General features: G+C 46.1%; 1 protein-coding gene and 1 long non-coding RNA gene across 3 annotated transcripts in view; both read right to left on the reverse strand.

The window, feature by feature from the left end:
* Positions 1 to 8,342: 8,342 nt before the first annotated feature.
* On the reverse strand, positions 8,343 to 38,179 carry PDYN (prodynorphin). 2 transcript variants are annotated; one of them, XM_027078723.1, is made up of 6 exons: positions 38,129 to 38,177; positions 36,423 to 36,604; positions 36,203 to 36,220; positions 32,654 to 32,705; positions 11,950 to 12,094; positions 8,343 to 10,583 (listed from the first exon to the last, which is right to left on the reverse strand). In XM_027078723.1, exons 5-6 carry the CDS (start codon positions 12,076 to 12,078, stop codon positions 9,954 to 9,956), a joined length of 759 nt encoding a protein of 252 aa, XP_026934524.1. In that variant the 5' UTR covers positions 12,079 to 12,094; positions 32,654 to 32,705; positions 36,203 to 36,220; positions 36,423 to 36,604; positions 38,129 to 38,177; the 3' UTR covers positions 8,343 to 9,953. The 2 variants fall into 2 exon arrangements, with proteins under 2 accessions (XP_026934524.1, XP_026934523.1); XM_027078722.1 differs by lacking the exon at positions 36,423 to 36,604 and having other exon boundaries at positions 38,129 to 38,179.
* A 24,433-nt stretch (positions 38,180 to 62,612) lies between these two features.
* The window catches only part of LOC113605398 (uncharacterized), a 14,931-nt gene continuing 5,454 nt past the window's right edge, over positions 62,613 to 72,089 (reverse strand). The window contains exon 4 of the long non-coding RNA XR_003427198.1: positions 62,613 to 64,442. This is a non-coding gene — a long non-coding RNA (uncharacterized LOC113605398). The remainder of the gene's footprint in view (positions 64,443 to 72,089) is intronic.

The raw sequence follows: 72,089 nt of genomic DNA on the forward strand, positions 1-72,089 counted from the left end.
ATCCCTGAGAAAACGTCTGCAAACACCTTGCAGTTCTCAGCCCCTTCACTCTGTGCTTTAAGTCCCCGAATGACATTCCTGAGCGCTGGAAATAAAATCTCAGTGCTCGCTGCGGCCTGGAGGCCTGGCTGGCTCTCCACCTCCACCATTGCACACACCACACGCTGGGCTCACCCTCTTCCTCAAGTCCCTGTGTGTTCCTACCTCAGGGCCTTTGCCCTTGCTGTTCCTTCTGCCAGGGATATTCTCCCCTCAGCTCTTCCATGGCTGGCTCCTTCCCCAACCTTCAGGCCTTATTTTAGGTCTTCCCTGATCGTGTTGTCAAAAGAGCCAGCCCGTCCCATCTTATCCCATCAGAGGTAAGAAAAATAACCTTAATAATTAAATTATAACTTTAATAAAAATTAAAGCTCTTAGTTGAAAACACGTGCACACAAAAACCTGCACACAGATATTTATAGCAGCTTTATCCATAATTGCCAAAACCAAGATGTCCCTTGGTAGGTGAATGAAAAAATAAACTGCAGTACATCTGACAATGGAATATTATTCAACACTAAAAGGAAATGAGCTATCAAGCCATGAAAAGACATGAAGGAATCTTAAATGCATATGACTAAGTGAAAAAACCAGTCTGAAAAGACTACACACTGTGTAAGTCCAACCACATAACATTCTGGAAAAGGTAAAACTGTGGAGACAATAAAAGATCAGTGGTGGTTAGGGAGTGAAACTATCAATATTATTCTCTATGATACTGGAGTAGTAGATACGCATTATTATACATTTGTAAAAACCCATAGAAAATACAGCACAAGGAGTGAACCCAAATAATAATGTATCAGTATGGGTTCATCAGTTGTAACAAAGGTATCACACTATTGCAAGACGTTAATAACAGAAAACTGTGTGTATTGGGGGAGATGAAGGGGTATATGGGAACTCTGTACTTTCATTCATTTTCCTCTGTAAACCTAAAACTAAAAAAGTAAAATGTATTAATTTTTTAAAAATTAAAGCATTGACAGCACTTGTATAGTTAAAATGGGGTTTTACTGTCATGGTCTCATCCTCTAGAGCATGAACCCCAGAAGGACAGGAAGCTGGCCTTTAGTCCCCATGAAAAACAATGACTGAGCGAGTCAGCTGACAGCACAAGGCAGCATCCGTCCCATGGAAAGGCAGAGCAGCACTGCTCCAACGCTTAAAACCCTCAGAGTAAATTCCAGACTCACTGCCAAGCGCACAAAGCCATGATCTCAGGCTACCTCAGCCCTCAATGAAAACCACTCCCTCAGCGATGATGGCCCCAGCTTTGCCACCAGGAACCCAAAGGAGAAAGTTTATAACATGCTTTGAAACCTTCTGATTCTATTAAAGGGAAAGGCTCCTTCAGACGCTCGTCTTTAACATCCCTCCATGCCTGCAAATCTTCCTTTTCTCTACCAGTCTTGGCCCCGTGCTGGTCCCTCACAATATTGTTCTTTGAACCATTGCTATACCATTTCTATTAATAGAATACGATACTGGCTTTCCACTCATGGTAGTAATATAACATTTCCTTCTTTAATCAATTCATTCACAGAAGTTTTTAGAAACTAAGTTGAGGGCTTCCCTGCTGGCGCAGTGGTTGAGAGTCCGCCGGCCGATGCAGGGGACACGGGTTCGTGCCCCAGTCCGGGAAGATCCCACATGCCGCGGAGTGGCTGGGCCCGTGAGCCATGGCCGCTGAGCCTGCGCGTCCGGAGCCTGTGCTCCGCAATGGGAGAGGCCACAACAGAAAGGTCTGCCACCAAAAAAAACAAAAAACCTAAGTTGAACTGAAGGAAAATGTTAAGTACAGGACAGTGTTGGCAGTGAGTAGCTGGGCAGGCAGCATATGGATATCTGAAGTTTGAGAAACACAACCAGGTAAATTCTGAGCATCCTTTTAACAAAGACTGATTGTGATTATATGGTTTGTTTAAGCTGATTGGCTGAAATATATCCATCACTGGGTTATTCACAACAGTAATAACAATAATATGAATAATAATGTAAGCAACTCAAATGTTCATCCCATAGGAAGGGCGGCCATATAATTGTTCATCCAGGACTCTTTTAAAAGTGAAAGAGGTGAGACTTCCCTGGTGGTGCAGTGGTTAAGAATCCGCCTGACAATGCAGGGGACACAGGTTCGAGCCCTGGTCTGGGAAGATCCCACATGCCGTGGAGCAACTAAGCCCATGCGCCACAACTACTGAGCCTGCGCTCTAGAGCCCGCGAACCACATCTACTGAGCCCACATGCCACAACTACTGAGCCCGCGTGCCTAGAGCCCATGCTCCGCAACAAGAGAAGCCACTGCAATGAGAAGCCCGCACACTGCAACGAAGAGTAGCCCCCGTTCGCTGCAACTAGAGAAAGCCCGCACACAGCAACGAAGACCCAACGCAGCCAAAAATAAGTAAATAAATAAATATCAAAAAAAAAAGTGAAAGAGGTGCTATTAATAACAATGGAGCAAAGGCACAACCTCAGGAATATCCCAGACGTGATGTTCAGTCCCTCTCCCATCAGGAAATACTTGAGTAAATTACAGTGTATCCAATTTGTGAACTATTATGATTATATAGATTTATAAATGACACTTACGAAGAATGTGTGAAAAATGCTTAAGACATATAATGCTAAATGAGAAAAGCATATCATTCAGTGTTCAGAGACAAGCAGAGAACCCAGCCTGGGAGGAAATATGCCATAAGTGATCACAGCTATCCCTAAGAGATGGAATCAAAGGTGATATTTTTTTCTTCGTTGGAGGTTTGTGTAGAAATACGTATTCCTGACCTTGTTCCAGAAAACTCTGATTCAGCATATCTGAACATACCACTTCTTTGCTTAAAATCCTCTACTTACTCACTTGTTCTTAAAATAAAGCCTACTCACCACGGCATGACCTTCAGGTCTTGCATGATCAAGCTTCCTCTCCATGTCCCTGCTCAGCGCCCTGGCTTTCCTCTAGACTCTCCTGTGCACAGTGCTCCTCTCACCTCTGCCCAAGCTGCTCCTTCCACTGGAAACCCTCCCTGCACCCACCGACATTCCCACCTGGCCAACCCCTGCTCTTCCAGATCTCAGTTTCAAAGTGGCATCTTCAGGCCCCTGTTCTCCAGCCCTGCAGCTCCCTTTGTTACACACTCATCCCCAGAGTAACTCTTCATTCATTTTTCATAGTTACTTGCTCTACAAGGTCTTCCCTGCTGAGGGCAAAGATTATCCATGTTTGGATCCCCACCGGGCCTTGGCCCTGGGGCTCAGTAAACACTTGATATCTGAACACTGATGCTTTGCTGAGTTTTTCAAATGTTCCTAAGTGGGCAAGAGACACTGTTGTAATCTGTAAAGTCGATAAGACCATCGAATGGCAGTACTCCCTAGTGCATTAAAATGTAATCCGATTTGCAGAAATTTGACTTATACACTCTCCAATGGCCCATCTTTTATGTAAAGCAAGTTCAAGGACTTTTCTCCCCTCAAGTTCAAAGCTCAGACTCCTGAGCCTACATTTTTAAAGGTTGAGATGGGTCGGGGGTGGGGAGTGTTTGCTGCGAGCTGGCTTCTGCAGACTGATTGCTTAAGTGCAACCCACCACCACTGAGAGTCCTGAGAGCTTGCTGCTGCCTGACTGTGGGCCTGATGCCCATCTCCGTCCGTTAAGGAGAGAATGCTGGGCCTGGGGCCTTCCAGGAAAGAAAAGCTCCCATGTCATTCCTGATACCATGCATCCCTCACGTTCACTTTGGAGGGTACCATTTGCCAACAGGATCACGGAAAATTCCCTCATGCTCCCTGCAGCCTGCTCTCCACGTGGTAGCCAGGCTGATCCCCCTAAATCCATGTCAGATAATGTCTGTCTTGCACTTATAACCCTCCAGGGTGTCTCCTCACCCAAGGCAAACAGTCAGGGTCCTTCCCATGGCCCATGAGCGGACAAGAATATCACATACTGCCCAAACCCGGGCACTCCGAGAACCAAGGGGGCTCTGCTAATCCCACGGGGTAACGGTGTAACGCAGGACCCTGTGCTGAGATCCGGGAGGCCCTACGCGATTGGTGCCTGTCTGCTTCTGCAGCCTGTTTCCTACGCTTTGCATTCACTTGTGCCCTTCACTTCCTGACTCTTCTTTACACAACCACAAACCCTCCCTTGGGCCTTCGCACTTGCTGTTCCCCTGCCTGGAATGCTGCCCTGACCACTCATACCAGCAACACTCCCCCTACCTCCCACACAACTCTGGTCAACTGTCCCCCCTTCAGACAGGTCTTTGTGACCCCTCTGAGTAACACCTCCTGCCCATCATCACCGGCATCCCCCTACCCTTTTATTTTCCTGCACAGCCCCCATACCCACCAGAAACATTGACGCATTCCTTCGTTTATAGGCGATTGGTCTTTCCCAGTAGAAGGTGAGCCCCACGAAATAGGGACTCTGCCTATTCACCACTGAATGCCCTGCCTTTACCCCAGGGCAGGGTATACAGCAGGTGTTCAATAAACACTCATCAGGTTATGGGATGCATTCGAGTGAGGAGGGCATTTTAGCACTAATTACACGACAACTTTGGGCCATGGTCCCTGCATCTTCTCATGTGACCCCCCCCACTACCTGCCAGGGTAGGACTCATCACCCCCATTTTCAGGTAAGGAAGCTAAGGGTCCTTTGCTTTGCTCATCAGTTATTGACTCAGTGCCTGAAGTGGGGCAGGTATTACGTGTCAGTTCTCGAGGGGACAAAAGCCCAGATGATACCATCACATGGTTTTACAGATGAGAAGTCTGTGTCCTGGAGAATTCAAAACCCATCTCCCACAGGCAGTTAGCACAGCCGGGACCACACTCAGACCCCAGGTCCCCAGACTCTCAGCCCAGGGCTCCTTCTCCAAATTCACACGCCGCATGGATCTTACCCATGACAGGAGAGCGCTCCTGAGTCTCCCAGCACCACGGCAGGTCCCTCAGGAGCCACCCTGGGGTAGTGGGGAGTTAAGAGTGAGACAAGAGGGTATTTTCGGATGGCAAAACTCAAAGATGATTAAGGAGGAGGGGAGCCCCAGGGACAAAGAATAATGGGGCTTGGCTTAAGTTAGAGACAAGACAAAGAGGGTGGGAGTGCAGCTCATGTGCAAATTTACATATTATTAGAGTAATTACAAATCTTTGTTATCAATCTCCACTGCTATAATGGGAGATGACAGGGACCCAGCACATGAACCAGAGATGCCGAAGTGACACCTATTAGGGCACCATTGTTCCTCACACTGTCGTGGGGATTTTGTTGTCTTCAGCTTTGGGGCCTTTAATTAATAAGCCTCATCACTGGGCTCGTTGTGTGAAGGGCTTGGAGTTGGGGTGGGGGAGGGGTGATCCAAATGCGAGGGACCATGAGGACTGTCACGATCATTATGACAAGACTCTCCTCACTGGAGATGGCATAAGGCGTTGTCGTGGAGACCGGGCGCTTATTAATAACACGCTCATTTAAGGTTACTGGGATGTTGACATCACTTAACCAACGCCTGTTCTGTGATCACTGCCCAGTGGCCTTGGTGACACGAACAAAGAACAAGAACTCCACAGGGCCTGTGATGTCTTTATTCCAATTCTTCCTCTGGCTTGCTCTCCATCGTCACAAACAGCTCTTAAAAAAAGATCACCCCTCTGGGATGCTAGAAATGTTCTATATTGCAATCTGAATGGTGGTCACATGACTGTGTACATATGTAAGAATCCACTGAGCTGCACACTTAAGATTAAGTACACTTTACAGCAGGGAGGCTATAACTTGATTTTTTTTAAAAAAATTTTAATGTCCTTTTCTTACCACCAGGAGAATTTTGTCCTTTCTGAGCAAGGTGTGCGCCTTGCTCAGGTGACATCTGGAATAACATAATCAGAGGCACCGCCCCTCAAGAGGGGGCAGCAACAAGCGTCACACACCCCTGTGTGTCAGACGTGTCACAGACTTTACATTACTAACTCCTCACCTCTGTTCAGAGAAGTCAATATTTTTCTCCCCATTTGACAGATTGAAAACTGAGGCTCAGTGAAGCACAGTGGCCTGCCCAGAGCCACCCAGGTAAGTGGGATCTGAGCCCAGGTCTCTGTGACCCCTCCCTGGCCACACTCTTTCCACCTTATGTGGACAACCCTCCTTGACCAAGAGAACTTCGTCCAAAAAAGGGAGTCCAGAACAATAGCGTTCTAGAATCCATAGCATATGGAGAAAATTTTAAAACCAAAAAGAGGAGTGTTTCTTGTAAAAAAAAAAAAAAGGTCGCAAAGTAGTGGTCTCTGAGAGTAACGTGTCTCATCCTGAACACATTATTGTTTGTTCTGCTCAGTACTTAAAAAAAAAAATTACTTGCCTACATTGAAAAAAAACCTGCAACCTAAATTTCTACAGTCTTAAAAATCAAATCTGGCTACTCTAGGCCCACATTCCCCTGGTACACACCCTCCAGTTTTCCCTAGCCCACACCCAGCCACCCTCACTCAATAGGGCAGTGACCATCCTGTTTGGTGGACTGGCATTCATTCGTTCTCCTACTGGGAACCATGCTCCAATTTTCCTCTCAAGAAGCACCCCCTTTCCCACTCCTCGTCCAGCTCCTTTGAGTTTGGTTGAATCTAACCCTGGCTCGGGTGGTGGTCATGTGGTTCATTTCTGACCAATCAGAGCATCAGAGTAATCTGTGCATAATGATGGGCATTAGCTCAGAATTGGACATTTGACCCATTTAGAGCCCATGAGGTGCAGTGAAACTCTAGTTGGGATTTGCTGTGAGAATAGCTAGACTTGAACCTGCCTGGTATAGCCTGGAGCTGCTGTCAGCCATCTTAAAAGCATGTACAACACAGAGGAGAGTAGAGGTGCTAGTGTCTTTATGGAGCCCCTGGATCAAGCTCTACCTGAAGCTAAAGATCCTGTCCCTTTCTTTTGTGTGAGCCAACAAATTCCCCTTTTTTGTTTTTCCTTTGCTTCTTTAACCTATTTGAGATGGTTAGGAGCCCTGTGTTTGCAAGTAATAGAAAAGCCTTCCTTAGAGAATCTCCTGGGCTAGCAGACAGCAGAATCAGGACCCAAGGGTAAAACTGACAGAAACCTAAATTTACCCCAAGATAAAGATGGAACTTTCCAGTATGGAATCATTAGCAGTAGCAATATGTTGTAAAGTCCAAGTCAATGAAAGTGTTCGAGCAGACTGAAATTTCTTATCAATGTGTCAATTTTGGCACAGGGTAGGTCGTTGGAGGAGATAATCCCAACCTTAGGTTCCTTCCAACTTGATCCTATGACTATCAAGGATGGAATATTCCTTGGGAAAGATTTCCTGAATACCTTAGGGAGATTCCTCCCCTACCCATGTTATCCATTATTACCAAATCCCAATTGTTTCCTTTACAATTACCAATATTTTAAATTTCATTTAAATTTATTTTTAATTTTATATTTATATTTGTTTACTTGTTTCTTTTCTGTCTCCCCCACTAGGCTATAAATTCCATAAGTGCTGAGACCTTATCCATCTTATTTTCCTGTACCTCCAGCACCTGGCAACAGGCTTTCAATTACTTTGTTGAATGAATGAGGGAATGAATGAGATCTCCCTGACTCTGTATTTTCTATGAAGTCACTAAGAAAGCCAGTGTCCAAGTGGAAGCCATGAGGTCTGTAGCCACTGAATCTTCTAGCTCTACTTAAAGACATCTATGCCATTTAAAGAAAGATGTCATTTTAGTAAAGGACACTGTGCCACCCATTCTCTAGAGTATTCTTCATCCCTAGCACACTCCCCCTTGTCTGGAAACACTTGTCCCTCCTGCCTGGTCAGCCCGCATAGGAGACAGCACCCCTCTTTCCTTTCCCCACTGTGTTGCTGGATGCTTGCGCTTTGTCACTGTTCCTTAAGACAATGTAAGAAAGAAAACTCTCGTTTACTGAGTGCTCACTATGTCCTAGGAGCTTTGCATATTTGATCGCACCTAACCCTCACAGCCACCTTAAAAAATTGGTATTGTTCACCTTTATTCTACAGAGGAGGGAACAAAGGCTCAGAGAGGTCAAATGACTTACTCAAGGTCAAACAGATTTTCAACTTTTCCACAAACTTTAGGGCTATGGCACCCTAAGTTTGTGCTCTTTCTGTTATCCTACATTTAGTTTTCTGACTTGAATGTGTGTGTATGTGTATATGTATATTTTTTCATTCCCCAGCTCTCTTTTCTGCAAAAGGTCTTATCACTCTTGGGCACTAAGGTGCACGTGCGCGCGCACGCGCACACACACACACACACACACATCAGCATCTTTCTTTTATTTATTGTACTGGAGGAGTTGGAAATAACACAGGCTTGCTAAGGACTAAGGAAATTCCAAGTAGATTGCAAAAATGGGTTGTTGAAAAGCACACAAAGTAACTCGAAAACAATCTATACATTTCAGAACATCATGAGAGGTGAGGGTTGTGCATGAAGAGGTGTGCTCAGTAGCATCTTATACAAAATAACCAAACTCATGTTCATTTCCTCCCCATCCAGACCAGCTTCCTGGATCCACAAACCAAACCACAGTGCCTGGGGACAAGAGGGAGAAAAAGAGAGAAAGGGAGGGGGGGAGGGAGCGAGGGAGAGAGAGATTGAGAGATTTGAGAGACAGACAGAGACAGAGAAAGGCAGAGAGACAGAGAAGAGGACTTAGATTAAGGTCCCTGCCTCTGCTTCCGGGTTATTTGAATCAAGGGAACTCATTTGTCCTCAAGCATTTAATCATTTCATTCCTCTTTCTAGCTTTATTCCGAGGCATTAAGAGGAAAGAATCACCAGGGGAGATAAAGAGGGCCTCTTCCTCTTTCTAGCTGTTGCTTCTGGATTCCCTGACCCAAGGCCCAATGCATATGTTTGTCCAGATGGCTTGGACTCTTGGAGGCTGATTCAGCTCCTCAAGAACACGGCTGTGCTTAACCTCATCAACTTGACTCAGCGTCCGTTCATCCTGGGGTTAGAGTGTGATACCGATCAGTTTAATTTGTTTAATGAGGGATGAGGGAACTGGTCCACATTTTGAGTATGTTGTGCAGAACAAATTGGTTTGCCTCGCTCCCCCCCTTGATCATTTCAGCATTCAGAAGGCGAGCTGCTCTCATTAACATTTTCCCAAAGGGATTTTCACTCCCTTCCTCTCCTGTGAGAAGTTGGACGCTGTCCAGCGTACCAACATGGACTGTAGTTCAGGAACTGGGTTCTCAAAAGGTGTGTTTCTAAACAATGTGAACTCAGAGTACAATAACTGAACATTTAACCCACTGGGAGCCCGAACTCTCTAGTGTAGGAATACCTGCTCCAATAAAAGGCAATGTTTAAGCTTTTTACCTAAAGCATGGTCTCCATTGTAGGGAGATCTTTTGAGGTCTGAGAATAAAATGTTAGGATTTTTATTTATCTATCTTGTTTTAAATTTCTACCTTTTGTATGTTTTATGATACACGCATATACTATATAAATGAATACATCTGCATGAGAGGGGGAATGCTCGTTTTTCTTCTGAGAGGGGCATTGGTCAGAATGCCTGATCATAGATCCAGAGAGATCAAGAGGTCAGTCTGGATTCCTGGAGTTGGAGAGTCACGTGAATGGGATTGATACCAAAAGCTGCTGCTGGTGGTAGTTTTAGAGTTGTAGGGCTGGAGCCAAGCGCTAAGCCTATTGGAGAGGGGAACCTCCATCCTCCCGCCTCACTGACCCAGACAAACACTGCACCCAGGCAGAAGAGAGGCAGGCTAGGTTTGGATGTCTTATAGACAATGCTGAACTGAGCGTAGGGATGGGGGCTATAGGGGCAGATGAATGCGTTCACTCCAATCTGGAAGGGCATTACGGGAAGCTCCTGACTCAACTCCACGATGGAGAGGTGTTTACACATCAAAAAGCTCTTCATAATAGGCATTGGGGTCTTCCTGAGACCGAGTAACCACCTTGAACTGGCGCCGGAGAAAATCGCCATAGCGCTTCTGGTTGTCCCACTTGAGCTTGGGACGGATGCGTCGTAAGAATCCCCCATAGCGCTTGTACAGGTCCTCATGGCCCACCTTATCCCCATCTCCAGCCGCCTCTGAGCTCCTTTTGGGGTATTTGCGCAAAAAGCCCCCGTAACGTTTGACCTGCTCCTTGGGGTCCTCCTCATCGGAATCCAGTGTTCCAGCCTCCATGGCACCATCGTTCGGCTGGGCCTCCCCAGTCAGCTCAGACTCTGCTTCCTCCCCCAACCTGCCAGAGAGACCCCTGAGCTTCTCCGCCAGGCTGCTGCTTAGATCATTCTCCTCCGCTGGGGTTCTGAGAAGGAGCCTGTTTTTCTCCAGTTCCTTCCAGGAGGGCCCCGCGTGCTTCGCCAGCTCACTGTAGGGCTCTTCCAAAGCTGCCTTGCTCTCCGAGTCTCCCTTGTCATTAAGCCCGAGGGTGAAGGGAGTGAGGGAAGACAGAAGGCCCTGGCACCTCTCCCACTCCTCAGCGGGCTGCAGGGCGGCCTGGCATTCCAGGGAGCAAATCTGAAAAAGACCCCAAAAGACCACAGTGGAAATACCACCACCATCAAACCGTCAAACTACAGGCCCCTGCCCCTGAGAGTCCCCTGTCCAGGTCTGGGAAAATTAAAAAACCATTACTAAGCCCCGGGCTGCCCACTTTAATGCTCCCAGTGGTACATAGAGGTAGGTGACTTTGTGCTCAAGTGGAGGATGAAGAAACAGACGTGGAGAGGTGAAACAGCTTTCCCAAGGGCACCTGGCTACAGGTGACATTGCCAAAACTGGAGATAAGATCTTCCCATAGCACTCTGCCGTGCTCACCCATAATCTTCCACTTCTGACTCCAGAGGGAATAGTTGGTTCTCCCAACCTTTCCTAGGTGTGAAGGATGCTGCAAACACCTTATAGAGGGGATCAGAAGCAACGCAGAATGGTGGAAAGAACACATATGAGGGGATGTTTAAGGGTTCATCAAACCTGGAGGGATGATAGTATATACTTCATAGCAGTAGGGAGGAGTTAAACGTGATGATGATGATGATAACAATGACCACAAGGACGATACTAGACAGTACTGGAACTTGGACCCAGGTTCTAATGCCACGAATCACCATGTTTAACCACTGGGCTCTTTTGAGGTCATATATGGGCAGCACCTGGTGCACTGTATGCATCCTAGTAAAGAGTGGCTGGAATTGTATATTCAATACTTTGCATCCTCAGTTCATGGAATCACCCCCATTTTGCAGATGAGGAAACTAAGGCTCAGAGAGGGGGTTCCAGGGTCATGGAACTAGAAATTGGCAGAACCAAAGCTCACATTCTGTCCACCACACCCATGTACCTCTACTCTAGCTTGTCTGCTGCCATGGGAGAGGCACAGGGAGAAGTTTGACTCACAGTAAAGCCAGCAAGGCCAGCCGAGAGATGCTAAAGCCACAGGAGAGGAGTCAGGCTTGGATCCTGACAACCAGATCCTGGCATCTAGGGGTGGTGAAAAGAGCTCCTTCCCTGCGAGTGACTAGGTCTGGAGGCGCCTATCGGCCTGGTGGTGAGAAGCTCTGAAAAGTTCATCTAGGGCTGCTGACTCCTAAAGTCAGCACCACCTCATAAATGACACTCCTTGTTACCAGGCAACAGGCTCCCTGGAAACCTGAGTCCCAAACCTGAGTGAACCCATGGTGGTAAGATCTGGGGTGGGGACAGGAGGCTGGAAAACAAAGTCCCTGGCACCCAGGCTGACCACGGCAGGACATGCCTTGCGCAGGTGGGATGAGTCTATAGGACAGGTTCACAGCTGCCCAGGCCTGCTACCTTCCCTCTCTGGGCTCCACACACAGATGGTCCCTTCCATCTGTGGAAACTCACAGGAGTCCCTGAAACTCACCAGGGAGTTGATGGGTTTGGGCCCATCCTGGGTCTTCACAACACACAAGGAGCACCGGGACAGGCAGTCTGCTGTGGCGGAGGGGAGCGCAAGGAGGCAGGCAGCCAGCACCAGCCCCTGCCACGCCATTCTGTCTTGGCTCTTCCTGCCGGAGAGGGAGAAAGAGGAAATGAAATCTGTGATTGCCTACTCTGTGGGGTGTGTCCTGAGCCTGCAAAGCCAGCTCCTGCTGGCAGAGTCCCTGCAACGTGCTAGGAGCTTTCCTATGTGTTCACATTCAATCTGCACAACAACTCTTAATGTGGGCTGTGCTATTAAACAGATGGGAAAGTTGAGGCTCAGAGAGGGGAAGTGATTGCTACCACAGCTAGGAAGTAGACAAAGATCTGTCAGGCATCAACCCACTCTGCCCATGCACCTGCCAGTAGACACGAGGCTATCTGCTTTTCTGTGTTCTCTGAGGCTTCCGTCCCCTTCCCTTTTCCCCTGCTCCCCAAGCTGTCCCCAGCTCAGTCCTTTCTGCTGTGGACCTTTCCCACCCCAGCACTTCTCCTTACTCCAGCCATAGCTCCAACTTCACCTGTCTCCATGCTGGCCCCCTGCCTCCAGCTCCTTCTCTGGTCCCTCCTGCCCACCTTGAAATGCCTTTCTCAACATATCAATGCTGGGATCAGACCCATTGGGCTGGGTCAGGTCTGGCCCTTCTCCTAAATGTCAGGGACACCCTCAATTCCATCCCTACACCCAAGTCTTCAGCTCTGGGTTCCGACCACATCCAGCTACCTGTAATTCCCCTAATGAATGGATCAGCGCCTGTCCCACCTCTGGCCTTTTGCATGCTAGTCCCTCTTCCTGGAAAACCCTGCTCTCCTCTTCTGTTACCTATTGTTTAGGTCCTAGAGTAGATATCACCTCCTCCAGGCAGCTTTCCCTGATCTCCTAGGCTGGAAATGATGTTCCCCCTTGGTATTATCCCAGAAACTAGTGCCTCCTCCATTAAAATAGTCCACTACTTGGTAGTTACCTATGTAAGTCTTCAGACTTTGGTTTCATGAAGGCAGGAGCTGTGTCTTGTTTTCATCTCTGAAATACTTTCTCTGTGTTCCTCAAACATGCCAGGCTTTCCCCCACCTCAGGACCTTTGCACTTCCTGTTTCTCCATCTGTGGTACTGTGGCCTCAGATTTCCACATGGCTCACTCCTTCTTGTAACTGAATGAATTCAGTGTCCCATCACCAGGGAGGTGTTTGCTGACCCCTGCGTTTAGCACAGCTTACTGGGTCTCTCTCGCATCCCCGTGCTTTCTTTGCATCGGAACACTCACCATCTCAGACTGTCCTACCGTTTGATGCTTGTCGTTGTTGTTGTTTATTATCGTCTCCCCACTAGAATATTAGCTCCCTGTGAGCACAGACCCTAACTGGCATAGTCCCACTGTAACCAGCACCCACAAGCCAGACCAGCATATAGTAGGCCCTCAATAAATCCTAGGCAGATGAATTAATGCTTCACAAAGAGTCTATTAAAAGCTGTCCCTTTCATAGCTAGCTCCTTATAATCCAAATATCAAGATGCTGTCAAATGGGGGCACAGTGAAGAACTCCCAACTGGGAATGGGCAGTTTCCCCGAGACACCACCCCGGGCATGGCTGCCACTCTCTCCCCACCCTGGTCCCTGTAGTCTGCAGCCTCCATCGCTGCTCTCAGGTACGGCTGTCCTCCCTCCCCTCTCCTAGTTCCCCTTCCTGCACACTGCCCTGTTTCCTCAGGTGATGAGGGGGGTTAGAAGACTCCACCCAGGGCCCCAGGGCCCCATGCCATAGCCCAGAGCTAGTCTCAGAGCACACAGTAGGTTCCCCTCCAAAGCATGCCTGACAGGAGCCCAGGCACCGTTGATGGAGCCCCTACTGTGCTTCAGGCCTTGACTGAGCCCCCGTGTCTGTCATCTCATTCATTCCTCCCCGTTGAGGAGGACACTTTCGGTTCAGTGAATTCCCCATGCACCCCTGTGAGTGGTGAAGCTGGTGTGCAGGCACAATCTGTTGGACTCCCCACACATGTGCCGATACATGACTACAATTTCTAGAACCACTTTGATTCTCTAGCAGCTGAACCCTCCGTGAGGCCCAGAAGGCCCCATGCACAGAGCTGTTACTTGTATATTATTTTCAACCCACCTGCCATCTGTGAGAGGTGGGCATCATTATCCCCACTTGGTAGATGAGAAAGCTGGTGCTCAGAGAGGACCGGTGAATCTCCTGAGGTCACACAGCAGTTAAAGGCTCTTCTGCCTCTCTTGAGGCTGGGCTAGGTCTGCTCCCCTAAGCAGAGAAGCTCAGAGAAGAAACCTCGGGGAGCTGGACCTGTGTCCATCCCACGCCTCTCTCCTTCCTCAAGTTTCTCTCACGCTCTGTCAACTGCTGAGCGGATTTGGGTTCCAGGCCAGTGAGCTGTGCCATTTATGTGCAGATACAAAGCCGGCAGCTCATGTTTTCTCTCCTATCAGCGATGGCTGGGCTGGCCTGGTACAAGGTTAGCAAGGTCCTGCTCATCCACTGGGGAGGGGCAGCATCACCACCCTCTAACTCCTGGCCTAAAGCTTCCCGCCCAGCTTGGCTGCTACAGTAGGAAGCTCGATTTGAGATCTCATTGTCCCAGGCAAATACAGTGTCAGCATCCTTTCTTTTCATCCATTTCCTTTATATTTAATAATGATAGTTCTAGCTGACCTGATGGTTGGTGAGCACTCAGGCTGTCCTGAGTGATTCTCATGAACGAACTCATTTATACTCACGGCAACTGTGTGGAGTGGGTACTGTTGTCATGCCCACTTCACAGATGAGGAAACTGAGATAAGACACCTGCAAAGACTCTAGAGCTAGTAAGCAGCAAAGCTGGGATTTGCCCCCAGGCAGTCTGGCTCCAGAGCCCCAAAGCCCACCTTTCTAACCATCCGGTACAGCCCCAGTCCCTTCAATGCACCTCCTCCCCAGCCTCCAGCTCCTCCCTCCTGGCTCCAGAGCCGCCTCCAATTTTGCCCCTGAGACACCCTCCACACAAGCAGCCAGAGGACAGTTCTGAATGACAGTGTGACTGCACCCTGCCCTGTGTCCGAGTTCTCCATCCCCCCGAGCCAGGCCCTCCAGGGCTTTCCTGCCGAGGAGAGCTGCCATCGACCTGGCTCACTGTGTGCATGGCCCTGTGTTGAGACCTGTTCATATCTCAATGCAAGGGGTCCTCGTAGCAACGCCCAAAGGCTGGGACTGATATTCTCCCCACTCTGCAGTGAGGAAATGGACGCACAGAGAGGTTACATCATCTGAACGAGGAATCCCAGCACCCAGACTGGATGTGAGCTCCGTCTGACCTGGACCTGACCAAACCTCCTGCAGTTCTACAACGAATGCCCCCTGTGCCCCATTGGCCCAAACTTTGGCACATGGAGCGCCTTTCTCATGCCGCCCGTCCTCTCCGCTCTCCCTCTGGCCTGGCTAACCCTCATTGTTCTTCAAAACTCAGTCTCGGTGGCCTCCTTCAGCAATCCTGTCTGGATTAGGGTCCTCTTTTGAGCGCGCACAGCTCTCTGTCTATCACATAATTGCCGCTTTCTGAGTCTCCTGCCAGCTCGGACTTGGTAAGTGCAGAGTCCCTGAGGTGAAAGAGTATGTGTGTTTAAAGATGACCAGTAGGCCAGAGGGATGAGGGAGCACAAGAGAGGAGACGTGGGCAGAGGCCGGATGGTGTCAGCCCTTGCAGGCCAAGGTGGACCTTGCATTTCATTCTAGAGTGATGGGAAAACTAAGGAAGTTTGAGTGATTGATGAATGAATGACTGAACGAATGGTGTCCCTAGCACCGAATGCAAGGTTAGAACAGAAACAAGAGCTCCACACGCATGTGTTGAGTGAATAACCAGGCAACCCTGGACCTCTCAGGAAGCCCCTTTGAATTTTTCTGGCTCATACTTCTGTGCCCCCAGAGAAATCTCACAGGTCTGCAGGGCATCTAAAACCAACACCTGCTAAAGAAATTGGCAAATGTTAACGAAACCATGGAGTGGGTGAGGGGAGGAAAGAGAAGAGGCAGAGAGGAAAGGGGAGACAGGAGGGAGGGGAAAACCAGAGGGAGAGAGTGAAATAAGGGGGTGGTGGGGGGAGAGGGACAGGGAGGAAGTGAAAACCAGTCAAAGACAGAGCAGCCAGCGAGAGGCAGAGGGAGAGAGGGAGGAAGAGAGACTAAAGTGGAGACACAGAGGCAGAGGAGAGAAAGTGAGCGCGGGAGGGCCATGAAGGGGGGAGACACAGAAAGAGCGAAGGCATTGGGGCGGGGGGTGGGGGTGGGCAGAGAGAAGGAAACAGACAGGAGCATGGGGGCTCCATTCCAACCTTACTTGGGCTACAGGAGATGGGAAAAGAAAGAGGCGAAATGGAGTGATAATACAGGGCCTGCAACCGAGGGGAAGCAAAAGGAGTTGAACGAATTAATTAGCCCCTACTGCAGGCTGGGGCTGAGAGCTCTGTATCCATGGTCACATCAATCCAATAACAGAGCCTCCTCCGTGCCAGGCTGTCCGTTACCACTTTACACGTATTATTCTAACCCTCACAACAACAGACACCCAGAGGTGAATGTTTTCATACCCATTGTACAGGGACAAGACTGAGGCTGGGAGAGGAGAAGTTGCTTGCTCAAGTCCACTTGGCTTGTTAAGTGGGAGAGTTAGGCCTCCAAATGGATCTACCCGGTCTCTAACAGAGACACATCAGCCCTGCGGTTTTCCTAAGCCATCCTGTTTCTTCCTTGGTAGGATAAACAAATTATTGAGCAACGTCAGATGAGTCCCGGGGTGGGGGCTGGGGGGAGAGTTTTCGCCTTTGCTGTGGGGATTAGCTTGGAAGTTGTACATGAGAGATAGCCCTGCTGGCTCATGGTCCCTGACTTGGCAGGAGCCAGGAGAAAAGGAACTTTGCTGTTGATCTCTGTGTAGGACGCGGAAGGGAGCTTGCTGGGTGAGCTCCAGGGGCAGTGAGTCAGTGCGCAGACCGCGGGGAGGGGCCAGGGTAGGGGGCTTGCGTGGCCTATGGTGAAGGAGCCTCCTAAGCCCCCCCCCCCCCAGAGAAAAACCTCTCCACTTGCAGGTTTAGGAAGCGTTTCCTCAGCCACTACCTAGAGGCACATCGTGACAGCCCAGTGAGAGAGGCTGGTGCGGGAGGAGGGTGCTTCTCCCCTCAGGGGAAAGAGCATTTTGGACTCCCCAGCCTGCATATTCACATGATCCAATCCTTAGATCCAATCTTTATAGGTACACATCCCATTGTTTCTGTTTCTCTGCAGAACCTGATTCATACAACACCCGTCCCATGTGTTTACATAGTGTCTTGGCTGCTTTCATGCAACAAGAGCACAGCTGAGTGTTGAAACGGGGACCACAGGGCCCGGAACACCCCAAATATTTACTATCTGGTCCTTTACAGAAAAAGTTTGCTGACCCCTTTTGTTACGTTTATAACCATTTTATCATTCTAATTACTCTAACAGTGTGGAAGCTGATTTTCTTGGGGAAATCAGAGCGGGATCACCCCCCTCTCCTAGCCTCAGTCTTCTCACCTGTCAATGGGTTTGTATCACCTCCCGGCCGCGGTTCCTTAAGACACCCCTGGACGGCACCATTTAAAGGCCAACACACTGTAGACCCTTTCTTCACCAGGGGCCCAGAGTTCCTTGAAAGGGAAAGGCCTGCTGGCCCTCTTACCTCCTCCTGATATTTCTACACTGTAGTCGGAAGGCTCCGAGGAGCGGCCAGCATCTTTATTTAAAAACCCAGCATGGGGGCTTCCCTGGTGGCGCGGTGGTTGAGAGTCCGCCTGCCCATGCAGGGGACACAGGTTCGTGCCCCGGTCCGGGAAGATCCCACATGCCGCGGAGCGGCTGGGCCCGTGAGCCATGGCCGCTGAGCCTGCGCGTCCGGAGCCTGTGCTCCGCAGCGGGAGGGGCCACAACAGTGAGAGGCCCGCGTACCGCAAAAAAAAAAAAAAAAAAAAAAAACCCAGCATGGAATAATAATGGCTTGTTTTAACATCGCAATTACCTCTCTGAGCACTTTATCGCATATGATTATCCCTATTTGATAGAAGAGGAAATGGGAAAAGGTAGAAATGAAGTCCCTGGTTTAAGGTCACATCATGAGTCAGGAGGGAAATGGAGACAGAACTGGGACCTCCCACACCCTGGCCGTGACCCCAGCAAGCGCTGTGCTGCTGATCTGTGCCAGGCCCAGGGCCTCCCGTGGACCCTCCAGGGCAGCTTCCAGGTGGAAGAGTGGGGACCACGTGACAGAGTCCCCCAGGCCCTGAGCACCTGTCTGGCAGAGATGGGATTCTGAGTCCACCACAGCCCCAGTTTAGGGCACAGTGACGGGCCTGTATCTCAATGACTGCTTCCTCCTCCCCTCAGGAGGATCCGGTAGGCTGAGCACTAAGCCATTTACTCGATAGGGAAACAGAGACTTGGAAAAGCAAAATGACTGGGCCAAGAGGCCGGGCCACAGGGAGCAGGCTTAGGGTCTGCCTGAGACTAGTCCACAAACCAGCCTGAGCTCTAGGCACTGGGCTCCCCCCACTCCAGCTCACGGTCCTGAAGACAAGACTGTTCTGGGACTTAAACCCCCCTGGAAGATACATAAAGTTCACCTTTGTGGGTTTCCAGTGGGCTGGCCAACAGAGTCCCCCCAAACTGGAAAAAAGTGTTTTTGTTAGGCCTTTAGAGTCATTAACAAAGAATGGATGATCAATCTGGGGGGATGGGGGGGGACCACCCTGCAATTCAAGGTCACGGTGTTCATTAAGTGTATTTTTGAAAGAATGTTATTTGAGAGCAAGATCCCTATGCAACTCCCACCCTTTGTTATGGGATGCAATTAAGAGATGGGGAGAAAAGCAGTGGACAGAGAGATGGAGGTGAAAAGACAGAGAGAGAGAGAGAGAGAGAGGATGAGAGGGAAAGAGAATGGCAGAGAGTTGCATATGGAGAGAAAGAGATAAAGACGCCTAGAAAAGCAGAGAGTGAGATGACAGCCCATGTGGGAAAAGAAAATACAGATGAGAAGCAGAGATGGGGAGGGGGTGAATGGGAATGAGAGGGAGAAGGTATAAGGAAGGGGAAGGGGGAGGAGAGGGGAAAAGAAGAGGGATGGAGAGAAGGCAGAGAGGAAGTGGATCTTGATCGGGAGGTTGACCTACTATGTGACTCACAAACACCAATTCCCTCCTCCCACAACCCTCTGATCTGCCCTGTGTTTCTAGTGGCCGGTGGACCAGTGGCCCAACCACATAATAACTGCTTTGTAACCTCTTGTCAGGTTAAATCAAACTGTCCAGTAATAGGCCAAGGGGCCAAATGCCTATGGGCACATTGCCCCCTGGTGAACACGCCTGCGGCCTGCAGTGACCACTCTGGCCAAGAGAACGTCTGGAAGGATTCAGGGAGAGGACTCCAGAGCCAGGAGATGTACCTCGTGGCCTTGGGCCTTTACCCTGCCGCCAGGAGCTTCCATCTGAGCTCCGGCTGGAGTGATTAATGACGTCTAACTTCATAGGACCCAGGGACACCTCTCTATCTCCAGGGCCGGATCCTGGGCTTACCTGGGTGTCTCCAGCAACGTTTACTGCCTGCCACAACGGCCAGCTCTGTCTCGCTGAAATCGTTTTAGCCCTTTTTCGGACCCAGTGAGATTAACCAACATTTATGGGCTGGGATGAGGGGAAACGGTGAGAGATAATCAGCTAGCTGACTGCACTTTCTCAGACATGCGTTGGAATCAAGCCACCAACTATTGATCCCACTCAGAAGATGGAAGACATCTAATAAATACAATAATTGTGCAAGAATGACCCAAGAGGTGGGCCGTGGGCGGGGAAGTTAGGAAGGATCGATCGAGAAGAGACTTCGAGATCCTGCGGTGGCAGCTGAAGACATAAAATCTTCTGTTGGTGTGGCGAGAAGGGGGTGGGGTTGGGAGAGGAGGGCCAGCCCCCCAAACAGAAATGTTAGACCTTAGATCATATTTCCTGGACGTAGCACACAGCATGATGGAGTGGGATGATCAAGGATGCTATCATAGGTTGGGGGAAGGGGAGGGCTCCAGTTCTGCCGCTTTGGACAGTGAAAACTTGAGCGGTCACACTAGCATTTCCTGAGTACCTACTAAATGCCAGGCCTATTACTGTATCCCATGGGACCCTCCAGTAACCTCAGGAGGTGAATATTATTGTCCTTACTGCTCAGGGAGCGCTACTGTCCCCAGTCACACAGCAAATGAGTGGTAGGACCGGGGACCTGAACCCAGCACTGTCTCGGGTGTTATGAGACACACATTTAGAGGTTATATGAAAAATTCCCCGCTCCTCAAGAGCCTAAACCCTCTCCGCGTGCCTAGGGGATGGCAAATTTCTCGAACAGTTCCAGAGCTGGTCCCTTTGCCCACTCTGCTAGAACGTGCTGGGTACTGCTAAGAAGACTCTGAAGTATCCCTCTTCCAGCTGTAGCGGAAACATGGGATTCGCCTGCCACCCTCTAGCTCATCTGGGGCAAAGCCGTGGGCTTGAGATCCCTTCAGCAACCTCCCCCAGCAGCACAGCTCGCCCTGCTTGGGCTGCTGCAGCAGCTCCCCCACGCAGATCTCAAAGCCTGGAGATAAATGACCTGCAAAAATAGAACAAAAGGCAAGGTGGAGTGGGACGGGGTGGGGGGGGGGAGGGAGGGGAGAAGGTGAGGGGAAAAGAGATAGAAGGTGCAGCGATGGGAGGGGGAGCAGGGGAAAAAAATAAAGAGAAGCAGATTGACATTCTGAAACGTTTTTGCAACGGATCGTAACTGGAAAGCCTGTCAAATTAGAAAGACAAGCCTTGGTATATTTTCCCAACCCTTGGAAGAAAGACGTTGATGAAGACTTTCTGTCTGTGGGAGGGGAACTGAAATCAGATCCAATAACCTGAAGAGGTCGTTTCCTTGGGAAGCTTGGAGGCTTAATAAGGAATGTTTGTAAAGTTTGGAGAGATTCTAGGTAAAAGATACCCAGGAAAGTACGAGGTCACAGAATTTACTATTCAATCTTGGAGTCACAGCAGGCTTTTTTCCCTGAAGCTCACCAGCCTTTCTTGCAAATCAAACTTTGAGATTCTATACTACTTTCTTTGAATGCAGATACCTTTACCGCTGAGAAAATGCCTTTGGCATCTGAGTTTCCTCCCTGCTTAACCTTGACTCCTCTGGCTGTAATTTACATGAAAGCAACAAGTCCTCTCAAAGTAAAATTGACAAGAAAAATCCTGCTAAGCCTGGGTCTCCTGGCATGTTGTCACTTTCTCTCCCCATTCCCCTCCCAGCAAAACAACCCCAAACTTCATTTCTGTGTAAAATTACATCATAGGAAGCCACTCAAAGCAGCACCCTGTCAGCGATTAAACACATCCAAAAAGAATGAAAAGGCTGAACCTGGCTGTACCTTGATGTACACGATACATGGTAAATGCCAGAGCCCTGACGTCTCATTAATGTCCCCAAGCTCTTGTTCTTAAGTCCAGCGAGAATCACTAACCTTTAAAATTACTCTGATTAGCTAAACCTCTCCCTTCTTCCACCCAGGGCATCCCGTTCTCGCATGGGCACCACCATGGGGAGGCAGCCTCCCAGGGAACGAAGACCCCCACCCCCGGCCGAAACCGAGGAGTGGTCCTCTTGGGAGGGAGCGACCCATCTGTTTAAGACAGGGCTGTACGGAGAGGGGAATTCCAAAGAGCAGTCCATCTCAAACTGATACGGCTTTTGTAAACTAGCCTCATAACTCTTACTACCTCTGCCAGATAATCAGACCCAAACCGGAAATTCCCCAGCCCAAGCTCCCACCCTCTCCAGGTTCAGAGAATCAGGAAAAATAAATAAAACCAAGAGAGAGGGTTCCAACACCCTCTGGTTATTACCTGTGCTCCCCTTTGTCCCTGGGCAGCTTCTGGCCGAGCAGGTGGGAGGGTGGTGGCTGCAGGTGGCCGGAAGACCCAAGGATGGTCCTGACTCTGGTCCAGAAGGAGGTGCCAAAGGGGTGGCTGTGAGCACAGCCAAAGCCCCTTAGAATGGCAGTTCTGGTGCCTCAGCCCCGCTTTTATGGACTAGAACCTCCCCCTGTCGCTCAGTCCTTGCTCAGCACAGGCTGCTCAGAGCCAATGGGAAAGTAGCTCAGAGCAGTCAGAGACGCAGACCCCTGGGCCCTTCAACTCGAACTCCCTGGGCCCAGCACAATAGGCTTCTCTTCGTGACCGAGCGTGTGGAGGAGGCAGGCAGCCGAGCTGGGAGGGGGTGGTTTCTGGGTGTAGTGCTGTTTGTCACTTGAAATCCGGCCACTTCAGTCTTTGATGCATTTCCAGGAGAGTGTCACAGAAAAAGAGAGAGAGACGTGGGGAAGGACAGAGTGAGGAAGAGTTAGAGACACAGAGAGAGACTCAGAGAGAGAGACAGACAGACATATATAGAGACAGAGATAGAGATATAGAGACAGAGATAGAGATAAACAGACAGACAACTAGACATAGAGACAGGTGGAGACAGAACGAGATGAGAGAGTCAGAGAGAGACAGACAGACAGAGAGACGGATGGACACAGACAGAGGGAGAGAGAGTCAAAGAAACAGAGAGCAAAACAGAAAGGTTCAGAGAGAATCAGTAACAGAGAGACTGTGTCAGATGACAGGGAGGGATACAGACAAAGCAGGGGAGAACGAGTCAGAAAAACACAGAGACACAAGGAGAGAGTCAGCTCTCAGAGATAAGGAAGCCCAAAGAGACAGGTAGAAACAGAGACAGAGGAAGAGGGATAAGGAAGCCAGGACACAAGACAAACTCAGAAGCCACACGACAAACAGATGCAGAGACAGAGGCTGCAAGAGTCCTGTGAGAAGAAAGACAAGAGGCAGAGGAAGCCAGCAGGGGCGTGCGTGGCCCTGTGTTGTGTGCTGTGGCAGCCGCGTGCATGGCTGGTGCATGCGTGTGCTGGAATGTTTTTGTGTGTACATTTGCCTGCAACCGACAGTTGACTCTGGTACATGCCTGAGCTGGTGCCAGGCACAACCAGCCCTGGCAAAAGCACAGCCCTTCCCCAGCAGCCAGGAGCTGCGGTTTACTTTTCTCTGGCGGCAACACAGAATGAATATCATGAAATCCTCCTCAAAATCTGGGCCACGATGTGCGTTTGCACGCACTCCAGGCGGGGAGGCAAACCCCCCTCGTGTGTACCTTGGCCCCATGCCAGCAGCAGCTTGAAGGCTGCACTCTTCATGGCTACAAATACCTTCCAGAACATAGGGGGGTCTCTGAGTTTGGAAGAGAACATGCTTCTCCCGTCAATCAACAGCAGATAAGCAGTTTATGGTGGGTGGCACGGCTGTTTCACAAGTCAGGCAGGGGCTGCCCATTTCGTGGGTACCTATGCTGCATCGGGCAGTTAGCCAACCTTGCTGGGTTTAATCTCCATGACCTGGCCAGGTAGTGAATATTATTCACATTTTGCGGATGAGGAAAAAGAGGCTAGAGGGCTGAGAAACTTGCTTAAAGACACACAGCAAGTAAGTCACCAAGCGAGGATCCAAACCCAGGTTCATCTGACCCTGCTCACTCCCTCACCCTTCCTTCTCTGGGAATGTTCCTCCACCTGCCCAGTATAGCAGAGGCTACACTATTTAGGATGTGGATTTGATTCCCAGCTCTCGCTCACCAGGGGAGAGACCATAGACAAGTTTCCAGCCTCAGCTCCAGTTTGCTTATCTGTAAAATGGAGATAACAGTATCTAGATCTTGTGAGGCTGAAACAAGAGGATGTGCGACACAGCACATGATGAATGTCCCATGACCATTGGTCTTGATGATGTCATTCCCACTCTGATGCACCACACTTCTCCAGGGCATCGTCCTCTCTCTACACCTGGTTCATTACAAGCTGGAAGATGCGAGGGGCCGTTCACTGGGCACCTACTACGTTTCAGACACTTCTGCACGGTTCACTGTACACTCACAACAAGCAACAGGTGGTCTGCATACCGCAATGCATCCTCAAACTGATTAGGCAGCTGAAGTTCAAGGAGGCCCCAGACATACAGAGAGGGAGAAGGAGTTGAACCCAGCCCTTCGGGCCCCAAAGCTCGACTCCCACACATCCCCCTCCAGCTTTGAGATGAGGTCTCCCTCCTCCCTTCCAGAGAGGACTCTTTGGAATCTGATCTTGTCCCCCTTTCCTTCCTTGTCCCATTTCCCAGGCAGCATGTAGGGTCTGACAGGCAGAGGCAAAGACCCCAAGTACCAGGCCATGGCTCTGGCCGTGGCCGTGGCCGTGGCCCCAGTTCAGGGAGTGCCTGGCCGTACCTCAGGCCACCTCCCTTCCTGGCGACCCAGAGGGCTTGGCTAGAGAATGTTCACTGCCACCTGGGGATCTGGGAACTGGGGTAGCTTCTTAACCCCCAAAGCCAAATCCTCACCCCAGCGACTCTCTGTCCTCCTTACTGTTCACCTCCTCTTCCCCTCTACCTCTATAAGCTCTTGGTAATAACCTCGAATAGAGAAAGGCCCTAAGATATGGGGTACCCATTCCCGGAAGCCAGCAGGCACTGGAAGAATAGAGGCGTAGGGCCTCTCTTGACTATTATTCATCATAAAGAGAAGTAAAAACAGCAAGTGTAGAGATGCTGCAGAAAATCCTGCTTTAAGTCATTAATGTTTCATATCCTTCACCCCCGAGTCTATTGTCAGCCGCAAGAGCAAATGGCTCATTCACTTGCTTTGCCTTTCCTTCTGCAACGTCCTTTACACACACGCAGGACAAGGCCAGGAACAGCCTTCTCCCCTAGTCCTAGAGGAGTTCATCCTGAAGCTCACCCCCTCCAGGCTTGGCGATGCTCTGTCACGTCGCAGGCCCCACGGCAGCAGCACGTGGGATAGGAAACCACAGAACTGGAACAAGCTCACTTGGGCTCGAATCCCAATGCCCCCGCCGACTACCTGGTAGTGACTGGTGGATTCCTGGCCTCCCTGAGCCCCCGAGTCATCTGGAGACAGGGGGACGGCACCCGCCTAATGCAGGGTCAGGACTCACCTGAGCTCTGCCGTGTCCTCAGGGCACACGTCTCTGATTGAGATCTTGATGTGAACCAAAAGCAAAGGCTGAAGAGAAGGAGGTATTTGAAACCACCAGCCCTCAAACCGTTCTGTTGGGGAGGAATAAGGAAGAACTTGGCAGAAGATAGACAAGTGAAAAACTAAAGCCAGCTTTTCTTAAGGCCGCCCTACATGCCAGGCCCTGCTGTCAACCATTCACGGTTATTAACACACTTGATTTTCCCAACAACCCTGCAATTAGATGCGGTTCCCACCCCGCTTTACAGATAAGGGACAGAGGCTGCGTGAAGGTACGAAGTGGTGCAGCTAGAAAACGGCAGAGCCCGTGGACTCCAGGCTGTGCCCCAACCTGAGCTGTATTGCTTCCCAGCTTCTCCCCACCCTGGTTCCGTCTCATTCACAAAGATCTGTGTATTTCCTTTATCCACCTGTTGCACTGGAAGGTGGGGACAGCTGATGTGGTTCACTCGGGAGGATTCCAGTGGAAGTTAGGAATTTAGTCCCCACCCTCTGCTCAGCTTCCAGTCTTCACGCCACAGTGTGCCCAGTGCGGCTCTCAGAGGACCTGCACCAGCTGCTGGCTATGGGAGCCGCGTCTGTGTGTGGCCCCCACGGGACAGAGGAAGTCAGAAGCTGTGCTTAAGATGTAGCAATGCTCAGTCTCTCTCTCTCTCTCTCTCTCTCTCTCTCTCTCTCTCTCTCTCTCTCCCTCTCTCTCCCTCTCTCTCTCTCATACTCAGTCCAGGTTGGGGGGCAGATGTAGTAACAGGCCATTCCTAGAGTTATGACGAGTACAGGACTGGAAGGAGACTGGGATCACTGTGGGAACACAGAAGAAGGGCTCCCAACTCAGCCCAGTGGGGGCCTGGGGAGGAGCAGAGTCAGGGAGGTGAGAGCCAGGTGAACTGATGCAGGAGTAGCAATTGTCCAGGCAAAAGGAGGGAAGGGCATTCTGGGCAGAGGGAACAGCTCAGGCAAAGGCCTGGCAGCAAGGAGAGTTGAGGAGAAGTCATCGTTGACCGCCCTCTTTCTCTGGCCCCACATCCAAGTCAGCACACATCTTCACTGTTTGTGGCTCCGTCGCCCGGGGCTGGCCCCCATCACTTCTCTCCTGGATGACTACCCCAGCCCTGTGTCCTCAGCAGCCAGAGAGGTTCTTTCAAAAATGTTAACTCAGATTATACTACACCCCTGTTTAAAACACTCCAGTGGTTTTCATCCCACTTGGAATAAGATCCACAGCCCTCACCTGCAGATCCCGTTCTCTGCCCACCTCTGCTTCCTGCCCACTAACTGCTCTGCAGCCACCCTGGCTCCCTGCTGCTCCTCAGACGCACCGAACACGTTCCTACTGCAGAGACTTTGCACGTGCTGTGCCTTCCATCTGGAACACCCCTTGCCTTCCTGTTCAGTCCATCACTTCATTTAGGTTTTGGCTTCGATGTCACTTCCTCAAGCAGACCCCCTGCCCACCCTTTGCCCCAGCAGTCCTGATCCCTTGCCCAGCTCTACTTATCTTCACAGCATTTGTCCCTGGCTGATATGATACATCAGTTTGTCTGATTATCACCTGTATGCCCTGGTGGAGTGTAAACTATGAGGGCAGGCACATTGTGATGGGGGACGTAGAACGGTACAGCTGCTGTGGAAAAAATGTTGGGTGGTTCCTCAAAATGTTAAATATAGCACCACCATATGGCCCAACAATTCTGCACCTAGGTGTATACCCAAAAGAATTGAAAATAGGGACTCAAGCAGATATTTGTCCAACAATGTTCTTAGCAGCATTATTCACAATAGCCAAAAGAGTAAAACAAACCAGCGTCTGTCAACAGATAAATGGATAAACAAAATGTACTCTACGTACAATGGACTATTATTCAGCCATAAAAAGGAATAAAGTTCTGACACTTGCTACAACACGGATGAACCTCGAAACATTATGTCAAATTCATAGTGACAGAAAGTAGAAAATAAGTTACTACGGGCTGGGAGGAAGTAGAAATAGTGAGTTATTGCTTAAAAGGCACAGAGTTTTTGTTTGGGATGATGAGAAAGTTCTGGAAATGGAGACCGATGATGGCTGCACAGCATTATGAATGTACTTAATGATACTAAATTTTACACTTAAAAATGGTGAAGATGGAGGGGGCAGGAAAGGCCTTGGGGAAGCAGATGCCTGTTTTCCTGGTGGAGGAAAGCTCTCCAGTAGCAACGAGAAGGCAGAGGAAAAGCTGTGTTTCCTTTTCTCAGCCAAGAGTGCAGACAGATACCAACAGCTGAGCTGATGAACTGCAATTGGAGAGAACTTCCCTTTCCCAATGGGCCAAACCTCCCGTCCTCTCCTGTTTCGCCTCGGCTGGCAGCAGGACTTCATCACTGTGGCTAATAGCTTTCGCACATCTGCTTGACGGCCCTCACCCTACTGAGTCACCTCCATGTGTTACGTCATCTCATCCTTATAGCAAACCCCCATGGTGGGTGTGTTATTGCCTTCTTCCGTCAGAGGAAGACACTACACTCAGAGATGCAGTGACTCAGCTAAGGGCACACAGCCCTCAAATGGAAAAGAACCCAAGCTCAAGTTAATCTGATGCCAAAGCCCACGCTGTGAACTCCTACCTCACTGATGCCCAAGAGCAACACGTGCATAAATGCCATTATTCTCTGTGCCAGGCACGATGCCAGGAACAAATGGTCTTTAATAAGCTCTCAGCAGCCCTCTGAGGGAAGCACTGTAAGTTCCACTTTGCAGGTAAAGAAACTGAGGCCCAGTGAGGTAAAGTGAGCTCCCACGTAGCACAGCACATTAGGGGTGAAGCCAGGACTTGCACCGAGGTCTGTCTCACTCCAAAGTGTGAGCCCCTCTCTGCTGTGTCACATCTCCCATGATGCTCCTCTGTCACTTCCAGCCACCTGGGAACAGGTCCTGAACCAGAATCCAACCAGCATTTGGCAAGAATGGACACCTGTTTACTGTGTTCTGAATCCTGAACTACAGGCCTCACGTTCACGACCACACACGGGGCCCCCTCTTGACCTCAGCCACAGTGCAACAAGAGGTCAGTGATGGGAAATGTTTCTGCCCAAACGAAAAAGGGAAAAGCCTTAAATCTCAAATCACTGAAACCTTATCACAGCCACCGTGTATCAAGTGCCTGCTGGGTGCTAGGTATTGTACTTTCCCTAAAACACCTCATTTATCCCTCACAACAGCCCTATGACGTAGGTGTCATTAACTCCACTTTGCAAATGGGGAACTGAGCTCAGGGCAGTGCAGTCACTTGTCTGAGGTCGCACAGCCAGTAAGTGGTAGAGCCAGGAGCGTCTGCCTCAAAAGCCAGAGCTGTTTTCCCTCATCAAGCTGTCTCTGCAAAACCATCAGTTCTGAAATTCCTCCAGAGAAGCCTGGGCACCAGCAGGAGGAGAGGTCCACCAGGGCATCCCAGATATTAGACCTGAAACGAGACCCTTGATCTGAGAGCTGCCGCTCATTACCCACAAGCTCCACCAGACACATGGCTCCTAATAACAGCTCTTAAGAAGGGAGTTTCTTTTTGCCAAAAGGGAAGGTTAAATTGCTTTTCTTCTTAATCTATGAATCTCACTGTTTCTCCTAAATCCTCTTGAACTGACAGGTTGCTACCTTTTCTGCATTCATTCCACAAAAAACGCTCCCAGAGAGTAGCTGCCAGAGGCCAGGTTCTCTGCTCAACACTCAGATGCATGGCTGAGAAGACCCAGTCCCTGCCTCCGGGGGCCGCAGTCTGGAGGGGACGACAGAAAGTAAACAGGTAATTTCAGCAGCACGTAGGAAAGTCTGAGATAAGGGTGACTGTGGAATCACAGAGGACAGGTTCCCAGGTCAGCCTGGTGGATCAGGGAAATCATTCTGGAGCTGGAGACCGAGGCTGGGTTTGGGAGACTGGGTAGGAGTGTGCCGTGGTGATGGGTCAGGTGCACTGCAGAAGCAGGAGACATCCCTGGCTTTTATAAGCAAAAAGAGATTCAACATAGGGAACTGGGAAACTTTCATCGGTGTTGGCTGGGGGAGAGGTGGGTATGGAACTGCTGGAGGAGTAGACTGGGCCTCCGGGAGCGCTTCCAGAGCACTGCAGGGCCTCCAGCCACACAGCCAGAAAGTAGACCAACAGGACGCAACCCCTGCCTGTCGTGCGTTCACGAACCCACCACCACCTTATGACCCAGGGGTCTGGAAGCTGGGGCCAGCCTCTCAGCACTCCCGGGGGTAGGCACTGGGCCCTGAGATGCTGTTGCAGGACCCCCACACCCCCATGACTACTCTGGCTGGACGAAGCGGCCAAAGCAGCGGCAAGACGGCCTCCATTTCATTCCATCACGTCGGTCGCACACAAGTCTAGCTATTGGCAGAACGTTAATTTGCACCCAGAACCCTAGCTGCACAGGAGTCTAGGGAAAATAGTTTTCACCTCTGCGGTCCAGGAAGGTACACGATAAAGAAGCAGAAGGAGGTGGGATTGGGAGCTGAGGACCGAGCAGGCGCACCTGCCGCATAGAGGAAGGAAAGAAGAAAAGTGCCATAGGCCGGACGGACACACATCTCTTCCGCCCCCGCCCCCACTTCCCCCGCCCCACACCCCCTGCCTTGAGCCTTTTTGCAGGTCAACACTCCCCAGGTGGCGTGGGAGCCATCCACAAAACTGCTGCCCCGTGGCCCACCCTGTCAGAGCGGGTAGAACCCACCAGACTAATGAATCCAAACTGTGATTTTAGTGATGGGGATACTGAGGTCCAGAGAGGAGGAGCTACTGTCGTAAGGCTGCTCAACCACGGAAGGGCCAGCCGGGCCTAGAACTCAGCTGTTGCCACCACATCACTCCGCTTCACATTCTGGGGCTCGCCGTGCCAGGGCTGGGGCTTGGCTGGAGCTGAGGCAGGTGGGAAAAGCTCAGCCTCTGGAGCCAGACCGGAGCTGTCTTCCTGGCTCTGCTGCTTCCAGCTGCATGGCCCCAGGCAAGTTACTTGAGCCCAGCTGCCTCTTCTATGAGCCGGGGCATAGTGGTAGCACAGAGCTGTGATGAGAACCCAGCTAATATATGTAAGAGGACATAGAGTAAGTACTCTCTAATGGAGCTAGTATGACTAGTTCTACAATACTCTTGTTCATTTATAAACTGCTATTATTATTATTAATAGTAGATAATCTTCCCCAGTTCAAGAGGAAAAAATTGTAAAGGTTTTAAGTGGTTTAACCTTCATTTCTTTTTCTTCTCCTACATCACAGCAGCATCAAAACACCTGCCCTGTAACTGCTTGCATCATCCTAGCCCACCGACACTTATCATTTTCCAACTACACATCGAGATTCCTCCCCTCATAAAGGTCCTCAGAAATATACACCCAGAGACCCACAAGGATCCTCAGGCCCACACGCATAGAGTCACACCAAACACACACTGATGTACACACACACAGAGAGGAATGGACAGATAGTTAGACACACAAACTAACATAATCACGTACACAGATTGTTTTCACCAGCCAGCACTTCCAGACACTCTCTCTCTCTCTCTCTCTCTCTCTCATACACACACAGACACACACACAGTCACCACAGCAGCACACAAGCAAATAAACCCTCTGAGGCACACCTCACGCCCCCAGTTCTGTGGCACATCGAGGAATATTGAAAGTTGCAGGAAGGGCAGCTGGGAGGCCCTGTTTCTGACTTCCCTTTGAATAACTGGTCAGCGACAGCTCAGGGCTCCCCACAGCCCTTGTAGAAGGGCCTTTATCAGTCTAATTCCTAGTCTTCAGCCTGGGATCCAGCTCAGATAAAATAATTAATTTTCCATTATAGCCTCTCTCTCTCTGAGTCATCCTTACAAGTCCCTGGAATAATGGCATTTAAGAACGGAGCTTTCGGGCTTCCCTGATGGCACAGTGGTTAAGAATCCACCTGCCAGTGCAGGGGACACAGGTTTGAGCCCTGGTGTGGGAAGATCCCACATGTCACGGAGCAACTAAGCCCTTGCGCCACAACTACTGAAACCTGCACGCCTAGAGCCCGTGCTCTGCAACAAGAGAAGCCACCGCAGTGAGAAGCTCTCGCACCGCGAGGAAGAATAGCCCTCGCTCTCCGCAACTGGAGAAAGCCCACGCGCAGCAACGAAGACCCAGTGCGGCCAAAAATAAATAAATAAGTAAATAAATTTATATATTAAAAAAAAAGAGTTTTCTGAACACCCCAAATCCGTACAGAAAAGTTCAGCTCCCTTGGTGAAGCACTTACGTGCCAGGGAGGGTGCATGGAGAAATGCAGTTTCCACATTTGAGAAAAGTAAGTGGGAGGGAATATCAGACAGCAGTGCAGTGCAGATCATCATTTAAGTAAAATCCCCGCAGGGCTCCTTGGCAGTGTTAAATCACTCTGTGCCTCTATGGAGGTGTCTCAAAACAGCTTCTCTCCTTTCTTCTGCTTTACCATTGAGAAAAACAGTATGGAGTAGTGGAAACATGCTGGGGTTTGATCCTGGGCTCGAGTCTGATCACCATTTCTGGACTATGTAGCGTACCTCTCTGAGTAACAGCTACTTTGTCAACAAAGATTAAGAGCAAGGGTTCCAGAGTCAGACTGCCTCGCTCAGTCCCTGACTAGCTGTGTGATCTTTAGCAAATTACTTAATCTCTCCAGGCTTTAATTTTCTTACCTTTGAAATAGGAATAATAATGACACTTACCTCACAGGGTTTTTGCAAGTATAAATTAATACATGTAAAATGCTTAGGACGGTGCCTATTACAGACTCAGTGTTCAATAAGTGCTTGCTAGTATTCTTATCACTGCTACCTTCCAACATTGTTGGGAGGATTAAGAGAGATTAAAAATAAGACTGTGCCGTGGAAGAAGCAGAGATATCCGGCGCTACCATTATCAAAGTTAGCTCTGTGGGGGACTGGTCATTTTTTAAAAAGCCAAACATGAACTTTATGTTTGAGATCCAAGAAAAAATTGTACTGCAAGTGGCTTTGGGGTCAGACAGATTTGAGACTGAGTCCTATTTTATCCCTTAAGCACTCTGTGACCCTGTGTAAGTTGCTTAAACTTTCCAAGCTTTAGTTTCTTATTTGTCAGATGAATAAACATTATTCTGCCAAAATCTCAAAGATGCTGATGATTGTGCAGCAACAAGGCCAGGGGTATAAAATTCCTTGCAACCTAGGACCAGTGAGGGAGGGACTCTTCTCGTCTGGTAGGATTCTGCTGGGGACTTGGTAGTCTTCTTATGGGGATGATAAGGAAATTCCAACTACTTCATATTCTTAGCAAAGATGCCTGGAATGTGCATTCCTTTCCCTGTGCCGTCTGGCAGAAAGTAGCCCACACTGCTTCACTCCTGTTACTGAACCTCAGTGGTGGGCGTGCTTTTCTAAAGTACCTATTGCTAAGGTGCAGCCTACTCTAGACCAGTGTTGTTCCTGTCTCTCAAGAGGCCCTATTGGAGAGCAGATAGAAATCAGAGGAAGTGGCTTTGCCTGAGCTTCTGCTATCTGGAGCTTCTTACTTGCCTTTAAACATTCTGGTTCCATCAGTTGACTCCTTCCCTCTTCTCCTCAGCTCCTAGAGCAAAGACTAGTATTAAACAATGATCTTTGGGGAGATCAGCTCTGTGCTTTGTGATCACCTAGAGAGGTGGGATAGGGAGCGTGGGAGGGAGGGAGACGCAAGAGGGAAGAGATATGGGGACATATGTATATGTCTAACTGATTCACTTCGTTATAAAGCAGAAACTAACACACCATTGTAAAGCAATGATACTCCAATAAAGATGTTAAAAAGAAATTCCCAAGCTGTAACGATAAAATACAAGGAATCGCATTATTAAAGCAAAACCAAAGCTGTGATATTAGAAGTCCTTGTTATTTTAAGAAGAACAAAATGTCATGTTTTTCCTTATCAAAATTTTTTTCTTACATAACTAACTCTGTGATAAACTCAGTCTGGATGTTCTGTGAAAAAAAACAAAACAAACAAACAAACAAAACCAATGATCTTTGGGTACATAGTATGTACCCAGAAAATGTTGGCTGAATAAATAGTACATCACTAACTCCCACTAGCCTCCATTAATTAGATCTTTAGACATGGTGAGATCTATAAATCAGGAGCTCTAATTATCCTTGTGTCCCTGGTGGCATCCAGACTATTGTGGTTTATCCATGGCAGGTGCAGCAGTCACTGTCATTTTGTAAGTGTTTCTTCTATTCTGAGCATCTTGTTTTGTCCTCCTCAAGACACAGATGTGGTCTCTGTGCATTTACCCATCCTTTTCTAATGTCCTCTTTGATAAATCTGCTCCATCTGCATTGGCCTCTTTGCTGTTCCTTGGACATGCTATCTTCTTCCCACATCTTTTTGGTCTTCTTGTGCCCTCTGCCTGGAACACTGCCTTTCCCCAATATTTATATGTCTCATTATTTCAGTTAGTTCACATTTATGTTCAAATGTCACTCCTTAAAGAGGTCTCTCATAATCATCTTATCTAAGAGAGCATTTCCTATTATCATCTATCCTTTGCCTGGAATTATACTACGCACTCATTTGTACATTTGTTTATTGTATGTCTCCCCCACTGGAATGTAAGTTCTGGGAAGTCAGTTACCTTGTCTTTCTTGTACTTGACTGTATCTGGAGTTCCTATAACAGTGCCAGACCATGGTAGGCACTCAATAAATATTTATAGAATGAATGAATGAACAAACATATTATCACTTGAAATACTGGTCAAAATGAACTCTTGGAACTCACCCAACTACAGACTGTGAATCTCAGGCCCTATGTCTCTGGTTTCCCCATAGCCAGTTCTGACTCAGATCTGCCCACATTCTTGGGTGACAGACATGGATGAAATCAGCTGGGGGAGGCATCTATGACTGATGCTTTTTCCTAGCCCAGGAATAAGCTGGAAAAGGGGCCCACCAATTTTCAACAACACTTTAAAATAGGACTTTATAGGGCTATGGGCTCCCAGTACCTCCCAGCATTGTAGAGATTATCACCCTGTGTGGTTATTAACCTATACCTGCAGTGTTTCCAGCTAGCAAGAAATGCAAGTGGGGACAGCTGGAAAAAGAAACATCAGCTTTGAATTCCAAGATATGGCAAAATGAAGATGTCACTATTAGCCAGTGAAAAGTTGGCTCATTCTTCCCCTCTCTACTCACTTCCCCTGGGCTCCATTTTCTGCCTCAGCACCTGCGCTGCCTCATATTGAGAAGCAGGAATTTGCTTTTCAGTACCACGGACAGCAATCTGCTGGCAGCCGGGAGGCAGAGTGAGCCAGAATTTGGGGCATACATGGAGCCAAACAAATATTGACTGAGCACATCCTGGGGCCAGGCACACTGGAGAATACAAAGATTTATGTGGTCTTGACCTTCAGATAACTTAATCTCTTCAGGTCATCAACATTCCTAGACTGATACAGCTGGGGCAAGGCCCCAAGCCTTCTGATACTTGAAAAGTGGGAAGAATCAAAGGGAAAATGTTTTCTTTTCCAACAATTGAATTTCACATATGTGCGTTCACATATGTCATCTAATTTTCTCACTAGACTACCACCCTCAAAGAGAACAGTTACTGCAATGTCCTATGCACTGTTACATTCCAAGTGCCCAGCAAGGTATATGGCAGATACTCAGTAGTTTTTGAATGGATGTGTGAAGGAATTCTTATAAAATCCCATTTTACTCTTTGTCTTTTTACCCTTATTTTACAGATGAGAAATCTGAGGCTGGGAAAACTACCTTCTCGTGACAGCTATTAAGTGGCAGAGCTTGGATTAGAAACCAGGGCTTCCAGATTTCACGCTAAACTGCCAATCAGAGGCACTTACTATGTGCTGGGCATTCTTGGGTCCTACAAAAAAGTTCTAGCCACAGAGAGACTAGTTCTTACCTTAACATAGACTTTGAGTAAATCCCAACCTTGAGTAAATCCCGTTTTTCTTTCTGGCATTAGTTTCCCCATATGTAAAATGAGGGAAGGAGGTTGGTGTGGACTAAGGGCTCCCCTCTCCCTGCACCCCCCCACCCCCAAACGGGATCAGGCATCTGCAGTAGTTGAGAAAGGATACCAGCAGGGGGCGTTATGAAATGAATTTGAAACGTCCTCCCCGTGCCTCAGCAGGGCGTCAAACGAGAAGTACTGTATTAATATCCCAACAGACTTCTGGCTCCTTTTTCATCTTCCTGCTATAACCAGAACTTGTGCGCAAGCCGTGCAGGCTCTATTCTTTTTAGAGTGCAACAAATGAACTTCAACCCCTCTTGAGAAGTGAGTAAAGAGGCAGCCCCAGGACACAGAGACAGTGGAATGAGGCTGCGGTGACTTATCACCCAGGAACCCACTAGCTGAGTAACTTTGGACAAAGCCCCAAGCAAAGATAACTGTTTAAATGGCTGCAGCAGCGGAAAAATCAGTTTGGTTGATTGATGTCCTGGGTTTCTAGCTAGTGGGTGGCTTCCAGCCACGGCTCTGCCTCAGCTCCCAGAATTACTCCAATAAGTGATTTGCTCATCCCTAACTCTTTCCAGGAGGCAGGGGAGGGGGATGAATCAGCTCTCTCCAAGCCTGATTGGGATTTAATGGGGGCCAGTGGGTATTTGTGCACTGGGTGGTGTGGGGAGAGGAGGAGCAGATCTGTCAGGCTTGGCAGATGTATCTGGCTCCTGCCTGGGGGTGTGGAGGAGAAAATAAAATAAGGAAAGAACTGATTGCAGAGTGAATATTTTTCAATTATTTGAAAAGAATGTGAATCAGATGTTTCATAAAGGCTGTTTTTCTAACCACATCTTAGTCACTGAACTCTAGATTTGTCAAGGATGGTCTCCAGATTGAAGAACAGTAATGGGAGGCTTGGGAGGTTTTGTCAAGGGGTCTAACTCAGTAGGAGGTATCTAGGATAATTGGAAGACAACAAGCTATGCAATTAGCCAGACCTGGGTTCAGATACTGGCTCTGCCATTGGCTGCCTATGGGACCTGGATCAAGTTGTTTAATCTTTCTGAAACTCAGTTACCTCATCTGTAAAATGGCATAATAATAACAATACTTACTTTTCCAGCTATCTGCTCCTGTATAAAGAAAAAAACACGTGAACACTTTGTGGCATAATAAATCAACCATTTTATTATACTCACAGATTCTTAGGAGGTCTGGAATTCAGACAGGACATAGCACATATGACCTGTTCCTGCTGCATGAAATCTGGGGTCTCAAATGGGAAAACCTAAATGGCTGGAGGTTGGTATGACCTGGAAGTTATTATTCACTCACATAGTTCTGGGCTGAGGTGACTCAAAGGCTGGGCTCATCTGGAACAGTGACTGGATTATTCGATGGGGTAGAGGTCTCCTAAAAACTCAAAAGTCTGGCTTAATCTTTTGAGTTCCCCAAATACAACCAGCTTTTCCAGGGATCAACTCAGGATGCATACATTCTCCTGTCATGTGTCTGCTCTGTGGTATAAAGAGAACAGATTTAAGGTTTCTCATTAGACCTGTGAAGTAATGAGTTCTTTCTCAATAGTTATATTTAAGCACAGGCTTCAGAGAGATGTTGTGCAAGAGATTTAAGTATTGGATAATGTGATCTTTAAGAACCCTTAAAGCCCTGATCGCTACTTGTAATCTTGTAGCTGTTAAAAAAAAAATCTAAGTATGGTATTGCCTCAATTTCCTCATCTTCAGAAGAGGGTATAAAGTAATGATTTCAGAGGATCCTTCCTGCTTGGTAACTACAACTGTTTTGTCAACAGCCTCCTTGTTGATAGATCCAAAGGGCCCTTTTCAGTCCTTATCTTGACTGATACCCCATAAGTATTTTACACTGCTAATTACTCTCTATTTCTTCAATCACTCACTTTCTGGACCTTCCAAGACAAAGGACTCTCCTCTGTCTCTCTGAGCACTCCTCTCATGCTCCTTCATGGGCCCCTTTTCCTTAAATGGGCTCCCTCTTTTCTCCTCTCTCTTGACACGCTCTCATTCACCACCACAGCTTCTATACCCACTAGATGCTTATGCATCAGTCAGAACTCTCATTTGAAAGATGTAGAAAGCCTGATCAAACATAATCTAGGAACTATGGGAAGTATTGGTTCACACGATTGAAAAGTCCAGAGACTGAGAACAGATTGCCCAGGGGCTTAATTTCCCCTGGACCCACTCATTCCCAACATCCCTCAGCTCTGCTTCCTCCCTTGCTGACATATTTTCAGGTAGCTATTTCTTCAGGGAAGGAAGATGGCAGCAGCATCTTCAGATCTTACTTCCTATTAGATTAACTCCAATTAGAAAGAAAGTGTGTCTCCCCAAGATGATGGGACAGAAGTATTGGATGGACCTCATTCTCATTGGCTAAATTCAGTTACAAATCTAACCCTGAACATTGAATCCCTGTGGCCAGGAGGAATGGAACGATAATTAGTTGAGTTTACCCAGGGCCCACTTGTAGAGTTGAAAGTGGGTTAGTGCCTCTCATGAGGTCCAGAGTTGGGGATGGGTTGCCAGAAGTAAACAAATGTTGAGTGGCAAAAACAACAGATGCCAAATACAACTGAAGACTTCCAAATCTATCCTTAAGCCCAAGACCCTTCTCTTAACTTTAGACTCACGTGACAAATTGCCTTCTGACATCTCCACTTGAATGTTTCACAAGTATCCCAAACTCTACATGTTCCAAACAATACTCAGTTCCCCTAGATCTTCTCCTCCATTTAAATTCACCCTAGTAGTGAATGACATCACCTTATACCAAGTTACCTAATCCAGAAACTTCAGTGTCATACTTAACTCCTTCCTTTCCCCACCCCCACATTGAATCAATCACCACATCGTCTTGATCCTAGCAAACTGTTAAAAGTATGTAGGTATATTGTAATCCCTAGAACAACTACTAAAAACCCTATACAAAGAGACATAGTAAAATAAAAATGGAAAAATTTAAATGGAACACTAAAAAGTATTCAAAAGAGCACACACCTGGTTTGAGGACTTAATGAAGCTCAGTTTCTTGATGTCTCATCACAGAAAGAATTCAGTGAGAGACAAAGTGATAGGTAAGAAGTGGATTTATACAGAGAGAAACACACTCCACAGACAGACTGTGGGCCATCTCAGGAGGTGAGAAAGGCACCAGGGTGTGGGGTTGTCAGTTTTTATAGGGTTGGGTAATTTCATAGACTAATGAGTGGGAGGAGTATTCCAGCTATTTCAGGAAGGGGTGGGGATTTCCAGGAATTGGGCCACCACCCACTTTTTTTTTTTTTTTTTTTTTCTGTACGCGGGCCTCTCACTGTTGTGGCCTCTCCCGTTGTGGAGCACAGGCTCCGGACGCGCAGGTTCAGCGTCCATGGCTCACGGGCCCAGCCGCTCCGCGACATGTGGGATCTTCACGGACCGGGGCACGAACCAGTGTCCCCTGCATCGGCAGGCGGACTCTCAAACACTGCGCCACCAGGGAAGCCCCGCACCATCCACTTTTTGATCCTTATGGTTGGCCTTGGAAAGCTTGCTGATAAAGTGAGGGGGGTGTATACTGAGGCTCAAGGTCTGGTGGAAGTCGAATTGCCGCCATCTTGGACCCATTTGGTTCTAATCAGTTTATGTCATGTCCTCGGGCTATGTCATTCTTTCAAAGATTGTGACCTGCCCCCTTCCCTGCTGTTTCACAGTAGTTAGGACTCTGTGCTCTCACCACCCAGGTTCAATCACAAGCCGCGTGGCACGATCAAAAGAAAACAAAACACAAACAAAAATAACTGCTAAATAATCCATTGGTCAAAGAGGAAGTCTCAAGGGAAATTAGAAAATTTTGAAATGAAGGAAAATGAAACTACATCTCAAAATTTATGGGATACAACTAAAACAGTGTTAAGGGGGAAACTGTACATTATTAAATGCATATATGTGAAAAAAAAAGGTGTCAAGCCAACAATCTAAGATTCCACCTTAAGAAACTAGAAAAAAAAAGAGCAAAATAAACCCAAAGCAATCAGAGGGAAGGAAATAATAAAGGTAGAAATAAAAATAAAGAATAATAAAAAATAAAGATGGATATAATAATATAATAATTAAGGCTAGAAATCAATGAAATTGAAAATAAGAAAAATAGAGAAAATTGATCAAACCAAAAGATGCTTCTGTAAAAATATCAATAAAATTGATAAATCTCTAGCCAGACTAACAAAGAATAAAAGGGAGGAGACAATTAACAATATCCAGAGTGAAGCGGAGAATAGCACTACCGACCCCACAGGCATAAATGGATAATAAGAAAATACTATGAACAACTCTATACACTTAAATTCAACAACTTAGTTGAAATGGACCAATTTCTTGAAAGCCACAAACTACCAAAACTCACCCAAGAAGAAATAGATGACCTTAATACTCTTATGTCTAAGAAATGAAATAAGTAGTTAAAAACATTCTGAACAATATGACTCCAGGCTCATATGGTTTCAAAAACTATTAGCAAATCACATATATACATCTATATATAATATATGTGTACACACACACAGGCACACAACCACACAGTAGATCTTCACCAAGTGAGGTTTATCTTGGGAGTACAATGCTCATTCAACATTTGAAAATCAATGTAATCCACAATACTAATATAGTAAAGAAAAAACCACATGATCATATTAACTAATGCAGAAAAAGTACTTAAGCCACACCCAAAATCCTCTTGTGACTTTTTTAAGACTCTCAGCAAACTAAGATTAGAAGGGAGCTTCCTTAACTTGATAAAGGGTATCTACAAAAAACTACAGCAAATGTCATAATGGTGAAAGATTAAATGCTTTCCCTGAGACTGGGAACAAGGCAAGAAGGTCCATTCTCACTATTCCTATTCAACATTGTACTGTAAGTCCTAGCCTTTGAAAAAAGGCAAGTAAAAGAAACAAAAGGCATATAAATTGGAAAGGAAGGGATAAAACTATCACTATCCACAGACAATAGGATTATCTATATAGGAAATTCCAAAGAATATACAGAAAGAAAAAGCTTCTAGAACTAATGGGTGAGTTTGGCAAGGTCACAAAATATAAGGTCAATATGTAGATTATTATTAATCATATTTCTATATACTACCAATAAACAACTAGAAACTGAAGTTTTAAAAATAGTACTATTTACAATAAATCCTTAAAAAGTAAAATATTTAGGCATAAACCTAACAAAACATGTATGGGATCTGTATGCTGAAAATTCCATGCTGAAGACCGAAATAAATGGAAAGATATACCATGTTCACTGATTAAAAGACAACATAGTTGTCAATTATCCCCAAACTAACTGCAGCAGGAATTTTTCTGTAGCTAAAGACAAGATGATTCTAAAATTGATATGAGTATGCAAAAGAACTAGAATAGTAAAAACAATTTTGATGAAGAAAACAATGTTGGAGGGCTCACTTCACCCAATTTTAACATTTATTATAAAACTACAGTAATAAAGATATAGTGGTATTAACAAAAGCACAGACACATAGATCAATAGAACAGAATAGAGAGTATAGAAGAGGGAGCCACATAAATATGGTCAATTGCTTTTCAACAACGTTACAAAAGCAATTCAATGGAGAACAGATAGTCTTTTCAACAAACAGTGTTGGAACAATTGGACATTCACATGCAAAAATAAATAAATATGCAACTAGAGAAAGCCTGCACACAGCAATGAAAACCCAACGCAGCCAAAAATAAATAATAATAAATAAATAAAAATAATCCTCAACTGGTACTGCACATCTTATACAAAAATTAACTCAAAATGATCACAGAAGAATGTAAAACATAAAAACATTTAAAAGAAAACATAAGAGGGGCTTCCCTGGTGGCACAGTGGTTAAGCGTCAGCCTGCCAATGCAGGAGACACAGGTTTGAGCCCTGGTCCAGGAAGATCTCACATGCCGCGGAACAACTAGGCCTATGCACCACAACTACGGAGCCTGCGCTCTAGAGCCTATGAGCCACAACCTCTGAGCCCACGTGCCACAACTACTGAAGCCTGCATGCCTAGAGTGCATGCTCTGCAACAGGAGAAGCCACTGTGATGAGAAGCCCGTGCACTGCAATGAAGAGTAGCCCTCGATCGCCACTAGAGAAAGCCCGCGCACAACAACAAAGACCCAACACAGCCAAAAATAAATAAATTTATTAAAAATAAAAAGAAAAGAAAACATAAGAGAAATGTTCATCATCTTCAGTTAAGCAAAGAGTTCATTTATATGACACCAAAAGCATGATCCATTAAAAATTACTGATAAGGATTGGGGCTTCCCTGGTGGCACAGTGGTTGAGAGTCTGCCTGCCGATGCAGGGGGACACGGGTTCGTGCCCCGGTCCGGGAAGATCCCACATGCCGCGGAGCAGCTGGGTCCGTGATCCATGGCCGCTGAGCCTGCACATCCGGAGCCTGTGCTCTGCAGCAGGAGAGGCCACAACAGTGAGAGGCCCGGCGTACAGCAAAAAAAAAAAAAAAAAAAAATTACTGATAAGGATAGAAAGCCCAGAGATAAACCCATGCACATATGGTCACCTTATTTTTCATAAAGGAGGCAAGAATATATAATGGAGAAAAGACATCCTCTTCAATAAATGGTGCTGGGAAAACTGGACAGCTATATGTAAAAGAATGAAATTAGAACACTCCCTAACACCAACACCACGCACAAAAATAAACTCAAAATGGCTTAAAGACCTAAATGTAAGGCCAGACACTATAAAACTCTTAAAGGAAAACATAGGCAGAACACTCTATGACATAAATCACAGCAAGATCCTTTTTGATCCACCTCCAAGGGAAATGGAAATAAAAACAAAGATAAACAAATGGGACCTAATGAAACTTAAAAGCTTTTGCACAGCAAAGGAAAACATAAACAAGACGAAAAGACAACCCTCAGAATGGGAGAAAACATTTGCAAATGAAGCAACTGACAAAGGATTAATCTCCAAAATTTACAAGCAGCTCATGCAGCTCAATATCAAGAAAAACAAACAACCCAATCCAAAAATGGGCAGAAGACTTTAATAGACATTTCTCCAAAGAAGATATACAGACTGCCAACAAACACATGAAAGGATGCTCAACATCACTAATCATTAGAGAAATGCAAATCAAAACTACAATGAGGTATCACCTCACACCAGTCAGAATGGCCATCATCAAAAAATCTACAAACAATAAATACTGGAGAGGGTGTGGAGAAAAGGGAACCCTCTTGCACTGTTGGTAGGCATGTAAATTGATACAGCCACTATGGAGAACAGCATGGAGGTTCCTTAAAAAACTACAAATAGAACTACCATATGACCCAGCAATCCCACTACTGGGCATATACCCTGAGAAAACCATAATTCAAAAAGAGTCATGTACCAAAATGTTCATTGCAGCTCTACTTACAATAGCCAGGACATGGAAGAAACCTAAGTGTCCATCAACAGATGAATGGATAAAGAAGATGTGGCATATATATACAATGGAATATTACTCAGCCATAAAAAGAAATGAAATTGAGTTATTTGTAGTGAGGTGGATGGACCTAGAGTCTGTCATACAGGGTGAAGTAAGTCAGAGAGAGAAAAACAAATACCATATGCTAACACATATATATGGAATCTAAAAAAAAATAAAAGGCTCTGAAAAGCCTAAGGGCAGGACAGGAATAAAGATGTAGATGTAGAGAAAGGACTTGAGGACACGGGGAGTGGGAAGGGTAAGCTGGGACAAAGTGAGAGAGTGGCATGGACATATATACACTACCAAATGTAAAATAGCTAGTGGGAAGCAGCTGCATAGCTCAGGGAGACCAGGTCGGTGCTTTGTGACCACCCAGAGGGGTGGGATAGGGAGGTTGGGAGAGAGATGCAAGAGGGAGTGGATATGGGGATATATGTACATGTATAGGTGATTCACTTTGTTAAAAAGCAGAAACCAGCACACCATTGTAAAGCAATTATACTCCAATAAAGATGTTAAGAAAAATTACTGATAAATTGGACTTCATGAAAATTTTAAATGTTTGCTCTGGGAAGAGAATGAAAAACAAACTACATATGGGGAGAAAATATTGCAAAACATATATTTTGTAAAGCACTTGTATTCAAAATGTACAAAGAACTCTCAAAATTAAACAATAAGAAGACAAAAACATAGGCCAGATATTTTAACAGCTACTTTACCAGAAAAGATCTATGAATAGTAAATAAGCATATGAAAAGATGCCCAACATCAATAGCCCCTATGGAAATGCAAATTAAAACTGTATTGAGATACCATTATACACCTATTAGAATAGCTACAATGAAGGAAGGAAAAACTCAACAATATTAACTACTGATGAAGATTCAGAGCAACTGGAACTCTCATACATTATTGGTGGGAAGGAAATGGTACAGCCACTCTGTCCCTCAACCACTGATAAGTAAACTGTGGATCATATTACCACTAAACAATAAAAAAGACGGAAATGTTGATACACATAACAATACGGATGTATTTCAGAAGCATTATGCTGAATGAAAAAAGTCAGTATCAGAAGGTTACATACTGCATCATCTCATTTATGTGACATCTATGTGGCAAAATTACAGGGACAAAGAAGAGATCCGTGGTTGTCAGGGGTTTCTGGTTTTGAGGGAAGGTTTGTCTATAAAGGTGCAGCATGAGGAAACTTGGGAGGGATGATGGAACTGTTCTGTATTCTGATTCTGGTTGTGGTTATATAAAAATTACAGGTATTAAATGTCATAAAACGGTATATCAAAAAAGTCATTGCCATTCTATCTAAATTTGTTAAAGCCTCAATAACAGAAAACTGTAGAGCAATGTCTACAAAATTCCAAACCAAAACCCCATAATTTTATACCCAGCCATGTTCATTTTTATGAATGAAATGGCAACACCCAGACATTATCAATGTGAGTCCAGGAAACACAGGAGCAATAAGACATTCTTGAAAATAGTACTTATTTATGAAATCCAGCCAACAAAGAGATAAATCAAAATTAAAAATTCAGGAAACAAAAGAACTAGTGGTGAGCACAGAATTATTTAAATATGTAATTAAAATTAAACAGCTCCAGTAATAATTGTGATTGATTGCCAAAAAAGACATCAACGTTCTAAATCTTGACAATATAAAAATAACAAAAATTTGTAAGTTTGGGAAGAGAAAATAAAAAGAATTATAAGGGTGCTAATGCCATCATGTTTCATAACAGGGAGTAATTCCATACTCTCTAGAATAAAAACATAACTAAAAACTAATCTCTTGTGTTTTATAATTTTTTTCTTAACCTTAAAGTGATTTTAAAGCTTTTTATTTTGAAACAATTTTAGAATTATAGAAAAGTTGAAAACAATAGTACAGAGAATGTGGTATGCCCTTCATTAGTTTACATGACCACAGTACAATGATCAAAACCATTAAATCAGCACTGATATAACACTACTAATAGAACTATAGACTTTATTAAAATATCACCAATTTTCCCACTGATGTCCTTTTTCTGGTTCAGAATCCAATCCAGGATCCCATATTGCATTTAATTGTTTTATCTGGACTTCCCTGGTGGCGCAGTGGTTAAGAATCTGCCTGTCAATGCAGGGGGACACAGGTTCGAGCCCTGGTCTGGGAAGATCCCACATGCCGCAGAGCAACTAAGCCCATGCACCACAACTACTGAGCCTGCACTCTAGAGCCTACGAGCCACAACTGCTGAGCCCGTGTGCCACAACTACTGAAGCCCGTGTGCGTAGAGTCCACACTCCGCAACGAGAAGCCTCCGCAACGAGAAGCCACTGCAATGAGAAGCCCGCGCACCGCAACAAAGAGTAGCCCCCGATCGCCACGCTAGAGAAAACCTGCACGCAGCAATGAAAACCCAATGCAGCCTAAATAAATAAATAAATATAATTGTAATATCTCCCTAATAATTCCCTTAGAGTGATCATTAAGAAATAATATCCCTTGGGTGAAGAAAAATTACTCAAAAGTCAGCAGTTACTTAAATTTCACTTCAGTTTCTTTTTTTCTTCAAATTCAGGTAAAGTTAAATTATACTTTTATTTAAAACACTATTGCAATAACACCAGTGTCACATGAGTTGAATGATTAATATCTCAATATTCATCAGGAAAAAAAAAAAAAGCTGATCAGATGCTGAGATGCTGTCTGAAAATCCTTATTAGCCAGAAAATAGCACAATGCCCAGGGACTATTGTAGGTGATGGGAAAACTTTGAAAAGCTTTCAGCACAGGAGTGATCAGATTTGTGTATTTCACAACATACCTGTGGCTGCCATGCAGAGGATGAACTAGAGAGCTAAACCTAGAGGAGGCGAGTTGGGAGGCTGTTATAATAAAACAGGTAGACAATTTGGAATCCGTTTGACTCTAAGTAACAGAAAATCCAAATAATGGTGGCTTACGCAAAAGAAGGGTTTATTCTTCTCACAAGAAAAACAAAGGTCAGCAGTTACTGCTGTTAATATTTCACCAAGGATCCAGGCGGTTTTTGTTTGTCTTTTTGTTCTATTACATTGGCTTTTATCTTCATGGTTGTCACTTCATGGTCCAAGATGGCTCCCACAGCTCCAAACATCACATCCATGTTCAAAGAAAGAAAAACTCAGGACAGATATAAGGCTCTACTTCTATTTCTTTTACCTCCAGGAGACTTTTGCTTTCATCTCCTTGGTCAGAACTGTGTCTTCTAAGTGGAAAAGAGGCTCAGAAAGTGAGTAATCTGAGATTATACACATTAGAGATGCAAACAAAATCATAATGTTTTTAGAATGGAAGAAGGAAGAAATGTGTATGTTGGATAAGCAATTAACAATGTCTGTCAGACAGGTATGAGTTTAAGAGCCCCAAACTATGTCAGTGAATGGGGCCTGGAGGTGAGCAGATACATCTGTGCGATATAGAAGACAGGAAGGGCAGAACTTGGTGACTGACTGGCTATCAGTTATGAGAAAGAGAGAGGAATGAAGGACGCCTCTCAGGTTTCTGAGTTGGTAGAAAAGGAGAACGGGGACGCTTGGACTGAAGGGGAAAATTCTACCCGCTATTTACTTGGGGTTCCAGATATACTGAACAACATTAAGAAAGTGTTCCTTGATTAATTTTAAATAAAAATTAAACATCCACCATCTAATAAGCAGATACAATAGACTAGGTGTGGTACCAAATGTCTTATATGCATTATCTCATTTAATCTTTATAACAACTCAGTGAGTTTGTTTTGTTTTGGTCACTGGAATACCACCAGTGTCCAGAAAATCACCTGACACATAATAGGTGCTCTAAAAATATTGAACAAAGGAAGAAAGAGGAGAAAAATCTGAGGCTCAGAGAAGTTAAATGGCTTGCCTAACCTGAGGTCATACATCTATAGACTGGAAGAGCCAAGAGTTCAGCTTAGCTCCATGCTTTTCTCCACGGTTCACAATCTTTCTGTTACAAAAAGCTATGAAACTCCCATTTCTTCAGAGAAAATGGAACAACTGGGAAAAATGGAATCTTTTCAAGACACTGCGTGATCCAGCTTCTCAATGCCTCCCTAACCCAGTCTCCTGTCACTCTCCCCACCTTGTGGCACTCAGGTCACTTTGCTCCATTCAGTGGCTCCTAGGTCAATTTCCCCAGATGCCCCAGGATCTCTTAACACCACCTACCCCTTTTCTATAGCACTTCTTGGAGTCTATGACTAAAAAGATATTGGAATGATTATCTGTTTATTGTCTGAACTCATGCTAGAATGTAAGCTCCATGAAGGCAAAGTATCTGACTCATTCACTCTATTTATCCCCAGTCTTCAGCACAGTGTCTGGCACAGAGTAGGTGCTCAGTAAGCATTTTATGCCTGAAGGGATAGACAAATGAATGTGATGGATAGGTGGATATAATGGATGGATGAATGTAATGGATGGATGAATGAATAAACAGATAGATGGGTGGATCTTACAGATGAGGAGCCAGATGCGATGGATGGATGGGTGGATGGACGGATGAGAGGCATTCTCTAGACCACTATCCCTGAGGCTTCTCATCTCATATTCCCAGGTTTCCTGGCAGGCTGCCTCCTGCTACAGCTTTTGATTACTCCTCCTTCCTTTGCTGGCAAAGACTGCCTGGTTGGATCTTACCTGGGCCCACACTGCTGGGAAAGTAGCCAAAAGAATCCAGATCTGACTTGGCTGTGCGGCAGCAAGAGGCTGTGGGCTGATGTGAATATATCCTCTCCCTGGGGAGAAGGTGGACTCAAGGCAATTATGCAGCAGAAAGGGCTCTGGAAGTAAATCTGTCTTGCACAAACCGGTTAGAGTTAAATTTGACCTGAGCCATGAATCATACTGTCAGTCTCCCATTCAACTGCATCATTGAGCCAGCAAACTTTGTGAGTGCTACTCTTTATATAGATACAAGTATATGTATTTATACAGAGGTATGTGCGCAACTGAAGCATTCTGATTAATTGTATCCTTGGTGAGAAAGACTTTTTTTCATCACTCTTTCTTTTGTGTTTAGTCAAAGCTGGTTCAAGGATGTAGAGGTGAAGGCCCTTGAAGGACTGGAAGTGCCAGGAGTGGGAGGAGAGAGCAATTCATTCAGCAAACATTTCCTGATACCGACTCTGGGAGGAGCGTTTGGGAATGGGAGTGCAGCGTTGGAGGGTATGAAAGTTAATAAGACGTGCTTTTCGCCCCCATGTTATTCAAAGTCTGGTGGGGCTGCTGACTGACAGGAGGAAGGATAGTGGGTGGTTAAGGATTTAGATTCTGAAATCAAATAGATGGAGATTCAAATACCAGCCTCATCATGTACTTGCTGCGTGACCTTGGCAAGTTATTTGAAGTCTCTGAGCCCAAGCTCTCACCTCTATGGGTAAATATATATATATATATTCTGTCTTCTGGAGTTTGTGTGAATCTGGAATAAGACAATGAATGTAAAGCCTGGCACAGAGTAAACACTCAAGAATCATCGTCATTATCGTCATAACTAAAGCTTTTTCAGTGTTCATTATGTGCCAGGGACAAAAAGCACTTATATGTAGTAACTCACTACTACTACTACTACTACTCCTACTACTACTACTACTACTACAGAGAGATATTATTATTCCCCTTCCCACAATCTCCCCATTTTTCAGATGAAAAAAATTGTGACATAAAGACTTGCCCAAGGTCACACTTCTATTAAATGGTGGAATCAGGCCTTGAACTCAGAAAACAAACCCAGATCCAGAGGGTCACAGATCCACCCCAGAATTCCTTTAGCACCCTCCTGGTACCCTTTTCTTAACTGTGATGATCCCCCTGGCCCAACTTTAAGGACAGAGGGAAAGTGCTTCTTTGACCCTTAGTTACTGTTGAGTGCCAGGTATTTTATATATAGGAGGTACAGTGCTGCATAGTGTTTATGGATTGAATCCATGCTCTTCTCTTATGTTGAAGAAAAGATTCGTAACAATAGTAATCAGATGAACAATCTAACTTGAGTTCATGGGGAGGGGAGGGGTCCTGAAGGGCTGGGCGGTAGCTGAGAACTGCCTGACCCCATAGGCACTCCAGGAGGAGGGAGGGAGAGAGGGAGGGAGGATGCACAAACACCTGGCAGCACCCCACCCCATCATCATGCCTAATTCACTTCAGAACCAGAATGTACTCCTCTCCTTGTCTCAGTGTCCACACCATAGCACTCACCTCCTGACACTAAGCCATGGTCTGGAGGGTCTCATGTTCCATCCAACCCAAGGAGCTTATCAGCTTATTCTTTTTTTATAAATTTATTTATTTTTGGCTGCGTTGGGTCTTTGTTGCTGCGTGTGGGCTTTTCTCTAGTTGCAGCGAGTGGGGGCTACTCTTCGTTGCAGTGTGTGAGCTTCTCATTGCGGTGGCTTCTCTTGTTGTGGAGCACGGGCTCTAGACATGCGGGCTTCAGTAGTTGTGGCACGTGGGCTCAGTAGTTGTGGCTCGCGGGCTCTAGGGCACAGGCTCAGCAGTTGTGGTGCATGGGCTTAGTTGCTCCGTGGCATGTGGGATCTTCCCGGACCAAGGCTCGAACCCTTGTTCCCTGCATTGGCAAGCGGATTCTTAACCACCGCGCCACCAGGGAAGTCCCAGCTTATTCTTTTAAACAATGACAGGGCTCTCCAGGTCCCACCCCAGTCCAGCAGAAACCAAACCTGTGGGGGTAGGACCCAGGCATTGGTATTTTTCTTAATCCCCACCCCACCTCCACCCCTGCCACTACCCATAACCATTTCTACTCCCCTTGAGTGGTTAACTCTCACTGGCCTTTTCAGTCTCACTTCCTCCAGGAAGACTTCCTGCTGTCATTCCATAACTCCTAGTTGGGTGCATCTCCTCTGAACTCCCGCAGCACACTTTGTGTCTACAGTATTCACACTTATTACCTTGGTGAAGTTGCGCATATACTATCTCTTCCTCTCTGAACCTTGAGTGTTACATCCATATTGTGTCTTATTATAGGCATGTGTCTCTCGAGTCTATACAAAGTCCTACCCATTGTAAAAGAGCTATAGTACCTGTGGAAGAAATGAGTGACCGAACATTGAGGATGCTTCTGGCTTTCTGCTCTTAAAATAACAGTGAACATCTCCATAAATATGACTTTTCTTGTGTTTTAGAATATTTCCCTAGAAGTAGGGCTACTGGAACAGGGGCATAAAGAGTCAGGTGTCTCTTGTTATAGGCATATGTGTCTCACTCCACACTTTTCTCTTCCCCCTTCCTAATAAGACCCAGAATGTGTCACTCATAGAGTTTAGATGGGATTGACCCAACCCTCAATCCCTTGAGTAAATCTCTAGTTTAATCCAGTCAGGATAACCTACTGCCTCCACCCACCAACTGCCACACACAGTGATGGATTCAGGGATGGTCACATGATCAAAGCCAGGCCCATCAGGGCCAACCAGACTCAGATCCACTGAATTTTCAAAATTCAGGAAAAGAAACTGAGGTGATCACATTGCTGCTGGATTAAGCCTCACCTGAAACTTACCACTCAGGTTTTGAGCTATGTTAAGTCAATAAATTCCCTTTCTTGTCTAAGCCACTTTAAATTGGATTTTTTGTTGTTTGTTTTATTTTCAAACTTACTTTCAAAAGCATCTTAACTCATGTACTACACTGCGTCCAAACTGTTTTTCAAAGAGTTGTCAACATTTGCAACTAGGCTGAAATTGTTTGTAACTTATTAGATAAGACAGCTGCTTCTAAGAATTCAATAATTCAGGATATCGGGGGTCACAAAGACTCCAGGATTGATTCAATCATATTGCCACCCCCTCCACCACCACAGTGAGCAGTAGAATATGGAGTCAAGTGATGTCTGTCACCCCTAACCTGGAGGAACAGGTAGATGAAAGACAAATTTCTGTTCCCAGATGGTGCTATGAATTTTCTTCTATGCCTGAAAATTTTAAGAGTAAACTTTTCCATTTTTTTTTAACATAAAACAACCCTTGATCATTACAGAAAATCAGAAAATATCTATATTTCAACTATCTACTGCTGTGTAATGAACCATTCCAAAATTTAGTAGCTTAAAATAACAATTTTATTAAGCTCCCACATTCTGTGGGTCAAGAATTTGGAAAAGGCACAGTGGGGATGGCATGTATTTGCTCCACCATGAACCCTCAACTGGGAAGACCAAATGTTGGGATTGACTTGATTGCTGGGGCAGATTTATCTAGAGGTAACTGGACTTACATGTCTGGCCTTTGATGCTGGCTGTAGGCTGGAACCTCAGCTGGGGCTGGAACACATATATATGGACTGTCCATGTGGCCTGGGCTTCCTCATAGCATGGCTGCCTCAGAATTTTTACATGGAAGCTCAAGGCACCAAGGCTTGTGTCCCAAAAAACTAGACCAAAACTTTATGGCCTTTTCTGACCCAGCACTGGAAGTCACATAGCATCACTTCCACCACATTCCAATGGGCATTCAGTCACTAGGGTCACTCCAGATTCAATGGGAGCGAACACAGACCCCGTCTTTTGCTGGCAAGGGTATCAAAGAATTTGCAGGCATATCTAAAAACGACCGCAATATTCAAGTAAAAAGAAGACAATAAGCAAAAACACAACCCTGCTCACCCAGAGAAAATCACAATCAACATCTGGGTGGCTACCTTTGCGGATATTTTTTTTATTGATTTTATAACACTGGATTAGGTTTTTTTTATATATAATTTTATTTATTTATTTATTTGGCTGCACTGGGTCTTCATTGCTATGCGCAGGCTTTCTCTAGCTGAGGCGAGCAGGGGCTACTTTTCGTTGCGGTGCACGGGCTTCTCATTGCGGTGGCTTCTCTTGTTGTGGAGCATGGGCTCTAGGCATGCGGGCTTCAGTAGTTGTGGCACATGGGCTCAGTAGTTGTGGCTTGTGGGCTCAGTAGTTGTGGCTTGTGGGCTCTAGAGCGCAGGCTCAGTAGTTGTGGCACACGGACTTCGTTGCTCCGTGGCATGTGGGATCTTCCCGGACCAGGGCTGGAACCCATGTCCCCTGCATTGGCGGGCGAATTCTTAACCACGGAGACACCAGGGAAGCCCCTTCAGGAAAGTCTTTGTTTCATCCCCTTATCTACTCTGCTTCTTCACTTGTTTGTCCAAGAGCTTTACTCACACAGAGCACTTTTAAGTTTTGTCAACATGAATAAAGACTTGGGAGCCGCAGGAAGCAGGCAAGAGGCTTACTGCGCACCTTCTGGGCAACCTCATCGGTTCTTGTTTTCTCTGTCCCTCTCAGGAGCAGAATACATTCCTCTCCCTGTCTGTACAGCAGCATAGGAATCTCCTTAGGTGGTTTAAACACGCCTTGATAAGGGCAAGTATGTGTCTGTCATCCTCCGCAGACTTATCGAAGTATTTATTTCCATACAAAAAACAGGGGAAAAAATGAAAAGAAAAATGTTCTTCCAGGCTTTTAACATCTATAAGGACAGGGGCTAATGCTGCCTCATTTTATAGGTGAGAAAGCCGAGGCTAAAAGAAATACAATAATTTGTTTGCTGTCCTACCCTCACACTTTCTCAGGAACTCTAAAAGATGCTGCCATGGCAACACGAACTACCTACTGACCCTGAACTTGCAGCACGTCTTCCTGCTCCAGTGCCTTCCCTCATGCTGTTCCCTGTGCTTCTCACTGATGGCACCACATTCTCCAATTCTCCCGGTATCTGCTGCACAAATAGACCCTAGCCCATCCTTCAACCTGCAGAACAGCACTCAGCCTGTAAAAGCTGGAGAGTTCCGACACAGACACACAGCCAAGTCAGCATGAAAGGTAGGAAAACGTGACCTTGAGACCGGTTCTGCCAGCACTCTCAACGCCTCGCCTTGAGAACAAGGAGCCTGGAGCAGCCCTCAAGTGGGGCACAGCTCCCTGGGGCCTGGGCAGGGATCAGCCTGTACCAAGGCTGACGACTGACTCATCCACCCAGATCCTTCCCATTTTTTCAGGGCAGGCAGTTCCTGATGCAGAGCTGAAAATTCTCCACTGCTTTATTGTGTGACTGTTCTTGGGGGCGGGGGCTTTGTGTAGATTTTTGAAAAGCAATTATGCTTATTACTGGTTAGGATTTCAGAAACCTTCTATGTTTGCTGAATGCATTAATTTGCAGCCCTTTCCATCACTCATGTTTCCTGACAGCCCCATTTTGCAGGTGGAAAAATATGCAGATGGAGAGCAGTGGAGAAAGGCTGTAACAAGAAATCAAAGACGTAAGAGAAATTCAAAGATGGAAAGAGAGCTTCCTGACGACATCATCAGTGCTTGTAGAGTTCCCAGGCCCTCACCTTGGAGATTTCAGTTATGTTAGCCAATAAATCCTCCCTTTTACTTAAAGTGGTTCGAGTTGAATTTCTCTCACTTGAAATCACAAGTCTTCTGACTATTATGCCTCTTGTATGTGTCTTTTAAAAAGAAAGTGTATATATATATACACACACACACATATACACACTAAATGTTAATATTATGTATATAACATTTTAGTTTGTTTTACAAAATAAAGTCTCATTTTAAAAAATTGAAACAAAAAAGCAAAAGAAAAAAATAAAATAAAAAATTGAGACCATACAGAACTATATAAGGTATGGAGTTGGGGTTAAGCATAACCAATGAAGCACATGCACTTCCTCTGCACCCTCCCAAATTCCCACTACAATTAAAGTAAAGAGATAAAAGAGGTGGCCCACAGGGTGGAGAGAATGAGGGAGAAGAGAACAGCAATAAAACATAGACATTATGCAACAAATGGGCAAACGGTGACTGACTCAGCCAACCTAAGAAAGCTGAACCCTGTGCAAGGCAGTGGAGAAGTAGAAAAGCCATCAGCTTTATGCTCTGGATCCCCCCAAAAGCCTCAAGAATTGGAGGTGTCATGGGCCTCTTAAAATGGGGTACAGATAGGGCAGGAAATGACAAGTTTGTAAAAAGTCTGTAAAAGAAGTGATTAGACCTCTGAGTGAGGACCCCTAGTCAGGCAGGTTAGAGGGTGTCTTTCAGGCATGAAGCAAGAGACTCTGGCCTTGGGGGGTTCCATCCAGAAATCAGGAAGAGGCTGAGTTAAGAAAGAGATATAATCTGAAGGCTGAGGCCTCATTCTCCTCTCTACTCTGAGAGTCAGGATTTTACTCCACCAGGCAGGCAACTGGAAGGTTTCTACTCTGGGAAAAATGAGCAGCCTAAGAGAAAAGGCCCACAGGTACTCGCAGCTGAGGTTCCCCACAAATAAACAGCCCAACCAATCAGGCCCTTCCCAATCAACACCTTTCTCCTATGCATTGTTTACATGTATAATCGCTTACAAAGGAGGGAAGGTTGTAATTACCCACACTGTTCTGCCACTTGCTTTCTTAATCTAATAATGTACTATGGACACAGCCCATGTCTGTACACATAAGTCTTTATGTGCAATAGACTTATATATGAAGTCTTCATGTATATGAAGAGTAGGATAGTCACACAGTCTCCAAGTATCACTGCACAGGTTACTTATTTACAGAGGGAGGGGGTTCCTGTACAATGATGAATCTGATGAACACTGCTCTAACCAAAGTGTCAAATTTGACATCATGAATGAGGGCCACTCTGATACCACACGTCTTTTTATGTGATGCACTAACAGGGATGCAACATTACTTCCAAGTCATTCCCACTAAAAACATACATCTTGAATCTAACCAGAAGGAAACAGACAAATCCAGAATGTGAGATAGCCTCCTAGACTCTTCAAAAAGATCAATATTATGGGATGGGGGAAATGAACTGTTCTAGATTGAAGGTAACTAAAGAGATTTGACAACTAAATGTAGGGGAATTCTAGAATAGAAAGACACTAGCTAAAAAGGAACTTTGGGGGACAGTGGAGAAATTTGAATATAGAATGTAACTTTGAATATATAATGTATAGAAATGTATTAATGAACGTATTAATGTCAAATTTCCTGAATGTAGTGCAAATATGGCAAAATATTAGCAATTGGTGAAACTGGGTAAAGGACGTATGGGAGTTTTTTGTACTTTTCTTGCCAGTCTTCAGTAGCCTTGAAATTTTTCAAAATAAAAAGCTGGTGGTTAAGGGAGTTGGCTCTGGAGTCTGAGCTACACAATGCATTTGGGAAGGTGACTCAACTTTTCCAAGCACCTTCTCTGTCAAAGGGTGATAATAATAGAACCTACCTCATGAGCCTGTTGAATTAAATGAGATGATGCCTGCAAAGTGCTTATCAGAGTTGCTGACATAGTAAATGTCAACTGTCATTATCATCTGCCTCGTTCTTTTTAATGGATACATAATTCCATTGTCTTGAGTTTCTCTTGATTTGACAGGAAAGTTATCACCCAGCTAATGAGTGCTGCTATTTTCTTGTTAGCACAAGATAAGTGATCACAGTTTGCGCTGTCTGCTGTGTGATGGAGCAGCAGGAGGTCTTGCTCCAACTGTTGAATTTGGGTGCTTGACTGGTGGACACCTGTAGTTGTAGAGCCCCTCCCCCCACCTCCTTCGATTAATAGAAAGCCCTTTTCATCTGGGAACACATTCAATGTGGTTTGAATTGGATTAACTCTGCTTCCCCTACTGCCTCTGTGGTAGCCACCCACCCAGGTTCAGATAAAGCTCTTTCCTCCCAGCAACAGTGGTTACTTTAAGGATAAGCATCATCTTACACAGGGTGCTTCCTGGGAAACCTTTGCCACCACGATCTGGAATACCTACAATGAACCAGAAATACAGAAGTGGACAGAGCCCAGACCTGGCCCCAGGAGACACTTGGGTCTAGAAGGGGAGACTGACAAGCTGCAGATCCAGGTCTCCAGAATCCCAGATCCCCCAAAGATCAATGCTTTTCACTTCTCTGTCATTGCATCAAATGGAGGCATCAGAATTGAACTTCCCAGAAACTGGCTTTATCTGCAAGGCAGAGATTTAAGTTTCTCTCCAGAAGATCTTGAAGGTAATTTCCAGGTAATTTCCTCCCAATTACCACTAGTTTCTCGTCAACACCATTCCCTTGGGAGGTATTAATAGAGGTGAGATGGTACTGGATGATAATGTCAGGGAAACTGCACTATTAAATAACTTCTGAAAATTCCCAAGGTTTAATGGCAATGTTTTCCTTTGAACTCCTAACTTCTTCTTTTTTTTTTTTAAAGCACTCTCCAGCTATTTCATTTTATTGTGTTCAGACCATCCTTTGACGCAAGTGGGATAAATATAGTCATATCCGTTCGTCTGATAGCAGAGGGGGTGGTGCAGTGTCACGGGGAAAAGCATGGGCTCTGGCATCAGACTTCCTGCATTCACTCTTGGCTCTGCCAGTTAGCAGCTTTGTAATCTTGGGCCAGTGACTCTGCTTCTTTGAGCCTCAGTTCCCTCATCAATAAAATGGAGTGAAAAAGTATCTGCTTAATAACATTGTGGTAAAGCTCAAGTGAAATAATGAATGCAAGAGGAAAACCTGGTACATAGTAAGGCCTCCGTAAATGACAGCTATTATTATTCTTGTTATTACCGACCGTTCGGGGTGACAGAGGTAGACAAGCAATCAGGGAGAGCTGCATGTGGTGTTAGATATGGAGGTAGATACAAAGGGCCAAGAAAATTGTCCCTGCTCTCAAGGTGGGGAGAGAGGGAAAAGTGCAGTGGGAAGCGAAACAATAATGCAGACAATTATAAAGGAGTCCCCTATAAAATATGTTTCAAGGTAGCACTGATGCTCATACACACAGTACAGGCATCGGCGTGAGCTCTACAGGGCAAGAATGGGAACTAATTCATCTCTGGCTGGGAATCAGCCTAGAATCAAGCCCAAGGAGATGCTCAGGTGAACATAAGGACGTTTGTTACAGACAAATGTGGGTTTTTTTGCGGTACACGGGCTTCTCACTGTTGTGGCCTCTCCCGTTGCGGAGCACAGGCTCCGGACGCGCAGGCTCAGCGGCCATGGCTCACGGGCCCAGCCGCTCCGCGGCACGTGGGATCTTCCCGGACCAGGGCACGAACCCGTGTCCCCTGCATCGGCAGGCGGACTCTCAACCACTGTGCCACCAGGGAAGCCCCATACAAATGTGTTTTGAGAAGTGTCCTGCTACACTCTCGTAGGAAAATAACGTTAGAGGTCATGGAGTTGGCCTGGTGTAGAATTCATGTCTATCTGATGCCAAAGCTCCTAATGTTTCTATGACATCCCACTGTCTTCATTGATTTCTCTCTACCTGTTCACCAAGTTCTGAAGCATAATGGCTGCGCATCCTATACTGATGGAGAGGATGGAAGTGTGGGTAGATGGTGTATGGTGGGTAGATTGTGGAGAGATGGATGGGTGGTGCATGAATGGAAAGTAGAGGAGAGATGGAGGGACGGTAGGTAGATGAAAGGACGATGGTGGCTAGATAGATGTAGAGTGGATGGATGGGTAGATGGGGGCTGGAAGAATGGTAGGTGAATGAATAGTTGGATAGTTGAAAGATGAATGGATGGTGAGGAGATGGATGGACGGCAGATAAATGGACAGAGGCACAGACTTGCTTTATACTTAAAAGCTCCTGAGATATAACCTATAGGTTAAGCAGTAGCCCAGGGTGAAGTGTAACCAAGTACAGTTAGGTACTTAACAGCTCACTCTTTGTTAAAATAACAGCTACTTAATGATAACTGATAAGTACTGTAGTTCAGTACTTACTATGCACCAGAGCCTGTACTAAGCTCTTTACAGAGATCATCTCACAAAAGTCCTGAGATCATTGTAATTATATCCATAAGGAACCAGAGCTTAGAGAGGCCTGCTCCAAGGCACACAGCAAGTAACTGGCAGAATCAGGACTCAGACTCAGGCTGCTGAAAACTCCAAGCTCCTGTTCTTAACCTCTGGGGTCAGTTCTGTGATTGACTTTTTCTTCACAAAAAAGTCTCATAACACCAACTAGGAGTCAGGAAATATTTCCCAGGGGAGGAGACACCTGAGCTGAGTCTCAAAGGCCAGAAGAATAAAGAGCTTTCGAGATGGAAAGCACAGAGAGCCTAGCGCTGAGGAGGTATAACAGCCCTTCCTACAGTGTGAGAGGGAAGCGGGAAAAAACATAAGCCTGGAAAGGTAGGCTAGGACCAAATCATGGAGGGTCTTGAACGCCATAGATAGAATAATTAATGGTAATATTAGTAGCAATGAATGCTATGAGTCAAGCTCTCTGCTAAGTACTTTTACTTGTATTCTCTTATCTCATCCTCTCAAATATGTGAAACTAGTTGCTATAGTTATCCTGATTTGCAGCTGAGAAAGCTAAGCATGTGATTTAGTAACTTACTGAAGGTTATACAGCTAATAAGTGGCAAAGTCAAGACTTGAACCTAGGTCTCTCTGACTCCAAAGTTCATGCCCTGTACTGCCCCATGTGAGCTTGAACTTTATCCATTCCACAAGGGTTTGGACTTCATCCTGTCCAATAGGAAGGCATTGAAAGCTTTTAAACAGGGAAACAACCTGAAAAATGTGTGTATTAGAAATATCCCCTCCGGGACGTCCCTGGTGGCACAGTGGTTAAGAATCCATCTGCCAATGCAGGGAACACGGGTTCAACCCCTGGTCTGGGAAGATCCCACATGCCGCAGAGCAACTAAGCCCATGCACCACAGCTACTGAGCTCGCACGCCTACAGCCCGTGCTCCACAACAAGAGAAGCCACTGCAATGAGAAGCCCGCGTACTGCAACGAAGAGTAGCCCCTGCTCACCGCAACTAGAGAAAGCCCGTGCGCAGCAATGAAGACCCAACACAGCCAAAAATAAATAAAATAAATTTAAGAAAGAAAGAAATATCCTCTCTGATGATTATGCAAGTTGGACAGAGTAAGGCAAAACCGGTCTCTTCTGTAAGTCCATCTTTTCTGTGTGCCTGCCTTTGCCTAGACCTGCATCTTACCTCCCAGGTCCCTGAGCCCATTTACTGGATGGGAGGCCAAGACAACTGATTTGCTGTGTGACCCTAAGCAGGACCTGACCTCACCGGGCCTCATATTCCTTACAGGATAGGAAGGGGCTACTCACAGATTCTTAGGGCTCTCTCCAGTTCTGACATTATTCTTCCCTCTGATGTTCTCTGGGATTATGTAGCTAAATGTGCCACTTTTAGCCATTCATGACACCCTCAAGAAAGTTGACATCTGCATTTTTTTTTTTTTTGCACTATCATGGAGTGCCAATGGCTCTTCCTCCCAGTATAAAAGTGTTGTTTTTGGCCACCATTCAACATAAAGCTTTGTTCTCCTGACCCTCTGGTGTCATCGCTAGTTTGTCTCTACAGAATCCTCTTGAAGACACCTTTGCCTTCCAGAGCCACTAACTCCAAGGGGGGAGCTATTCATAAGCCTCTGACAGTATATAATTGCTGACTGCATCTAGCTGAGGAGTTGTCAGCAAGTAGCATTACACCGGAAATTGGCTCCCCAAATGCCCACAGAGGTGTCAACTGTCACTTCCTTGAGAACTGAGGAAAGTTTGCATTCCATTTAAATGTAGTCCAAGAACTAAATTGGGGGCAGGGAGGGTAGCTGTAAACCAAATGGTGAATATGTCCTCTGGCTTGTGCCCTGAAGAGTACTTGAGTAGGACTAGCCCCTCAGTCTTAGTGGAAGGGCAGATACTAAAGAGTGTGGGACAAGAGTGTGGTGCTCATGAGTGTGGGCTTTGGAGCCAGACTGCCTGCGTTCAGAGCCCCGCTCCAGTTCTTACAGGTGATACAAACTTGAGCAAGTTACCTAACATGGCTGTGCCTCAGTTTCCCCATGTGGAAAATGTGGATATTGTGGGTCTAAGTGAGTCATTGTGTGTGAGGTCATAAGAACAGTGTTGAGCATGTAGTAACTGCTCAACAAAATGTTAGATATTATTATTATTAGGGTTCCAGGGGCCATCAGAGGCCCCACTAGCCTAAAGAAACAAGTATGCCATAAGGCTGTGATCCTCAAAGTGTGCTCCCATCCCAGCTTTACCAGCACCTTGTTACAAATGCAGATTCTCAGGCCCCACACTGACCCACTAATCAGACTCTCCGGGGGTGGAGGCCATGGATCTGGGCTTTACAGACACTCTGGTGACATTGATGCATGATGAAATCTGAGAACCATAAGCATCCCTCCTTCCTCCTAAAACACCCCTCATGGTAACTCCTCTAAGATGGATAAACATGGCAGAGTGGCTATGACTTGGGCAGGTCTTTCCCTTTGCTTGAGCGTCACTTTTCCCCATTGTAAAATGGGTGAAAATACAGAGTTGTCGTGCGGAGGCAATGAAATTACGGAAATGACAAGACCTTATGGCCCATCCTACCTGTTTTGTCTTCCTGGAAGACCTTAGGAAAATGTCCCCGGGACATAAGGCTGTCCCCTGCTGATTTAGCAGTTTAGTTCACTGGCTTTGGAAACATACATATATTTACTGTAAAGAGAAAACCAACAGATAGGCGAGGCTCTGGGTGACTCCCAGCAGGTGGCTTCCTCCTCTCTAGGCTCCAGTTCCTCCCAGCCATTTGTAAACCTGGGAGCAGAGGGCCTCCAGACCAGATGACTGAGAGGAGAGGAATAGCTTCAGAATGACCAGGACTCAAATCTGGGCTCCAGCCGAGTGACATGGGCAATTTACCGCACCTCTCTGAGCCTTTCTGTAAAATGAAAATCATCATGTTCCCCATTCAAGGCTGTTGAGACAACTAAATGAGATCTCTTGCCCAAGAGATTCATACTAAGCACCTACTATGTGCAGGCTCTGTTCTGGCTCTGCAGATACGGTGATGACCAAGACCATGACCTGCCTTCATGTAGCTAATATTTTAAAGCTGGAGGCAGATATTCCATGTCTAGTTACAAAGTTAATGACCTTATTACAACTGTTATGGATACATGATGACATAAGAGGGACCCAGTCTGATGTGTGGGGTTAAGGGCAGGTGAGGACCTGGTCTGAGAGCAGGTCTGAACTTAGTGGGAAAAACTGTAGCAAAAGTACAGAATCTTTAAGGCCACCTTGAGAATTTTGAGCAATAAGAAGCAATAAAGGATCAGCAGGAGTGTGAAGGAGGAGAGTGAAGTGATCAAATCAGAATTTTTCAAAGAACCCTCTTACTAAAAAAAACAAAAAAGGGCTTCCCTGGTGGCGCAGTGGTTGAGAGTCCGCCTGCTGATTCAGGGGACACGGGTTCGTGCCCCGGTCCGGGAAGATCCCACATGCCGCGGAGCGGCTAGGCCCGTGAGCCATGGCCACTGAGCCTGCGCGTCCAGAGCCTGTGCTCCGCAACGGGAGAGGCCACAGCAGTGAGAGGCCCGCGTACCGCAAAAAAAAACAAACAAAAAAAACCCATACCAAGTGCTGGTAAGGATGTGGAGCAACAGGAACTCTCATAGAGCTCTGTGCAAATGGTTACAACTATTTTGAAAATCATTATGTTGTACACCGGAAACTAATATAATGGTGTATGTCAATTATGCCTCAATATAAATAAATGAACAAACGAACAAATAAGAAAAGCAGTTTGGCAGCTTTGTTATGAAGTTAAAAATACTCTTACTGTGCAGCCCAGCAATCCCTCTAGGTACTTCCCCAGGTGAAATTAAACACATGTTCACACACACCAAAAAAATAATGGAGATGAACGTTTGCAGTGGTTTTATGTATAATCATGAAACAATCCAGATGCCCATTGACTGGTCAGGGGGTAAATAAACCCTGTACATCCCTTCAACGCTCCTCAGCAGCAAAAAGAAACACGTCACTGATACACATAACAACATGGATGAATCTCATAAGAATGTTGCTGAGTGAAACAGACTCAAAAGAGTACCTACTATATTATCTTATTTATAGGATACTTCAGAAAAGCCATAACTACATGGATAGAAAACAGATCAGTGGCTGCCAGGGGGTAAGTGGAGTTGGTGGGGTTGACTGCCAAGGGTCATGGGGGAATATTTTAGCGTGAAAGAATTGTTTTATATCTTGATTATAGTGGTGGTTACCTGACTGTGTGTGTTTGTCAAAATTCACAGAACTGAACACTATATAGTGTTCAGTGAATTTTATTGTTTATGAATAATAACTTTTAAAAACAACACATTTGTTACAGAGAGAGAATAGATTATGCTGGAGGACAATTAGAACACCTTTACAGGTAAGAGATAAGAGATGAAGGTGCCTGGGCTGGCATGTGGAAGTGAGGATAGAGAAGTGGGCAGACTCAAGAGCTAGTTAGGAGGGGAGGCAGCAGAAGGGTGGTCTTACAGGATCATTCTCGTTGCTCTCTTTGTATCATTTATATGAGCCATAAGTATACATAGACAACTTCCAAATGTATACCTACAATTCCTGCCAGTTAGAACATTTTATGGCCTCATAGATTCATAAGGGGAAGGAGACAGGGACAGTCAGGTGAGTGGGCAGAGGCATCATTGGGGACCCAGTGGAACAGAAATTCACATATGATCTCACTTATATGTGGAATCGAAATGGTGATCATTTCACAATACATAGAAATAGGGAATGATTATGTTGTACACAATATAATGTTGTATGTCAGTTATACCTCAATAAAAACATTTTCTTTCCTTCTTTCTTTTTTTTTTTTTTTTTTTTGACTGCATCGGGTTTTAGTTGCGACACACGGGATCTTAGGCATGCGGGATTTTATCGTTACGGCGTGCTGTCTGCTCGTGTTTCTCTCCATTTGTGGCGTGTGGATTTTCTCTCTCCAGTTGCGGAGCGCAACCTCCAGGGCGTGTGAGCTCGGTAGTTTGTGGCACGCAGGCTCTCTCTTTGAGGGACATGAACTCAGTAGTTGGGGCACGCAGGCTTAGTTGCCCCACGGCATGTGGGATCTTAGTTCCCCGACCAGGGATTGAAACCCACGTCCCCTGCGTTGGAAGGCGGATTCTTTACCACGGGACCACCAGGGAAGTCCCTAATTATTGTTTTTTAAAAGACACACCTAAGGTGTGAACAGGGTCCTGAGTGATGGCTGCAGAGGGACAACCAGCCCCTGTTCATGAATAAGGAGACCAAGAGCACCATAGTGAGCAAATTCATTGACACTGTTGATCTTAATAGAGACTCCAGATCTAATGTGTCATCTCATGCCCCTGGAGATGTCTCTAACTGCTTACTTGGTGACTGACTAAAACTTGAACCAGCAGTGAGTGTCATCTAATGAGGTTGGGATGCCGGAGGCTGGATTTATATGCCTGAATTATATGGAGGAGGAAATTCAAAGGCATAGGGACATGAGAAATTTTGACTGGATTTATCATGTGCAGCCTGCACACCCACCCACCAACTGTGTTCCATGAGAAGGCCCAGGAGACACTGCCTTGACTAAGGCCTCAAGAGGGGAGCACATGTGTCCCTGAAAGCTCTGTGGTTGATCTCTTTGAATGACAGATTCAACCACAGGGAATGTCACCATTGATACAGGCTCCCTGATTCCAATGAAAATGATGGGATCCTGAAGTAGCAGAAGACAAATGGCAGCACTTAACTAAGACCAGGTGGGCACATCTATCTTAAAGGGCAGTAGGGAATGTCCCAGTAAGTAGAATGTCTTGGTCCCCAGAGGTCTTTGATAATGTTTAACTGATCATGGAGTCCTACGAATGAAATAGATGGGCACCCTACTAGAGAACTGTTTGACTTCTGTAACAGGAAAAATTCTAGATCTGGTAGCCAAAAATCTGGCAGTCTCGACTGTGAAGAGTCATGGCTCTCACTCAGTTTTGAAACCTAAGTCAATTCACACACAAAGAGCCCTTCTATTGTCGGGGATGTGGGGTATTACTGAAGAATGGCTCTGCACTATTGTCTCAGGTACACACAGTGAATCTTCCTCTAAGCATTCCCCCAAAGGACCTGCAGCCATTTGCTAGAGTGACTGTGTTAGAAGGAAAAAGAAATTTTCAGAGATTACTATCCACGGGCCCTGAACTGATGCTAATTCCTGGGGACCCAAAATGCTACTGTGGTCCAAAATGGGGGTTGTAGTGTCAAGTGATAGCATTTCAGCTCAAGTCAGACTCATGGCAGACCCAGTCTGTCCACAAATCTACCCTGTGGGTTATGTTCTCAGTTTCTAAATTTGTTATATAAATAGACATACTTGACAACTTGCAGAATCCCCATATTGGCTCCCTGAGCAATGGGATGAGGATCATTATGGTAGGAAAGACTAAGCAGAAACACTTGGAACTTCCCCTCTTACTGCTGTGGTGAATCTGAAGCAATACCACATCACTGGGGAAATTGCAAAGATGAATGCCTTTGAAATCTTGAAAAAAGTAGGAATACTGTTACTTATTATATCTCCCATTTAGCTTTCCAGTTTCTCCTATGCAGAAGTCAGATGGATCTTGAAAAATGAGATCCTAACTATTATAAACTTCATCAGGTGGTGATTCCCACAGAAGTTGCTGTTTCAGGTGTAGTATCTTTACTGGAACAATCAACACGGCCCCGGCACTTAGTAAGCAGCTACTTATGCCTAATGCCTCCCTGCACCCCATACCAATGTATAAGGACAATCAGAAGCAGCTTGCTTTTACCTATCAGGGACAACAGTCTACCTTCCCAGCCATGCCTCGAGAATACGTCAATTCTGTTCTCTGCCATAACATAATCCACAGAGATCTTGAGTGTCTTGAGAGTCCACAAAGGCATCACACTGGGCCACTGCATTGATGACACTTTGCTCACTGGATCTGATGAACAGAAAGTAACAAGTGTTTTAGACACCTTAGAAGGACATATATGAACAAAGGGTGAGAGATAAAGTGTTGGGGATTCAATGGTCTGAAGTATGTCAAGATTATCTCCTCTAAGGTGAAAAACAGGTTACACTACCTTGCACCACTTACAATGAAAATAGATACAATACTTAGTAGGCCTTTTTTGGACTTTGGAGATGATATATATCACATGTAAGTGTGAGATTGGACCCATCTAAGAGTTATCTGTAAGTCAGTTTCAAGTGAAAACCAGAGCAAGAGAAGGATCTACAGCAAGTTTGGGCTGCGATAGAAGCCACTCTACCAGCTTGGCCTTATGGTCTAGCATAGCTAATGATATCTGAAGTGCCTATGGCAAATAGGGATGCTCTGTGGAGCCTCTGAAAAGTACCAATAGGAGAATCACAGCACAGACCCCTAGGATTTTGGAGCAAATCTATGACCTCTTCCACATCTGTTCTGTTCTATTCTCCGTTTTAGAAACAGCTTCTGACTTGCCACTGGGCCTTAGTAGAGACTGAACACCTAATCACAGGACATATGGCCTGAGCTTCTCATCATGAACTGGGTGCTGCCTGACCCATCTAAACATAAGCTTGCACACATGCAATATAAATCTGTCATAAAATGGAAACAGTGTATAAGAGGCCAAGCTTGCACAGGTCCAGAAGGTACAAGTAGGTTGCACAAGCAGATGTGGCTCAGACTCCTTTGACATCAACTTCTATTGCATCACCTCCCTTCTCTTAATCAATGCCTTTGGCTTCCTGGGGTGTTTTTTTTTTTATAACCAGTTGACTAAGGAAGAGAAAACTCAATTCTCTTTTACAGATGAGTATGCAAAAAATTCTGGTACCACCTCAATGTGGACAACCGCTGCACAACAGCCCTACTCATGGGTGATCCTGAAGGGCAATAATAAAGGAAAATCTTCCCAATGGGCAAAATTTCAAGTAATACATCTGGCTGTCTACTATGTCTAGAGTGAGAGAAGGCCAGAAGGATCTATATTAATCCATGGGCAGACCATATATTTTGGCCATACGGTCATGAACTTAGAAGAAACATCATTGGAAGATTGGTGAAAAAGCAGTCTAGGGAAGAAGCAGATGAATGGACCCCCTCAGAATGGGCGCACACCATGAGGATATTTGTGCCCATATGAATGCCTCCACAAAGGGTATCCACTGCAGAGGAGGTTCTTAATAATCAGGTAGACCAAATGATGCATTCAGTGAATGTCAGTCATCCCCTTTCCCAAGCCACCCCAGTGCATGCTTAATGAGTCCATTAACAAAGTTGTCATGGAGACAGAAGTGGAAGCTATGCATAGGATCAACAACATGAATTTCCCCATAAGGTCAACTTGGCTAAAGCTACTGCTGAGTGCCTAATCTATCAAGAGAAGAGATCAAACTGAGTTCCCAATAGACACCATTCCTTGGGGAAACTAGCCAAACACCTGGTAGCAGGTTGACTACATTGGATCTCTTCCACCTTGGAAGGAGCTGAGATCCATCCTCCTGGGAAAAGGTACATGTTCTGGATATCGATTTGCCTTCTCTGACCATAATGCATCTGCCAGAATCATCATCTGTGGACTCACTGAATGCTTTAGCTACCATCTTGGCATTCCCTGTAGTATTAATTCTGATCAAGGAACTCATTTCATAGCAAAGAAAGTTCAGAAATGGAATCATGCCCATGGAATTAATTGCTCTTGCCACACACCCTATCACCTGGAAGTGGCTGGACTAATTGGAAGGTGGAATAGCTTGCTGAAGACTCAGTTACTGCACCAGTTGTGAGTCGACATCCTGAAAGGAATGGGTTCTGTCTTACAGGATACTGTATGTGCTTTGAATCAGAGACCACCGATCCTGGTTATGAAGAACCATAAATAATAAAGAGATAGAAGTAGAAGTGTCTCCTCTCACTATGATACCCAATAACATACTTTCCAACTCAGGAATCTTGAACTCTGGTGGTTTGGAGGTCTTAGTCTCCAGGGTGGGAATACTTCAACCAGAGGACACAAGAACAGTTCCATTGAATGATACTGTTAACCTGGCAAGCTTTTTTTTTTGTTGTTTTTTTTTTAATTTTTTAAATTTATTTATGGCTGTGTTGGGTCTTCATTTCTGTGTGAAGTCTTTCTCTAGTTGCGGCAAGTGGGGGCCACTCTTCAATGCGGTGCGCGGGCCTCTCACTATCGCGGCCTCTCTTGTTGCGGAGCACAGGCTCCAGACACGCAGGCTCAGTAGTTGTGGCTCACGGGCCTAGTTGCTCCGCGGCATGTGGGATCTTCCCAGACCAGGGCTCGAACCCGTGTCCCCTGCAGTAGCAGGCGGATTCTCAACCACTGCGCCACCAGGGAAGCCCAACCTGGCAGTTTTGAGCTCCTTATGCCACTGAAGCAAACAGCAGGAAGTGGGTTATTTACAGGATAGAATGATTGATCTTGATAACCAAGAGGAAATTGGATTGCAGCTAAAAAATGGGGACAAGAAGAACTATGTCTAGAATGCAGTGGATTTTCTGGATCATCAATGTTAAGGTAAAACTATAGCAAATGAACAAACAAAAAGTAGAATAACCGGGGACTCAGACCCTTTGAGAAGGATGGTTTGGGTCACTCCATCAAATGAAGAATTTTAATTAGCTCAGGTCCTGTCTGAGAGCAAGGAAAATGAAGAATATGTAGCAAAGAAGGAAGCCATAGACATCAACTGTGAGCTCACGACCAATTACAGCCAAAGACTGTAACATGAAACTCTGCATATATTCTCTTTGCTTGTTATATATATGTGCTTATTTTTTTGTTTTTTTAATTTATTTAATTCATTTATTCATTCATTTATTTTTGGTTGTGTTGGGTCTTCGTTGCTGTGTGCAGGTTTTCTCTAGTTGCGGCCAGTGGGGACTATTCTTCGTTGTGGTGTGTGGGCTTCTCATTGTGGTGGCTTCCCTTGTTGCGGAGCACGGGCTCTAGGCGCACGGGTTTCAGTAGTTGTGGCATGAAGGCTCAGTAGTTGTGGCTCACGGGCTCTAGAGCGCAGGCTCAGTAGTTGTGGTGCATGGGCTTAGCTGCTCCGTGGCATGTGGAATCTTCCCAGACCAGGGGTTGAACCCGTGTCCCCTGCATTGGCGGGCGGATTCTTTTTTTTTTTTTTTTTTGCAGTACGCGGGCCTCTCACTGTTGTGGCCTCTCCCGTTGCGGAGCACAGGCTCCGGACGCGCAGGCTCAGCGGCCATGGTTAACGGGCCCAGCCGCTCCGCAGCATGTGGGATCCTCCCGGACCGGGGCACGAACCCGTGTCTCCTGCATCAGCAGGCAGACTCTCAACCACTGCGCCACCAGGGAAGCCCCGGCAAGCGGATTCTTAACCACTGTGCCACCAGGGAAGTCCCTGTGCTTATTTTTATATGCTACTTTATTCTTATTTTTGTCTTATGTAAAATTTTAACCTTAATTTTACAATTCGGTCTTTAGGTAACAGACTTTTCCATGGGATTGTGAAGAACAATTAATATAACTAGCAATGGACACAGGGAATTCTGCTCAATATTCTGTAATAACCTAAATGGGAAAAGACTTGATACATGTATAACTGAATTACTTTGCTGTACACCTGAAACTAACACAACATTTTTAGTCAACTATACTCCAATATAAAGTTTAAAAAAACCAAACTAGCAATGGATACCATGAACATGGGGATCACGCTTCTCCTCGCTTTGGGGAAAGGGTGAGAACTTCTTCACTTGTAACAAGGATAAATATATCTTATTAGATAGGAAGCTTAATCCCATTGGGAATTTTTGAGAGACAGTGCAGCACTGACACCTCAGGGTTATCCCCCTGGGTCATGGCAGACAGGGTATTTCTGCACAAACGCCCATCAGTCGTCAGTGGTTGAAAGCTGCTGGGAAGGGGATTGTTAACGTCCCAGTCCTCCCAGCCTGACAGCAACAGGAAATCCTTGGGCAAAGAAATGCAGGTGTCAGCTGTCGGAAGTTGCTGAGGTGGTGAGGGCAAAAGGATACGGGTGAGGCCCCGAAAGTGTCTGCTATACCGATGTTTCTTTCTCTACAAAATGGGAAGGAGAATTTCCACCTCACAGGGTTGCCTCTGTGCTGCTGAACTGCACACTCCAGGGGTTTCTATTGGTAACTTGGAGGCCCTGAGCTGCTGTGAAGATGAAAGGACGTGGTATAGAGCAAGTGCCTGACACACAGCAGGCCCTCAGTATGCGTCCATTCCCTTCCCTTTTTTCATTTTAATAATTGCTTCACCATGTGGAGGACTTACTCAGTGTCAGACACTACACTCAGTGCTACCCACACCCACGATACAGGTATTAACCTCCTTATACAGAAGAGGAAACAAAGGCTCAGAGGGCTTAAGTCACTTTGTCCACTCCCTGAGCACATAAGCACCATGTCTGTCTGACTCCAGGGCCCTTGCTCTTAACCTCTACCTTGCCCTGTGCTGCCAAGGGCTGATTCTGACACGCTGCCCAGTTGTGCTTTTTTCAGAGCTCGGGTGCCAGATGCCTCAATCAGCATCCTCCCTCAGACATGACCCAGATTTGCTGTGGGAGAAGCTGTTGCCAGGAACTGGCAGGTCCTCTACTTCTGCTCTGCCTTCTTAACTGGTGTCCCACCAAGATAACTCAGATGGATGGGAGAAGTCTTCTTTCTACCTGCCCCAGGCTTTGGTCTCTTCGGCCCACACGTGTCCCAGAGGCATCATGAAGCATCACCTCTTGAGCACCTCCTTGGGGGAATTAATTTTGAGTCTAGGCCTCAAGGCTTGAAGAGACAAGAAACACGGCAAGGCTTTTTGTTCTGTCAAACTAGTTCACCGAGCACAGAAGAAATGGACATTCTGCCCACTTTCTGTCTCTCTGCCTTGGGAGACCCAAGCTGTGGCTGCTCACCTTTTCCTCATTGGGTTCTTAGTCTAGCAGGGGCAGACTGAGCATGTGCTTAGGGTACCAGCAAGCAGGGCACCAAAAGCGAGAGTAGGGAAGTGCAAGCGGTGCACTAAGCAGGAAGTGATCCCTATATTTAGGGTGTGTTTCTGACATCATGGGTTGGCCCACTCAGCTCCATTTGTGCGTGCTTTACTGCAGATCAAAAGTTGGCAAACTCAAGTCTACAGATTGGGTCCTTGAGACACCTATATTCCAAAATGGATGCACTGTTTGGAAGCCAGAAGTGAGGTGGAGAATGTATTTCCGCTCTCTGCACTGGTAAGCATATGCTGGGAGCATTTGTTTTTTCCTGCAGCAGTGATAGCAGAGGTCCAGCGTGATGGGTGCCTTGCACTGTATTACTGAGAGGAAGGTTATGGACATGCGTTCTCTTGTCATCAATCAAGGCAGAGGCAGCGTGGTCCTGGAACCAACAGTAGTAGCACAGTTTCCTGATCTGTGCCTCTCAGCTGAGGGAACGTGGTCCTGGAGCCAGCAATTGGGACAGGGACTTCCTGAAGCTCCATCCTCCCAACCATAGAGGATTTAGAAGCTCCCTTGGTGCACCAATCTTGTTGATATATTCTGGGGGACATTCCTGGAAGTTCTACCTAGAACCTGCTTGTCCAGCACATCCAACAATCCTGCAAGCACCTAATCCCCTGTATCAAGTCTCTTTCAGTTTAACCTGGTCTGGTTATCTGCAGCAGAACCTGACTAATATTGGGTGCTTGTGATGTACCAGGACCTGTGCTAAGTTCTTTACATTTAATCTTCACAATGGCCTTCTGAGTTCACTATAGTCAGTTACTTGGTGGCAAGCAACAGAACCAACCTTGACTAATTTAAGCAGAAAATGAGCTCACTGAAAAGATATTAGTTAACCCAGTGAATCACTGGGAAGGGAAAGCCTAGAGAACTAGGCTTGGAAACTCTGCAACCAAAAACACAGCCTGAACTGTGCCACAGAGCTAGTCTAATGAGAACACTGCTTCCGTGTGGTTCCAGGTCCCGGTCCTGCACACCACCGCCCCACCAGAACTGCTCACTGGACACACTGCAGGCTTGGAATGTACTACTGCTCCCTGGAAATGTGGTACTGTAGTCATTGCTGCCTCTGCCACAAGTTCTCCACCCCTCCCTCATCTCTGTTTTCCCAGCCCCTGATTTGAAGCATAGGACACATCTTATTGGCTGAGCCAGGTCACATGTTCAAACGCAGTTCCAAAGAGCCTGAGACCCAGAGACCAACCTTTGTGGCTTTCTCTGCTTCTCACTCTCTTCCACACATCAGCAATGCCTCTTGCACCTTCATCTGATGAGGACTGTTGGTCCCCATCTGGGTTAAACATTGCCCTTGCCCATTGGTTCTTTAGAAATGAAAATATGCTAGATTTCTTGTCGGCAACTCAGCACCATTCCTCCCCGTCTACACTCTCCCCCATAGCAGGGACTAGAAGCATGGAGGGGACATTCCCAGGAATCCCTTGCCAACAGGTTTGCACTGGGATCTGCCAATGAAAGGCACTCACATCAGATCTGGGAAGCAGAAGAGAAGAAGAAGGCACATTGTGCTCCCCCGGACTGGTGGACAGACACGTGGGCTCCAGGGACGGCCACACGGGGTCCTGCAGCAGCCTCTAGATATTCTCTCTTAAGTGTGGGAGCTACAGTCAATTGTGCAGCTACAGGCAACAAGGCCTACACTGAAAGGAGCTCTGGGAAACACATATACTGCCTCATTTAATCCTCACAACAACCCTACGAGGAAGAGGTTATTCAAAATCCCATTTTACAGGTAAGTAAGTAGGGGTTCAGAGAGGTTTAACAGTTGCCCTGGGTCACAGGTCTGTGTGACAGTAGAGCTCATGTTCACTTTCTCTTATCCCTGGCATCCCGCCTGGCTCACTGCTACCCCTCATTTGCAAAGCAGACAGAGGAAGGTGTAGGAGAGGGCAGAGACCTGCCGGAAGGGCGAGAGGTCTGCAGCCAGGCAGTGCTCAAAGCACAAACTATCCTTGGAATGTCGGAAATTTCTGTTGGAAAGTCCTTCTGAGCCTGAGGCACATTCTTCTAAAGAACTTTCTTGATTTAAAAAATCCTGTGCTTTGAGGATGGAATTGAATGTGTGGGAACAGCCAAAGGTCACTGGGTACCACAGCTGCAGAGTAAGGAAGCAGATCAAGCTAGGCAATACCACTGCAGATTGAGAGCCAGCCATGGCTCACACAGAAATAAGCCCGAAAGGCAGGCAGTGCTGTCAGGGCCATGGCAGCTTCAATGGAGGAACACAGAGGATAAGTGGTCTAAAGTCACCCATTAGCTGTGCAACCTTGGGGAAGTCACTTCATCTCTCTGAGACTGAGTGTTCTCATCAACCCTCTGTCTGAGAGGCAGAAAATTATAGTGGTTGGGATTGCTGCCTTTCAAATCAGACAACTGAATCTTTGGTTCTGCCTCCTCCTGCATGGTTTGGGGCAAGTTCTCCAATTTCTGTGCCTGTTTTCCATATCTGTAAAAGGAGGATAAGAGTACCTATGAAACAGGGTTACTGGAACAATTAAATTAAGTGAATTGGAAAAGGATTTTGAACTGCAGTAGGCATATAGCAAGCACTCAGTAAATGTTAGCTATTGTTTTT

This window comes from Aethalodelphis obliquidens, unplaced genomic scaffold, assembly GCF_003676395.1.
Source record: "Aethalodelphis obliquidens isolate GAN/ISIS:26980383/991018 unplaced genomic scaffold, ASM367639v1 scaffold42, whole genome shotgun sequence".
Classification (NCBI taxonomy): domain Eukaryota; kingdom Metazoa; phylum Chordata; class Mammalia; order Artiodactyla; family Delphinidae; genus Aethalodelphis; species Aethalodelphis obliquidens.

Bases quoted from the DNA above. Each gene is read 5' to 3' on its own strand.
- PDYN (XM_027078722.1), bottom strand. From the start codon at position 12,078: ATGGCGTGGCAGGGGCTGGTGCTGGCTGCCTGCCTCCTTGCGCTCCCC. The intron at 10,584-11,949 runs GTGAGTTTCAGG...GGTCTTTTTCAG, and splicing joins CCAAACCCATCAACTCCCTG to ATTTGCTCCCTGGAATGCCA.